This window comes from Molossus molossus, unplaced genomic scaffold, assembly GCF_014108415.1.
Source record: "Molossus molossus isolate mMolMol1 unplaced genomic scaffold, mMolMol1.p scaffold_m16_p_10, whole genome shotgun sequence".
Lineage (NCBI taxonomy): Eukaryota > Metazoa > Chordata > Mammalia > Chiroptera > Molossidae > Molossus > Molossus molossus.
In genome coordinates, this window is record NW_023425345.1 from 21,198,524 (window position 1) to 21,258,172 (window position 59,649).

The 59,649-nt window shown below is 50.3% G+C and overlaps 6 protein-coding genes across 7 annotated transcripts; 4 read left to right on the top strand and 2 right to left on the bottom strand.

Annotated features, from left to right (window-relative positions):
* Positions 1-948: 948 nt before the first annotated feature.
* On the top strand, positions 949-13,260 carry P3H3 (prolyl 3-hydroxylase 3). Its single transcript, XM_036251776.1, has 15 exons — positions 949-1,459; positions 2,378-2,530; positions 2,851-3,049; positions 3,130-3,261; positions 3,751-3,887; positions 4,337-4,426; positions 4,752-4,804; positions 4,915-4,982; positions 5,122-5,246; positions 10,160-10,261; positions 10,524-10,674; positions 10,911-11,028; positions 11,103-11,178; positions 12,411-12,551; positions 12,705-13,260. The coding sequence occupies exons 1-15, from the start codon at positions 980-982 to the stop codon at positions 12,873-12,875; spliced, it is 2,196 nt and encodes a 731-aa protein (XP_036107669.1). The 5' UTR covers positions 949-979; the 3' UTR covers positions 12,876-13,260.
* Positions 13,261-14,227: 967 nt separating this feature from the next.
* GNB3 (G protein subunit beta 3) lies at positions 14,228-20,106 on the top strand. Its single transcript, XM_036252655.1, has 10 exons — positions 14,228-14,465; positions 14,711-14,797; positions 15,067-15,105; positions 16,304-16,410; positions 16,489-16,552; positions 16,682-16,844; positions 16,960-17,026; positions 17,113-17,314; positions 18,381-18,597; positions 19,508-20,106. Exons 2-10 carry the CDS (start codon positions 14,741-14,743, stop codon positions 19,612-19,614), a joined length of 1,023 nt encoding a protein of 340 aa, XP_036108548.1. The 5' UTR covers positions 14,228-14,465; positions 14,711-14,740; the 3' UTR covers positions 19,615-20,106.
* CDCA3 (cell division cycle associated 3) lies at positions 19,978-23,849 on the bottom strand. The gene is made up of 7 exons (XM_036252656.1): positions 23,786-23,849; positions 23,409-23,584; positions 23,044-23,173; positions 22,468-22,761; positions 22,229-22,332; positions 21,956-22,099; positions 19,978-20,080 (listed from the first exon to the last, which is right to left on the bottom strand). Exons 2-7 carry the CDS (start codon positions 23,526-23,528, stop codon positions 19,994-19,996), a joined length of 879 nt encoding a protein of 292 aa, XP_036108549.1. The 5' UTR covers positions 23,529-23,584; positions 23,786-23,849; the 3' UTR covers positions 19,978-19,993.
* Positions 23,850-24,403: 554 nt separating this feature from the next.
* Positions 24,404-38,077, top strand: USP5 (ubiquitin specific peptidase 5). The gene is made up of 20 exons (XM_036251445.1): positions 24,404-24,846; positions 27,820-27,945; positions 28,195-28,261; positions 28,460-28,593; positions 28,742-28,887; positions 29,147-29,331; positions 29,776-29,870; positions 30,559-30,752; positions 31,365-31,436; positions 31,972-32,059; positions 32,187-32,312; positions 32,804-32,957; positions 33,295-33,469; positions 34,152-34,240; positions 35,039-35,161; positions 35,744-35,887; positions 35,962-36,107; positions 36,287-36,440; positions 36,725-36,809; positions 37,421-38,077. The coding sequence occupies exons 1-20, from the start codon at positions 24,736-24,738 to the stop codon at positions 37,512-37,514; spliced, it is 2,508 nt and encodes an 835-aa protein (XP_036107338.1). The 5' UTR covers positions 24,404-24,735; the 3' UTR covers positions 37,515-38,077.
* A 1,096-nt stretch (positions 38,078-39,173) lies between these two features.
* On the top strand, positions 39,174-42,646 carry TPI1 (triosephosphate isomerase 1). Its single transcript, XM_036252168.1, has 7 exons — positions 39,174-39,422; positions 40,598-40,721; positions 40,834-40,918; positions 40,993-41,125; positions 41,399-41,484; positions 41,845-41,932; positions 42,062-42,646. The coding sequence occupies exons 1-7, from the start codon at positions 39,206-39,208 to the stop codon at positions 42,178-42,180; spliced, it is 852 nt and encodes a 283-aa protein (XP_036108061.1). The 5' UTR covers positions 39,174-39,205; the 3' UTR covers positions 42,181-42,646.
* A 50-nt stretch (positions 42,647-42,696) lies between these two features.
* On the bottom strand, positions 42,697-45,150 carry SPSB2 (splA/ryanodine receptor domain and SOCS box containing 2). Of its 2 annotated transcripts, none has more exons than XM_036252171.1 (3): positions 44,970-45,150; positions 44,070-44,817; positions 42,697-43,121 (listed from the first exon to the last, which is right to left on the bottom strand). In XM_036252171.1, the coding sequence occupies exons 2-3, from the start codon at positions 44,731-44,733 to the stop codon at positions 42,994-42,996; spliced, it is 792 nt and encodes a 263-aa protein (XP_036108064.1). In that variant the 5' UTR covers positions 44,734-44,817; positions 44,970-45,150; the 3' UTR covers positions 42,697-42,993. The 2 variants fall into 2 exon arrangements, with proteins under 2 accessions (XP_036108064.1, XP_036108063.1); XM_036252170.1 differs by having other exon boundaries at positions 44,964-45,150.
* Between the last annotated feature and the right edge of the window lie 14,499 nt (positions 45,151-59,649).

A 59,649-nucleotide genomic window follows, 5' to 3' on the forward strand; every position in this document is an offset into this window, starting at 1 on the left:
CCTGGAGTTCACCCTCCTCATGCTTCTCTCTCAAGCTCCATGCTGCACTCTGATGCACTTTTTCCAGGAGTTGGGGTTGGGGGTGGTAAGTGTGTGGGAGGCATTCACACTTCTTTTCCTGGCCCCAAGAGTGGAGGGGAACACAGCTGCAGCAGTGACTCCCACCCCATGGGCCTCAGGGTCTGGCGTCAATGGTCCTAGTAGTTTCATCCCTTGCCCTCCTCTGTCCATGATTTGCTTCTTGCTGTGTTTCTCATCCCACACTACCAACTCGTCTTTTTTTTTTAATCCTCACCAGAGGACATTTTTTCATTTTTTGTTCAGTAGAGTGGGAAGGAGAGAGAGGAAGAGGGAGAGAGAGAGACATCGATGTGAAAGGGACACATCGAGTGGCTGCCACCCGCACGACCCAACTAGGGCCAGGGACAAACGGCAACGGAGATACATGCCCTTAGCAGGAACTGAACCCGGGTCTCTCTGGACCACAGTCCCATGCTCTAACCGCTGAGCCAAACTGGCCAGGGCCCAACTCGTCTTAAAAACGGCTTTCTGAACCATAAATAAATAAATGTTTTTTATTGATTGATTTTAGAGAGAAAGGAAGAGAGAGAAACATCGACCTGTTGTTCCACTTATTCGTGCACTCATTGGTTGTTTGTTGTATGTGCCCTGACCCCAATCGAACGCCCTATCTTGGAGTATCAGGTCTATGCTCTAACCAACTGAGCTGCTGGGCCAGCGCCCCCTCTCTCCACTTTCTGCCAGGCTCCCTCTGACCTCTCTCTCTCTCACGTTACCCTCTCCCAGGAGTGGATCTTGGTCCCATCGGCTCCCTTTGGCTCGGCTCATTCATTCCTTCTCCCTTCCACTCCTCCCTCTTCTCTATCTCTCCTTCCTATCCCCTCCCTCTCCCGGCCCCCTTTCCTCTCTCTCCTCCGCTCTGCATTTTCCTTCAGCAGCCACCGGAGGCTCTGGCACCATGCTCCGGCTCCTACGATTGCTCCTGCTCCTGCTGCCTCCTCCGGGGTCCCCCGAGCCCCCCGGCCTGGCCACGCTGTCCCCCGGGGCGCCCCCCCAGTCCCCCGACTTGCTCTACGCCGATGGGCTACGCGCCTACTCGGCTGGGGCCTGGGCACCGGCTGTGGCGCTGCTGCGGGAGGCGCTACGTAGCCACGCGGAGCTGGGCCGTGCGCGGCGCGACTGCGGAGCCCGCTGTGCGGCCGAGCCGGGGGCTGCGCTCCCCGACGCCCCGGGGCCTAAATCCCAGCCCGGCCCGCCGCCCAGGGCCTGGGAGCGGCTGTTGCTCCGCGCCGCGTTGAGCCGCGCGGAGTGCCTGAACCAGTGCGCGGCGCGGAGGCTGGGTCCCGGGGGCGCGGCGCGGCTCCGCGTGGGGAGCGCGCTGCGGGACGCCTTCCGTCGCCGGGAGCCCTACAACTACCTGCAGAGGGCCTACTACCAGGTGCGCCAGCCGCCAGGGCGGATTATGGGGTCCTGCATCGACCCGTGTGGCTGTCCTACTTGCACTCACCAGGAGAGGGCGGGATGTCAGATCCTGGGATCGGGTGGGGCTGTAGGGGGCGGGCAAAGGATCTCTCTCCTTTTGAGTAGGTCCTTTCAAAAGCACATCCAGTACCCCCTGAAGTCTCAGTGCGAGCAAAGTTGGAATGGGATGGGGGTTATAAAGAGGGATGGAAGTAGATCGAAGATGAAGGGAACGGGCTTGGAATCTTGGTCGGGCTTTCTGAGACCTACGTAGGGGTTAGCGCTGCCTCTTCCTAGGGATGTAGCTGAGAGGGTAGGAGCGAAACCTGACGCTAGATGGGAAGTATGGGGAGGAGGGTGAGTATGAGCCTTTCCTAGGGGCAGGAGGGAGCTTCGGGAAAGTAAGGGGGGGGGGGCTGGCTGAAAGCCCGTGAAGATAGAGTGTCTGGAGGTGCGGTGGAGGTACGGTGGACACTGCGCAGCTACTGGAACCGTGGCTGTTGTCTACGTGGCTGGAGGGGGAGGGGGGCATGGAATGGGCTGGTCACACACCTCACCTCTGGGTCCTAGAGACCTACGGGTTTTGCTGGTCACTCAGGTCTCCCCCACTTAACACCTTACTTAGCCATCACTTCCACCTTGTTTCCCAAACTGAGGCCCCTCTGCCTGTATCTTACTGACTCTAAAGTCTTAGATACCCTTTCCTTAGCTGCTAGACTCCTGAGAGTGCCAACATACTGGTGTCCAGGGGCTTGGAGCTTGGGAGGTGGGCAGTTCTGACTGACAAGCCTTCCGGGCAGTCCCAGGTGTGTGTCTGGGATGGGGAGGCTGGTGAGAGGCAGAGGTCTGACACTCACACCACAGGGCACTGACTCCCTCTTCCTTCCTGCTTCAGCTGAAGAAGTTAGACCTGGCAGCAGCCGCAGCTCACACCTTCTTTGTAGCAAACCCCACGCACCTGCAGATGCGGGAGGATATGGCTAAGTACAGACGTATGTCTGGGGTTCGGCCACAGAACTTCCGGGACCTGGAGACGCCCCCACACTGGGTGAGACCCTCAGCAGGACCTCTGTCCCTTACCTAGCCCTTGACTAAGAGGATACACAAGCTTCCCTGAACAGTGGCCCTGTGAATCTTGGGTACAGTGACCCTGGATGGGGAGTCCCTATCTGAGACTTAGTTTTGTTCCTGAGAATCACTAAAGTCCCATGTTCTAACATTCTGATCCTGAGGCGAGGCGCAGGTGAAGTGGGACCTGGAGTCCATGCCTCAAATGAAACCATCACTCACCTTCTTTCTACCTTCCGATCTTGTTTGGCACCTCATCCCCCAGGATCTCAGGTGACTGACCACTCCCCTCTCCCACAGGCAGCCTATGACTCAGGCCTAGAGCTACTGGGACGCCAGGAGGCTGGATTGGCACTGCCCAGGCTGGAGGAGGCTCTGCAGGAGAGCCTGGCTCAGTTGGAGAGCTGCCGGGCTGGCTGTGAGGGACCTGAGGAACATCAAAGGGAAGAAGAGGAGGAAGGCACTGGGAGCCAGGGAGGCCTCTACGAGGCTATTGCAGGTAAGGAGCTGGGAGGGTGGGGGTTCACAGCGTGGAGGAGAAGCATGACAAGCTGAATAGCTTACATGTGTCCTCCGCAGGGCACTGGATTCGGGTCCTGCAGTGCCGGCAGCGCTGTGTGGGGGATACAGCCACACGGCCTGGTCGCAGCTTCCCTGTCCCTGACTTCCTTCCCAGCCAGCTGAGGCGGTTGCATGAGGCCCATGCTCAGGGTCAGTTGGGGAAGGGAGCTCTGGGGGGTGATGGATTGGAAACAAGGAAAATGCAAGTTTGTCTTTGATGGTATCCTGAGCCCCATCTCTTCATCCCTCCCATCTGTCTCTGGATCTGTAGTTGGTCAGGGCTCCACGGGGACCAGCACTTCTGGAGGACTCTAACTTGCTTTCCTTTGGCACCGCTGTGGAAAGCTCAGGAGATGGGTCACAGGGCTCCTTCTGCCGGTGCTGCTTCTCACCTTCCTTTATTCTCTCCTCTGTTCCTCTCCTTTGAATTCTGCCCATTCAGCTCAGGTATGTTTTGAAAAGAAGCAGTGGAGGAGCAGGTCTGCTGGGGGAATAAGGGGGGTGGTACAGAGTTGGTTGGCATTGGGAGATCACCTTTTCTGGCTCTTCCTCTGTTCACCTGTCATCGCTGCCTCTGCCTGGGGATCATAGCCATTCTGGGTCTGTGTGCCCCACCCCACCCTATTGCTCTGTCTCCAGTGGGGAATCTGTCCCAGGCTATGGAAAATGTCCTGAGTGTCCTGCTCTTTTATCCGGAGGATGAGGCTTCCAAGGAAGCTCTGAACCAGTACCAGGCCCAGCTGGGAGAGCCGAGACCTGGCCTCGGACCAAGAGAGGTACCTCCCCCCACACACACTTACCCTGTGAGATAGCCCTATATCAAACAAATACACCTGAGCAGTATCCTGGACTCTGTCCCACCCCCATTCTGGCCCAAGCACTCTAGTCACCAGAGGCAACCCCAAATCTAGCACTGACTTGTCTCCATGCCCTGCTCCCCACTTCAGACTACTTTTGAGTCCAAATGCTAGCCCATCTCTCTTCTCTTAACATCACCCCTGCCTGTGCCCACCCTATACACAGACTTCTTCCCCAGTTTGAGCCCAGATGTCCTGAAGCTGCTGAGGGAGGAAGGATGAACAGAGAGGCGCAGTGAAATGTTTATGGAGCATGTAGTCTGTTCCCTAGAACCTGGGCTGCCCTCTCTCCTTCAGCTTTAACTTCCCTGCTCCACATAACTTCTCCTTGTCTCACCCCCTGCTCCCTGCTGTCCACCCTGCCTCAGGATATCCAGCGCTTTGTCCTTCGATCCCTGGGGGAGAAGAGACAGCTCTACTATGCCATGGAGCACCTGGGGACCAACTTCAAGGATCCTGTGAGTAACTCCACTTCTTTCCATCCCACTTCCTATAGAAGGTTCTTAGAATAGCTCCTGGCAAATAGTACTATGTAAGTTGTTGTTGTTATTGCAGAGTTTGACCCAGGGCTTTTTCTACCTCCACCTTAATGTGGTAGTTCAGAGTCTAAAAATTTTTTATTTTATTTTTTGGTATGTGCCCCTAGCGGGAACCGAACCCAGGACTCTTTGGTCCACAGGCCAATGCTCCAATCGCTGAGCCAAACAGGCCAGCAGTTCAGAGTCTAATATCAGGGATCGGGGCTGGACTTGGTGGGTGACAGCACTTTTTTGACTGTTCCAGGATCCCTGGACTCCAGCAGCTTTCATCCCTGAGTCACTTAAAGAAAAGCTCAGGTAGGAGATGCTGGTGGGAAAGTGACAGAAGGGGTCTTGGGAGGCTGGGTCTGGGAAAAATGGATCTGGGCTGGTCTGTCCGTCCACTGAGCATGTCTCTCACCCCTGAGAGAGGATCAAGAGCAGCAGCCTTGGGACCATGAGCCTCCACAGCCGAAGCCCTTGACTGACTGGAAGGGTAAGTTAGTTCCTGGGAGAGCAGGAGGCAAGAAACTGGAGGGTCTGTGGGCTGCCACTGTGGCCTGCCAGCTAGGGCTACTGCTGGGCCCGCCTTTAGAGGACCCTCAATTCTCTTTGCTTTGTCCCTTCCCCTGAAGATGTCCTCCTCCTGGAGGGAGTAACCCTGACCCAGGATGCAAGACAGCTGAATGGGTCAGAGCGAGCTGTGCTGGATGGTCTGCTCACCCCAGCCGAGTGTGGGGTGCTGCTGCAGTTGGCCAAGGTAAGAAGACCTATTAGTACGTGGCACAGTTGGCTAGTAAGGGACCCCAACCACAGCTGCCTGCCCCCTCTTCTGGCTTCTCTGATTCTCCATTGTGCACTGGGCTTGCTACTGCCCCACTGCTGTGGACAAGTTCCTTTTTCTCTCAACTTAGAGGGCATGGGGTAGACATTCTTTACAAAGGAATTTTGCTAGAAGTTGATAGAAAGAACAAAACAAAATAAAAAACACAAAGACATAAGAAAGTGTGAGTATGCGGGTAAGGATTCCTTGGAGTTTCATTACTAGCTTGGCTGATGGCTCAGTGGACATACAGGCTTCTTTTCTCATCCATTGACTTCCCTCCTAGTTTGGGTTGAATGATCCATACTCACCAGGTTGAGTCTGCCACTTTATGTAGCATCAATCCGCATTCTAGTCTAGTGTTCCTTCAACACACATTCTTTGAGTACCTGCTGTGTACTCGAAGCTTCTAGGTTCCAGGGAGAGGTAGAGGAACACAGACCCTGCATCCAGGAGCTCACTGTAGAGAGAAGGACTCAGATGGAGAGACACAGAACTAAAGCAGGTGGTAAGTTTTATTTTTCAAATAGAAGCACAGAAATGCAAGGTCATAGAAGGCTTGGAGTGAAGGTTGGCATTTGAGCTCAGTCTTAAGGATGAACCAGAGAAAGGGAGGAGTCAGGCTTTGAGGAAGTAGGCCAAGGTGTTCTGGGAATTGCAGTGGAGTGCAGGGGTTAAGAGCGTAGGGCAGACCCCACAATGACTACCTGTGTGACTTGGGCAATGTATTTTTTTTTTTTTAATCCTTACCCGAGGACATTTTCCCATTTTTTTTTGTTCAGGTAGAGTGGGAGGGAGAGAGAGGAACAGAAAGAGAGAGAGAAACATCGTGCCACCCGCACGACCGACCAGGGCCGGGGACAAACTGCAACTGAGGTACGCGCCCTTAGCGGGAACTGAACACCGGTCTCTCAGGACCGCAGGCCGACACTCTTAACCGCTGAGCCAAACCGGCCAGGGCTTGGGCAGTGTATTAAATATAACATCTCTGCGCCTAGTTTCCTCATATAAAATGGGGCTAAATACAGTGGTTTTGTGATAGGGTTGTTGTGAGGATTAAGTGAGTTAGTACATGGTAAAAATCTTAGAAAAATATAGGAAGTGCTCAGTAATTAGCTGTCGCTATTATCATCAGGCTGTATGGTATTAAGAGTTGTTACAAGGGAAAAACCCAGAGGTGCAATCACAGGAGAGATGGTGAAGGTCCAAAGATGGTAGTATTAAAATATTTAAGTATTAAAGTATTTAAGGAGGAGTTGACTTTCTTGTTCCTGTAGAACCTCCACTGGGTCTGGAGTCGCCCCCATCCTGTAGAACTGATAGATTCCTCTAGTGGCAGTGTAGAGAAATGCAATGGGAGTGGAAAGTAAGGGGGAGACCCTAGGGTGGTGCAAATATCAGACCTTTCTGTTGCTTGATCACACTAAACTCATTCTGGCCTCAGGACTTGCACTTGCTATTTCTGCTGCCTGGAACATTTTTCTCTCAGATATTCAAGTGGCTTCTTTATATAATTTGGTTTTGATTCAGATGTCACCTCATCAATTAGCTATTTCCCAACCCCTGCCTGGATACGTTCAAGATTGTAGCCCTGTCTTTATTTTCTTTATAACACTTATTTGAATTGATCTTGGTTGTTTGTTATTTGGAAATATAAACCCCATGAGAGCTGACTCTTTTATGTTCATAGTTGTTTCCTCAGCCTAGAACAGTGCCTGGCACACAGTAGATGCTCAGTACAAAATTGTTGAATGAATGAATGAATGAATATAAGAATAGAAGGTTAGATGGCTTGGATGATAAGGTGGTCTCTCAGAGATGAGATTTATATATGGGATAATTAGGTAATGGTACCTTAACTGAATTTCTAAAAGCAGATAGAATAGGTGTCAGGAAAGGACATCCAAATACCAGGAAACTCCTAGGTAATGATAGTCATGTAGCCGTTGGGTAATTGGGACTTCACATCAAGGGTTCTCACGCTCTCCAAGAACGTATCAAGTGAGAAGAGGTCAGAGAGAGATACCTTCGGCTGCACCTGGCCTGACTATCGAGCTTCCTGTTGGAGTCCTGTTTCCAGAGCGACTCCCCTATTATTGGCTCATCAGGGATGATCAAGCCCTTCCTGCACCCCTTTTCCAGCTGTCCTTACCCTCTCAGAGGCACTTTCCCTACTGTAGGATAATTTCCAAAGTTCTATGCACCAGCCCTTCAGCCAGTGGGATTCCAGATCTTTTCCAGAGAGTTACAATACAGACATGAAGATATTCATTCTCTGGGGAAGGGCAGCAGCTCACGAAAGGGAGCCACCAGAGACTTCCGGTCAAGATGGCGGGTAGGTAAACGCGTATCGCGTCCTCCCACAACCACATCAAAGTTACAACTAAACTACAGAACAACCATCATTCAAAACTGCCTGAAATCAAGCTGAATGGAAGTCCTACAACTACGGAAGTAAAGCAGCAGCTGCATCGGGACTGGTAAGAGGGGCGGAGGCGGCAGGCTGGTCCCACATCCATGTGTGGTGGATAAAAATCAGGAGGACACCTCGGCTGGGAAGGTCCTCCCTGAGGACTGAGGGGTCCCCGTCCCACACCAGATGCCCCGCTCAGGGTTCCAGTGCCAGGAAGAGAATCCCCATAACTTCCGGCTGAAAAAACCAGCGGAAACTGAGGCTCAGGGAGGCTGAGGCAGCTGGAGCCCCAGGCAGCTCCTTAAAGGGCCCGCGCATGGACTCATCGGACTCTCTCCCTCTAAGCTTGGAGGGGAGGCAGCTCAAGGGGCGCCAGAGACATACAGGGAAGAACTGAGCTGTTTGGCACTGGAGCCAGGGCTGGAGAGGGGGCTTTCCCTGGAAAAAACTGCTGTCAGAGGCCTTTGTTCCTTTGGTGAGCCCTTCCCTGGGGCTGCAGACAGCCGCTATATCTGGGACTCCAGCACCTGACTGATTGCCCCACCCTGGTGATTCCCTGAGGCCCTGCCCCGCCCCACTCAACTTTCAGGCCCACCCAAGCTGTTTCCAGTTGCTTAACCATAGGATTGGCCTGTCTTGGATCCTGCTTCAGGTTTTCCTAAATTCTTTCAAACAAGCAGCATCTGGTCTCAGCTAGCCCCATACCTCTCGTTAAGTAATACACAGAAACAAACACGAGGAGGCAGCCAAAATGAGGAGACAAAGAAACAGGTCCCAAATGAAAGAACAGAACAAAACCCCAGGAAAAGAACTAAGCGAAATGGAGATAAGCAACCTAACAGATGCTGAGTTCAAAATACTGTTTATAAGGATGCTCAATGAACTTAGTGAGAACCTCAGTGAACTTAGTGAGGGCCTCAAGAGCATAAAAATGGACCAGTCAGAAATGAAGGAGGCACAGTCAGAAATGAAGGAGTCACTAACTGAAATAAAGAATAATTTACACAGATTCAATAGTACAGTAGGTAAGCCAAGAAGGAAACCATCGATTTGGAATATAAGGAAGCAAAAAACACCCAATCAGAACAGCAAAAAAAGAAAAAAGAATCCAAAAAAATGAGGATAGTGTAAGGAGCCTCTGAGACAACTTCAAGCGTGCCAACATTCGCATCTTGGGGGTGCCAGAAGGAGAAGAGAAAGAACAAGAAATCAAAAACCTATTTGAAACAATAATGGCAGAAAACTTCCCTACCTTTGTGAAGGAAACAGACATACAAGTCCAGGAAGCACAGAGAATCCCAAACAAGATGAACCCCAAGAGGCCCACACCAAGACACATCATCATCAAAATGCAAAAGGTTCAAGACAAAGAGAGACTCTTAAAAGCAGCAAGAGAAAGGCAGCTAGTTACCTACAGGGAGTTCCCATAAGGCTGTCAGCTGATTTCTCAAAAGAAACTTTGCAGGCCAGAAGGGAGTGGCAAGAAATATTCAGAGTGATGAAAAGCAACAACCTACAACCAAGATTACTGTATCCTGGCAAAGCTGTCATTTAGAATCAATGGCCATATAAAGAGTTTCCCAGGTAAGGAAAAGCTAAAGGAGTTCATCACCACCAAACCATTATTATATGAGATGTTGAAGGGTCTTTTTGAAGAAAAACAAAAAATATATGAACAAACAAAATGGCAGTAAATACATAGCTATCAACAACTGAATCTACAAACAAAATAACAAGCAGAACAGAAACGTTGTCATTGATAGAGAGAACATTTTGTTGGTTGCCAAATGGGAGGGGGTTAGGGAAATGGGTGAAAAGGATGAAGGGATTAAGAAGTACAAATTGGTTGCTAGGCTGACAAATCTCAAAGGCCCTGGCCGGTTTGGCTCAGCAGTTAGAGTGTCGGCCTGTGGTCCAGAGAGAGCCGGGTTCGGTTCCCGCTAAGGGCATGTACCTCAGTTGCTGTTTGTCCCCGGCCCTGGTTGGGTCGTGCGGGTGGCAACCACTCGATGTGTCCCTTTCATGTCGATGTTTCTCTCTCTCTCTCCCTCTCCCTCTATCTAAACAAAATATGGAAAAATGTCCTCTGGTGAGGATTAAGAAGGAAGGAAGGGAGGGAGGAAAGAAGGAACCAAAGAACTTATATGCATGTATGCATAACCAATGGACACAGACAATAATGTGGGAAAAGGCAGGAGGGAGGCAGGAGTGGGGTGGAGGGGTTCAGTGGGGGGAAAAATGAGGAAAATCTGTAATACATTCAACAATAAAAATTTTTAAAAAAAGAAAAGGAGCCACCAGAGAACTCTGGAAGCTTCTAGCCTCTTCCAGGGAGTGGGAGGATTGGAGAGAAAGTCTTGTAGTTCATGGGCAGTGAGGTGGGAAAAGTCTGGGGCTGAAGGACAGTGACTTCACAGTCAGCTCTCTCCCTATTTAGGATGCAGCTGAGGCTGGAGTGAGGTCTGGCTATCGGGGCCGCCGCTCCCCTCACACCACCCATGAACACTTCGAGGGGCTCACAGTGCTGAAGGCAGCACAGGTGAGTGAGGAGGCACCCATGCCCTGGTCTCCAGAACTGGAGAAGAGGGGATACAGGAGGCTGGGTGCCAGGGTCTGGACTTCTCCAGTGGAGGGGCTCTCCCGGACTGAGAGTCCTTGAGTTCTCTGCCCAGGACTGAGGAGGGGTTGTCAGGGAGCCAGTGGAAGGAGCAGCTGGGCTGATGGACAGAGCTGGCGGCTGGGAGACTCCAAATCCACCCTTCCATTGCCTCTCTCCTTTCTTGTCCTTCTGCTACCTGCAGCTGGCCCGGGCTGGGACCGTGAGCACTCAGGGTGCTAAGCTGCTTCTGGAGGTGAGCGAGCGTGTGCGGACCTTAACTCAGGCCTACTTCTCCCCAGAAAGGCCCCTGCATCTCTCCTTTACTCACCTGGTGTGCCGTACTGCCATCAAAGGTAACTGCCAGGACCCCACTGTTCCTTCCCAACCTTGGGCCCTGCGGGGCACTGCATACCCTCAGCACCCCCTAACCATGTTGGTTCATCTTCACTCCTAAAAGACTGACTCCCCTGCCCAGGTGGGGGCCTGGCCTCTCTGCTCAGCTGTGACCCCCTGAGCTTGAGAGTAGGTGTGGATGGTGGTGGATGGGCATGGGACGCAGAGGCATTCACCAGGCCCCTTTGCTTCCTAGGGGAGCAAGAGCAGCGCATGGACCTGAGTCACCCAGTGCATGCCGACAATTGTGTCCTGGATCCTGACACCGGAGAGTGCTGGCGGGAGCCCCCAGCCTACACTTATCGAGACTACAGGTGAGCAGCCCCTCCAGGGGTCAGGCAGGAGGGCCTGGGTTGGGATCTCACTGTCTCCTGTCTTTCTCCTCCAGTGGACTCCTCTACCTCAATGATGACTTCCAGGGTGGGGACCTATTCTTCACAGAGCCCAACGCCCTCACTGTCAAGGTTTGTGGGGTGGGGGTTGAGGCAGGGAGCCCAGCTGTGGGCTCAGGATTCAAAACAGAATGTTCCCAGAGGCAAATGCAGGGAAATGTCTGGGGCCACCTTAACCCTTTCTTTCCTGGCCTCCCCAGCTCTGTCCACCACTTGTCTGTGTGCAGGGGCTCTCCTAGCAGACATTGATCATGCTGCCCTGCAGGAGTTCTCAAAGTGACCACTCCAGACTCTGCCTTCAGTGTTTGCCTCACCTCCTAAAGGAGGGTGGGTGAACACAGGACCTCAAGTCCCTATTTCAAATAGAAAGTAGGGGCTGACGCCCTGGCCAGTTTGGCTCAGTGGTTAGAGCGTTGGCCCTCAGACTGAAGGGTCTCAGGTTCAATTCAGGTCAAGGACATGTACCTGGATTGCAGGTTTGACCCCAGCCCTGGTCGGGGATTGTGCAGGAGACAACCAGTTGGCGTGTCTCTCTTACATTGATGTCTCTCTCCCTCCCTCCCTCGCTGCCTTCCACTCTCTCTAAAATTCAGTGGAGCCCTGGCCGGTTTTGCTCAGCGGTTAGAGCGTCGGCCTGCTCCAGAGAGACCTGGGTTCGGTTCCCGCTAAGGGCACGTACCTCGGTTGCAGTTTTTCCACGGCCTTGGTTGGTCGTGCGGTGGCAGCCACTCTATGTGTCCCTTTCATGTCGATGTTTCTCTCTCTCTCTCTGCCCCCCACTCTATCTGAACAAAAAATGGAAAAAAATGTCCTCGGGTGAGGAAAAAAAATTTAAAATTCAGCGGGAAGGAGAGGGACAGTGATTTCTTATTACCTGTTGCTCTGTTTTACCTCCTTCTCTGCTTACCTTTACCAGCTGCCAATAATCCATGCCCTCCTTGGGATGGAAGACTGTCCCCAAGATCCTTTTCCCAGTACCCAGAGTCTGGTCCCGTGCTCATTTCTGCACATCCAGTTTGAACTGGGCAAGAAAAGTCAGGGCACAGGGGAGGGAACCAACAGGAGGCCCTTAATGGAGGTCCCTTCTCCCTTTGGCTCCAACTCCTTTAGCCTTAGTCTGGCATTTTTGCTACCCAAGTGAAGGCCAATTTCCCATTTGCCCCAAGATAGTCCCTGAATTAGGGAGTGGGTGATGGGCAAGAGAGCTGATCTTTTGGTGCCCCCATGCCCTGTCCTAATCTGAGAGTCAGGGCCAAGTTCTCTGGGGGCCCATCCCTGGAGCTGACCCTGCACTCATCTCCTAGGCTCAGGTTCGTCCTCGCTGCGGACGCCTGGTGGCCTTCAGCTCCGGGGGGGAGAATCCCCATGGTGTGTGGGCTGTGACTCGGGGCCGGCGCTGCGCCCTGGCACTGTGGCACACATGGGCACCTGAGCACAGGGAGCAGGTGAGGAGGAGCAGAAATAGGAAGAATGTCTCTCCTGGTGTGTGAAGTGTGGACAGGCTGAGGGTGAGGGGCAGGGGCTGAGATAACCCAGGGAGGGTCAATGGGGCAGGGTGGATGCAGGCGATTGGGCCAGACTCTCCTCCCACCTCCCAGGAGTGGACAGAAGCCAAAGAGTTGCTGCAGGAGCCAGAGGAAGAGGAGGAGGGTGACGAGGAGGAGGAAGAAATGTCCAGCAGAGACCCTTCCCCAGAACCCCCCAGCCATAGGCTTCAGCGGGTCCAGGACAAGATTGGGAAGCCACCTCGGGTCCGAGAGGAGCTGTGAGGGGCTGAGCTAGCTCCTTGGGGATGTGGCCACTTGACTTGTGAAGGGCTGCCTGGATGCCAGGACCAACAAGAAGCCCCCACGTGACAGGAGCAGAACAGTGAGCTCTGTCCCTGTGCCTCACCATCTTGGGGATCACAAGGGCCGTCCAGCCTTGGACTCAGAGGATACCGCACAGACCAGCCTAGAGCTTACCAGGTCTGAGGGGCCAGGCCTGGCGCCAGTTGATGGACCTCCAGCCCTAGGACAGAGAGAAGGCACAATGCCTCCCCGGAAAGAAATGGCAGGGGGTGTGACCTGAGGGCTTCAAGAGAGGAGAATGAGAGGGGAGAATGACCCCACTGCCCTCTCGCAGCCTGTCAATAAAGAACATGAAGATCCCTCACCCAGGGCCCATCATTTGTATCACAGTTTCTGTGGTGGCTGGTGGTGGGAGCGGCTATGGCTGGCCTGGGAGGAGACAGGTGTCTTCAGGCCTTCCAGAGGCAGGGCCACTCAAGCCTGTGATTTGTCAGGGAAATCTCAGCCACCTGCTCCCCTCATGCAAATACATCCAAACCCCTGACAGCTGCTCTTTAGGCCTCCAACTCTAAGAACCGTCTTCCCTCAGAGCTTGACAAGACTTACGGCAGCCTGATCCTTAAGACTCCTGCTTTCACAGCCCCAGCAGGACCTTGAGAGTCAGGGGCAAGGAGTGGGCCAAACCGAGATGGGAGCAGGGGATGGGGTTGCCCTCCACTTGCAATCCTTTATGCCCCCAGAGCAGGGGCAGGCCTGTCCATCCTTCTTTCTGAATCCCCTGTCCCCACCCCCACTGCCCAGAATCAGATCCTGGGAGAGCTGGTTGGGGCTTGTCAGGAAGAAGGATTATCCAGATAAGTCCCTTCTAAGCTTCCACCTGCACCCTCCCTGTAGTCACCAGAACCCTCTTCCCCCACCATCTGAGCTAAGGAACACAGTTTCGGGTATTGACAAAGGGCCATCTCTCACCCTTGTATTCTGGCTCTGGGACTGGTTGCTAGGTAGGCCCTGACTGCCAAGATCATCACTATTGGTGGGGTTAGGGCCTGGCCAGGGGGAGGGGGGGTCAGGGGTCTGTTGGACTTGTGGTGGCTACTGCTCCTTTGCACCCTCCCAAACCTCAACCTTTAATCCTTACAGCTTTGCTCTAATCCCATGGGGCCTGATGCTCTTCTCTCTGCCTGCAGAGAGAGATCAGGGAAGCACCCCTTCCACCCCTCCTCCCTCCAGAGCTTGTTGTGGGGGCTGCTCCTCTATAGCCCAGCACTCTGCTCCTCCCCCTTCCCCCAGGCTAGGCCCAAGGCTCTGGAGGCCACATACCTCTCCCTGTCCTCTTCCCCCACCCTGCCAACTGATTACACTCGCCTGACTGACGTCTGTTGTTCTTCGTTGTTGGCCCTACCCTTCCCTGTCAATGCCCACACCCCCTCCCCAGAGTGGGGCCAGGCCAGGCCAGCTCCTCTGGCAGCATAGCTGGGGCAGGTGACAGGCTGGCATCACAGCTGAAGGAGTGAGGAGGCGCCTGGGAACCGGAGCTGGAAACCTGGGAGAGGTCCAGTCAGAGCCCAAGTAAGAGGGAGCTGGCCTGGCTGTGCTCTCTGGGACTGGGGGCTGCAGGGAGGGCTCAGGCAGGGCTGGGGCTGGCTGCAAAGAGCTCCAGACTTGGAGGACCTAGTGGGGGAGGTGATATGGGGTCCCCCACTCCCCTGTTTCTTGGAGTGGGCTCCAGCCCTCATTAGGAGTCTGGTGTGGGGTGTGAGGGACAGAAACATGGCCTGGTGGGGACCCCTTATACTACCCCATGTTTCTGGCAGGAGCCCGAGCTACTTCTCAACCTGTCAGCCATGGGGGAGATGGAGCAGCTACGGCAGGAAGCTGAACAGCTCAAGAAGCAGATTGCAGTAACCCCAGAACCTTCCCACTGGGGACCCCAGAAAACATGGAAATGGGGACATGAGGGAATGTGGCCTGGTGGGAAGGAGGCTGGATTCACTCTTGAGTGACACCTTAGAGACCCCTGGCCTGGAAGTGACCAGAAACTTTCTGGATCTCATATTTGAGACGTCCCCAAACCACAGAGCCACAAGCCTACCTACCTCAGAGCCCCTTGTAACCCTCACCTCCCACTCTACCCTTCCCTCCTCTGATGTCTGCTTCCCCCTACCCCCAGGATTCCAGGAAAGCCTGTACTGACACTACTCTGGCAGAGGTGAGACTCCTGTCCCCCTGAGGCAGAGCCTGAGGGGAGGAGAGGGGATGGGAGCCCCTGACCAGCCCACGCTTTAGCACAGTATGTCCTTGGAATGAGGAATACATTAATTAGTTTAATCAACAAACATTCAGTGAGATGTGCTCTGGGCCAGGGACCGCAGCAGAGGCCAAGGACAAGATGCTGTCTTTATGGTCTTCCATAAAACAAAAACGATTTCGCCCGCTTACATTGCAGGGTGGTGAGGATGAAGTACTTTGTAAATCACAAACCCTCATAGACTCCAGTTACTAGTTGTCTAATACTGTACTGTATCAATTCTAAGATGCACACTTTTTCACATTTTGACGTTTCTGATATCAAGATGCATCCAACACTAGACAACTTACAATGAAAATTGGCAGCATCTTTTCTTTCTTAGTGATATATAAGAGAATGGTGCTTTCTGGAGTTGGATGCACTTAGACAGGATTAAATACCTTAATAAGAGTAAGCATTTACTGAACACTTACCATGAGCCAGACACTGGGCTAACTTGCTTAAATACATAATTCAATTTTCATGACAACCCCATAAGGTAGGTGCTATAAACATATTGTAGATGAGGAAATTGGCTGAGGGCTGAGAGAGGTTAAGTAACTTGATCAAGACAACAAAGCAGGTAAATGGCAAGTCAAGTCTATTGGCTCTGGAGCCCCAGACTAAGTCTAGAAGCTGGATAGAGTTTAAGGGACATAGAACTACAAATTTCAGGAGGTGCAGTTCAAGGTCATGGTGATACTCTGCATACCCAATTAAAGAGTTGGCTGTCCTGCAGTGGTGTGTGCAGGCAGGCTCCTAGTGGTTTGGAATGGTAGAATGTGTGCCTATCTTCGTAAGTGTGTGTTCAGTGACTTCACATTAGCAACTTGAAGTTGGTCAAGGTGGGAGAATTACAGGATAGAAATCACCCTCTCACCTTCCCTCATCCTTCCCCACCCCACACTGGAGAGGAAATTGTTAAACACTTAACCACATGCCATTGGCTGTCTCTCACATCAGCCTAAGCCACTCCATGGCAGGGACTTATTTCTCCAAGGCTGGGGGCCTGACCCAGAGCCTGGCACAAAACAGAAATGTGTACAAATTAGTGGCTGTGACACTGACATCTGGGCATGTATCCTGCTCACCCTGATTTCTAATGCTCCTTTTTCTGCAGCTTGTGTCTGGCCTAGAAGTCGTGGGACGAGTCCAGATGCGGACGAGGCGGACATTAAGGGGGCACCTGGCCAAGATTTATGCCATGCACTGGGCCACTGACTCCAAGTAAGGCTTGAGAGGTGCCCAGAGGGAAGGGGAGGCAGGAAGGAGAGGCTCGGGTGACATAGGATGCCCTCCCCCCAGGTTGCTAGTAAGTGCTTCGCAAGACGGAAAGCTGATCGTGTGGGACACCTATACCACCAATAAGGTACCAGCCTTGCCTCCAGCTCCTCCGTCACCCTGTCCTTCCTTGGGGACATTATGCCTATCTTTCTCTGCCCTCTCCACCTGGAAACTCAGCCCAGGTCCTGCCTCTGCTCACCTTGACCTCCTGCAGGTACATGCCATTCCTCTGCGCTCCTCCTGGGTCATGACCTGTGCCTATGCCCCATCAGGGAACTTTGTGGCATGTGGGGGGCTGGACAACATGTGCTCCATCTACAGCCTCAAATCCCGTGAGGGGAATGTCAAGGTCAGCAGGGAACTCTCTGCTCATACAGGTGAGATACCCTCTCTTCCTGTCCTCTGGCCCCATCCCATCCGAAGGTGTCCAGGGAAGCCCCCCGCTGGCTCTTTGTGGCTCTGCAGCCAGGGCACTGTCCCAATCACCCCCAGGTTATCTCTCCTGCTGCCGCTTTCTGGACGACAACAACATTGTGACCAGTTCAGGGGACACCACGTGGTAAGGACTGAACACTGAGGGTGCTGGGCTGGTGAGGCAGTTCTGTCCTGACCTTTCTCTGTGACAGCCTCCCCTCCTCCCGGCAGTGCTCTGTGGGATATCGAGACTGGGCAGCAGAAGACTGTGTTTATGGGACACACAGGGGACTGCATGAGCCTGTCTGTGTCTCCCGACTTCAAACTCTTCATTTCGGGCGCCTGTGATGCCAGCGCCAAGCTCTGGGACGTGCGGGAGGGGACTTGCCGGCAGACGTTCACTGGCCATGAGTCAGACATCAACGCTATCTGTGTAAGCCCCCTCTGTGCTCCACCTCCTGGGACCACCTCACCACCCCCAGCACACACATCCTTCACCCCTGCCAGAGCTTCCTACCCTTCCTTGTCTTTTTAACTTTCCACTTTGAAATAATTTCACCTTACAGAAAAGTTGTGAGAGTAACAAAAAGAGCTCCCACCTAACCTTCACCCATCTTCACTGTTAACATTTTACCACCTTTGTTTTATAATTCTACTCTGTAGAGGTAGGGATGGAGGAATAGAGGGACGGATGGATGATTGATAGCTAGCTAGACAAACACATATACCTAAATGTAGATATACACTTAGTTGTTTCTTCCTGAATTTTTTGAGAATAAGTTGCAGACATCATGTCTCTTTACCCCTTAAATACTTCAGTGTGTATTTCCTAAACACAGGCCATTCTCTTACATAGCCACAGTATAATTCTTAAAGTCAGGAAATTTAACAATAACATAGTCTACAGTCTATATTCACATCACACCCATTATCTCAAAATCGTAATAGCAGTGTTTATTTTTTCCTGCCAGGAACATGTATTTTCTTGCCACATCTTAGTTTCCTTTAAACTGGAACTGTTTTTCTACCTTTGTCTTTCATGACACTGACATTTTTAGAGTACAGTACAAACCAATTTTCTGTAGACGTTCCCTGTTTGAGTTGATCTGACATTTCCTCATGATGAGATTCAGGTTATGCATTTGTTCTTGGCCTTGCTCCTACACTCTGATCCAGCCGACTGTAGTGGAGTCAGACACAACCTCCGCCTTTCCAGCCATGTGACCTTGGGCAAGCTGCAGGCGCTCCCTCAGCCTCCTGGGAACAATGCTGGTCTGTAGTGCTGTCAGGAGGAGCAAAGTGAAGAGTATAGGAGAGCCACCAGCACGCAAGAAGAGTGATGCTGTGGCCTTTTTCACCACAGGCAGGGAAGGGACAGGCAGGGAGGCTAAGGGAAGCAGCTTGCCTTGGAGCCACCAGGGCAGGAGCCAGGGAGAAGGCAGGAGAGGCAGCAGCTGCCCAGGTTTGAGTCCTGACCCCATTGCTACCTGTGCCCTCAGTTCTTCCCAAGTGGAGAGGCCATCTGCACAGGCTCAGACGATGCCTCCTGCCGCCTGTTTGACCTGCGGGCAGATCAGGAGCTGACCGCCTACACCCATGAGAGCATCATCTGCGGCATCACATCCGTGGCCTTCTCCCTCAGTGGCCGCCTGCTCTTCGCAGGCTATGACGACTTCAACTGCAATGTCTGGGACTCCATGAAGGGCGAGCGTGTTGGTAAGGGCCAGTGCCAGAAGTGCCTGCCCCAGACCTGAGGACCTTGAATATCCAGTCAGGTCTGGGTTTCAGGGGCATCCGCTGAAAGAAAGGGCCATCTCAGGGAATGAGCAGAATCAAGATTTAGAATGACCTGAGGGCCCTGACTCCAAACTATGGGCTTATAGGACCAGCCTGGTCTGCAGTTGAGTCAGATAGGGTGGCTTCTTCTTTTGGGAAAGGTAAGATGCTGAATGAAAATAATGTTGGCCGGCCCAGTTGGTGTGGCTCAGTGGATTGAGCATCGTCCCAGGGACTGAGAGATCTTGGTTCGATACCCAGTCAGGGCACATGTCCAGATTGTGGGCTTGGTGACTGATTGGGGGGGGGGGGGGCGTGGGTGTGCAGGAGGCAGCTGATTGATGTTTCTCACTCACATCAATGTTTCTATCTCTCTCTAAAAAAAAAAAATTAATAAAAACATATTTAAAAAAAGAAAGAAAGAAAAGAACACTGGCCAGAGAGTCTGGATCCAAACCCTAATTTTGTGACTTACATTCTGAATGCTCTTGGGCAAGTCACTTCTCTCTGGGACTCAGTCTCTTCATTTGGAAACAAAGAAACATCACAAAAGGGTTACTTCCCCCATTTTCCAGAGCCCATCAAGATGCCCCTTGCTTTTCTCATAGCACAGGAACACTTCCAACCTTTTGCCATCCCTCTCCACCCCTCGCCCACCCCAGGTTCTCGACAGAGAGACTGGCCTCAAGAGAAACCCCACTGCTTAGGGCTAATCCTCTTTCAGTCTTCTAGTCTCCATCAGGGGGGCTGAAGTCAGAACCCAGCCTACCTAACCTAGGATTCCTGTGCATGCATACACACTGTCAAATCAGCACGCGGAGATATGCTGACTCCTCTCCCCTCTCCTCAGGAATCCTCTCTGGCCACGACAACAGGGTCAGCTGCCTGGGGGTTACAGCTGATGGGATGGCGGTGGCCACTGGTTCCTGGGACAGCTTCCTCAAAATCTGGAACTGAGGAGGCTGGAGGAGGGGAGGTAAAAGGCCATGAAGACATTCAGCTGCCCAATTTCTTTAAGGTTCCTTTAAGGCTTTCTCTTCTATACCCCAGGTGCCATTCCCACTAAGCGCTCTCTTTTGAGGACAGTGGGGAACACAGGGAGTGTGCCTTTGGGAGGCAGCATCAGGGATGGGCAGAGAACTACCCCATCTCCTCCCAGGGCCTCCCCACTCCATGGTCCTGACAGTTTCTCCTTTAATGAGCAAGGACAACGGACCCTCCCCAACCTTTGGTAGCCCATTAGGCTTTCGGTATGAGGCTCCAGGCCCTAGGATTCCTCCTCCAGAGCTACTACCTTCATCCAGACCTGTGTGGCACAGGGTGCTCGGCCTCGTGACTATGGCTCTGGCACCACCAGGGTCCTGGCCCCCTTCTCCTTCATGCTTTCTCTTTTTTCTACCGTCTTTTTTGCTCTCCAAAGCACCTGCAATAAAGTATAGCACCCTGGTATATGTGTGATGTTTGGCTTCCACTCTACTTCTGTTCCAAAAAGATTCAGTCCCTACTTAAGTATTACATGTGCAAGTGATAAAGGTTGGGTACCAGACAGCTTGTGGCAGAAAGTAGGGTGGAGGCAGAAACCCAAGTCTCGTGGGGAAGGCCTGAGCTGGGTTAGGAGAGAAGGCATTCACCAGGTGGCTTGGGAGCGTGTGCACAGCAGTTCACCAGACTGCCTACAGTACATGTGTGTTTGTACAGGAGGATTATGTTGAGAAGGAATCAGATTATAAAAGGCCTTGAATCCTGGCCGGTATGGCTCAGCAGTTAGTGTCGGTCCGTGGACTGAAGGATCATGGGTTCGATTCCTGGTCAAGGGCACATACTGGGTTGCAGGGTCGTGCAGGAAGCAACCAATCAATGTATCTCTATCACATCAATTTTTCTCTCTCCTCCCCCTTCTCTCCCTTCCACTCAATCTAAAACTCAATGGAAAATATCCTTGGGTGAGAATTAAAAAAAAAAAAAGGCCTTGAATGTCAGGCTAGTCTAGACTTTATCGTAGGGCCAATGGGGAACCATTGAAGAGCTTTGAGCAGAGTAGTAATGTGATCAGCTATGCTTTTCAGAAAGATGGCCCTAGCAGTGGTGTAGGTTGATGAAATGGAGGGAGGGGAGACAGGATGGAATGAAGGCAACAGATATGAAGCAGGTGGCAAGAAATGCAAGAGCAATAGGACAGAGGATACAAGGGAAGGATAGGAAAGAGATTGAAGATAAAGAATCACTGTGAGTGACCAAATGCTAGGATATGGGATATTAAGGGGAAGGATTCAAAATGATGGCCAAGTCCTGGCTGATGTGGATCAGTTGGTTTGAGCATCGTCCCCTACACCAAAAGGTGGCGGATATGATTCTCAGTCAGGGTATGTACCTAGATTGCTGGTTTGATCCCAGGTCCTGTGGGGGCACGTGAGGGGGACAACTGGTCATTGTTTTTCTCTCTTCCATCCTCTCTAAAATCAATTTTATTTTATTTTTATTAAAAGAAAGGTTTTTTTTTCCTTATTGATGTTCGTGAGAAAGAAGAAGGGAGACAGAAACATCGAAGAGAACATCGATTGGCTGCCTCCTGCATGCCCCCCACTGGGGATTGGGCCCACAACCTGGGCATGTACCCTGACCGGGAATCGAACCGGCAACCTCTTAGTGCATGGGTTGATGCTCAACCACTGAACCACACTGGCTGGGCTCTAAAATCAATTTTAAAAAATGATGGCCAAGATTTGGGTAATAAATACTGTTATTTATAGGGATAAAAAAGAGGGGAAGAGAAATAGCCTTTGGGGAGAAGACCACAAATTCAACTTTAGACAAACTGACTTTGAAGTGCCTATGGAGCAGTTAGGTAAAAGTCAGGGTTAGAGAGAGAGACGTGGAAGTTACTAGAATATAGGTAAGTAGTAGCTGACCCCTAGAAGTGAACACCTAGGAAGAGTGAGAGGAAAGAGACAAGGACAGAGCCCTAGGGAATACCAGGACTTAAGGGAGGTGGGTTAAAGAGATTTGGAGATGTCAGTGCGGGCGCACTCAGGCCAGGAAACGACGCTCCCCAGGCTGCCTTTCTACATGAAACAAACAGTTAACAACATCATTTAAAATCACTTCCTTTAATATACAAGAAACACATAACACAAAGAAAGCCTAAGAAAGCTCTCAGTTCCAGAGTTGGTAGTTTAGGAGGAGTTGAAGAAAATGAGCATTTCCAGTCTCCCAGGGAAAGAAGGGATGAGAGAACTTGGAATATCACTAGACCCCTAGTGAACCCAGGCCTGGGGCCATGCATGGCCTAGTTCTCTACCAAGGCAAAGTGTTGATTTTCCTTGTCACAGTCTTGGCCTTGCTCCCACGCTTGTCCTCCAGTTCTCAGAAGTCGTCCAGTTCCCAGAATGGCTCCTTCTTTTAGTTCTCTAACATTTTCACTCAGAGGAGAAGGCCTCTTACCCTACAAAAGGCAGTATGCAAGTTTGGGAGAGAGGGAGAGAGGTTGTTCAGGAGAGGGAAGATAGAGTAAAAGGATCTCACACACTCTACGCTGGACTTCCTAGGAATAGCCCTCACCCTCTCCCTTTACCTGTCGTGGTGTCAGAGTCCCAGGGGAGTTGTCATCCTGCAGGATGGTGAGGGGAGATCTCCCTAGTACCTTGCCTTTTGGTTTCCGTCTATTGCACTTAGAACCTAGGGTGGGTAAAGAGTTAAAGCAAGGAGCTAAAATTAGGGGCTTACAGTTTATTCTCCTAAACTATCTATGGACTTTATCCCAGAACATCATCCCAATTTCTCTTCTTTATATCTTGCCCTTAGATTCTGTACCTGAAGATCTGGGCGTCTCGGGGTCTCTCATGGGCTTGTCTGAGCCCTGGCTGGCCATAAGGGTTTCTGAGGGCTGTCCTGTTTCTTCCTCAGAAGACACCTGCTTTGAGGGGAGCTCAGTCTGGCTCCCATGTGGCATCTGGTCCTCAAGGGAAAACTGGGTACCCAGAGGCAAGTCCAACTCAGAAGATGAAAGTGCCTCTAGGGGCAGAGCAGACTCTGGGGGAAGATTTGATTTGGGGGCTTCGGTCTCAAATACTTCACTCAGCTGTTTCTCCAGTGGGGATGCGAGTTCTAGAGGGGAGAAGTGAAGTGGGATAGTGACCCTCTGATACAATGTTCAGCAAAGAAGAACAAAATATAGAAGACCTAGGATTTATGCCCTAGTGGGTAAGGAATTGAGAAGAGGAAACTCAAGGTGAGAGGGAGCCAAATGTTGACAAAAGAGTGAGATGGGTTCACAGCAGGATGATAGAGGCCCCTTTTAGAAGGAGTCCTGAGAGGATGGCTTCATTGACCCCCACGCAAGGATGCTAGCTGACAGCCTCATCAGAATTCCCTGGGCCCAACACTTACCTCCGTTGCTGGTCTTCATAGGTGTCCGTGTAATGCCAAGGGTAGGAGAGCGGGGATCTGAATCCTGGGCCTGATTAGGATCCTGCAGCTGTTCCTCTGCTGCTAGGTGTGGCTGTGGAGAGCTCTCCACCTGTCAAGACCAAAGGCTATTAAAGTCTGGGCCCTTACTCTTCTTCCCTCCCAAGTCTCCAAGCCTCAGGTCATGTTCCAGGCAGGAATTGCCAAGGCCCTCAGACATGCAGGGGAATGTAGAAAATAAGACCTCAAAGTATAGGTGGGGAGTTGGGTCTCTCTCAGAATCAGATTAGGCAGAGGCCAAAGAATTCGGACAGTTTCACTACCTACTCTCACCCAACCCAGAGTACCTGGATGGGAGTGCGCACGATGCCGGCACTAGGTGAACGCGGGTCCGCCACTCGAGACAGAAGCTTGTTGTGCGGCGGAGGCCGCGCTGGAGTGACTGGTATGCTCTTGGCTGAGCCCATCTCAACCGGGAGGAAGAGGGTGGGGCAGGGCCCGGCCCGGAGCGAGGAGGGGATGCCTGTGAGAAGTGACTCAGGTCTCAGGCCTCAGCTCGACCATGTCCGACCTCGGACTGCAGACCACCCTATCTTCCCAGATCCCAGCTAAGGAACCTCCTGGTCGCCTCTGTGGGAACAACGACTGGTGCAGCTGACACGGCGGCTCACTCCGGGCCTGCGGGGCCCTCTAACTTATTCACGAATTTATTCAAATCACTTACCGGGCCCCAACTCCACCTTTGGTGCACAGCAGCTGGAGCTTCGACTCCCGAAGCTGAGTTTCAAACCTCCCGCCACGCCCCCTGCCGTGACCCTATTGGCTGAGCAGACACAGACTCCTATAGGCCTTCTATGTGAGATCCGCCTTCTGTGAAGGAAGCCATTGGGCTGAGAGGACGTCTATCATAAGAAAACAAGGTGTCAATGGGCAGCGGCTTGGTACGTCCAGCGATGACGTCTCCTTGATAAAAGGGGATTTTTGTTCCTATCGCGTTGCGAGTTGTCCATCGTGAAACTTTAAGGAGTGCTAATCTTCGCTTTTGAGACCTTCGGTTTCAAAACCAAATGATTTTATTTAAAAAAAGAATAATTTTTTACGCCATTATGTATAGATTCAGGCGGAGATCGAGTTATGAAGATTTTTTGAGGCAAAACAAACAGTAATCCTTACTGGTTGACGGCATTATCAATCACTCGACTCCAACCCTCTCAAACTCCGCCTCATTGGGTAGCCCTTTTCAAACACCTAGAACACACCTGCCTTTCTATTTTCCGATTGGACAAGTCTCCAGGAAAGTCTCTAAGACTGGTTTAAACAACCGTCCATTTCTGCTCTTCAATAGAAGGCACGCGAAGGGACTGTAGGGGTCCCAGAGTGCGAGCCGCGAAAACTCTGGGGCCCACCTCGCGGCTCTACAGAAGCTCTGCCCAGGAAGAGTGGGATTGGTTCTTTCGACCATCGATTGCATTGGAGGCGCTTTCCATTGGCTTTAGTCAAGAGTAGGGCAGAGGGTGGAGCACTAGTAGGCAGGCTCTGTCCAACTGCCATTCTCGCGCGTCTTCCCTGTAGCGCAAGCACCTAACGAGTAGTGCTCATTGGACCGCAAGAGTAGGGGGTGGGGTACTAGGAACGGTGGGAGCTGCTCTGTGTGGAGGAGCTACTGCCGGTGTCATGGCGGAGCTGAGTGAGGAGGCGCTGCTGTCAGTATTACCGACGATTCGGGTCCCTAAGGCTGGAGACCGAGTCCACAAAGACGAGTGCGCCTTCTCCTTCGACACACCGGTAAGTCCAGTCCCCACGCCCTCGGCGAGCACGACTTCCTTCCATAGCCCTGGTCATTCTGCCGGGGCCTGCAAGGCTTGGGCTACCGCCTCCTTGCGATGCACCATGGGACATGTAGTCTCCCATACCACTTTCTGTCGTTGATTTTAATTAACTGGAGTCCTCGTGTGACTACTGCTCCCGGTAGCCACCGCGTCCGCCTCGCCCGCTCCCCGTCTCGTGGAGCACTGTGGGGATTGTAGTCGCTCATTGCCCTCTGCCGTTCTAAACTAAGGGCGTAACCCGGTCATCGGACTACATTTCCCAGGTGGATACCTGCGAAAGCCTGGGAGTTGGCCTTGTCTGTCGCGCATGGTTCTCCGGGTTTTGTAGTCTCGTGTAGGAGGGATGGGGCGACCCCTCACTATTCTGGGCCAGGGTTGGTGTTGGAGGGTGGGTACTGCAGTTCGTGGGCACCTAGTAGTAGGGAAGTGGCCTTGAAGAAGGCCGTTTCTGAGAAAGGCTGAGTTGCAGAGCTTCCACTCATGATTAATATGGACAGGGGGCGGGGAGGTGGGTCCTTGGTGGCAGGGAGGAGAGGAAAGCTCTAGTCGTTTCTCCTTTAAGATGAACCATTTCTGCGGCCCCTTCTTTTTCCCGCTCATCGCAGAAAGCAAAGGGAACCCTTCTGAAAGTATTTCCAGAGAGATGGTTTCTTTCTTGCAGGATACTAAGGCCCCTTTCCCATCCCACTCCCACTCTTGATTAGTTAGACAAAGCCGCCACCCACACCATGCTTCACGTTGTGCAGGCTCCACCCGGTACCTCCCTTCCTGCAGTTCTCCCTTCTGTGTCACCCGCAAACAGACAAGGCTCTGGCCAGGGCAGAGCCTGAATTGAGAGGGCAGCATCCTGATTGGGATCCGCCCCCCCACACCACCCCTCCCCTCAAGCCTCTCCTGGGCCCTGCCCAGGGTGTTCAGCCAGACCAGCTCATAGCCAGGAAAACTGCAAGTCAGAGTGGAAAGGCATCATTAATGCAGTGCTGAGTATAGGAGCATGATCTAAAGCCAAGTTCAGGATCACCGCTGATTTGTGGTTTACTTGGTTTGCTAGGCTTTGAGCTTGCCCTCAAACAATGTGCTGCTTCTCTGAAGTTTGGCTTGGCAAAGCTAAAAGAGGACTGCTCCTAGCAGAGTTCCAGGGTTCCCAGTCCTTGGCGAAACCAGCATGTCTAAAACTTCCAACAGAAGAGTTTAATACCTGCAAGTTTCCCCATGCCCCCAAGTTATCAGAGGCATGGCTCAGTGAAGCACCATCTTTCTCAGAAGGAAAAGGTTTTTCTTAATTACCAACTAATGGTAGGAGTCAGTGGGTTCCTTTTTATACTTCTGTCTCTCTCCTAATAACTGCTTTGAATAATCCAAAAGGGATTTTTGGCATTTTATTACACTTTCCTTCTCTCACCCCAAGTCAGGAGATCTCCAGTGTGGCTGAGTTGGCTTTGCTAACCAACTTCCAACCTATTTGATTATCTTCAAATTGCATTCATGGTAGAAAGAGAGCTTTTGTGACCTCCCTGATGAGAAATACTCTTATGTTTATGAATATTATAATCCGCACTTTTCTAGGGAGTGGTACACAATCTCTGCGACCAAGAACTGCATTAGATGATGCCCTATTTTTAATATTACAGCAGAGAATTTTTCAAGGCCACTGGGGCTTTTATTCCAGGAAGACGTTGCCTACTGTTACTCAAAACCTTGGATCTGAGGGAAAACTGTTGTCCCCAAATTCCTGTTCCACTTCTCCATCACTTTATTCACAAAGGCACTGGTAGATGTGCTCGGTTTGGGGGGGAAGCCCATCCTCTCCTGTCAACTGTGATTTAGAGTGGACACGTCTTTCCATCTTTTCTGTCTGGGTTATATGTGTTTACCTGTCTCAGCAAATGTTGCTAGATTGTTCTAGAAAGGAGATGGCTTTGAGATTGGAGGTTGATGGGACTTCAATGGGGATTTAGTTATTGGTCAGAGGGGAGGGGACAGTGTTGGCCGGAGAATACCAGACTTCATGTCCCTGCCAGGCTGGGTCCGGGTTTAACTGTGAGCTGCACACAAGGCATTGTTTCCCTGGAGCCAGGCTTCAGCAGGAGAGGAGGGAGAAGACTCAGCGTGGACCAGGGTTCAACTACCTAGCAGAGTATGTAAAGGAAATATCTGGTCTTATTGGCAAGTTCTGGGGTTAGATGTACTAGAAGAATCTCTACTTGTCCAGTCTGGTAGGTTTTCTTCTTTTTTTTTAACCCTCACCCGAGGACATTTTTTCATTTTTTTTGTTCAGATAGAGCGGGAGGGGGAGAGAGGAAGAGAGAGAGAGAGAGAGAGAGACATCAACATGAAAGGTACACATCGAGTGGCTGCCACCTGCACAACCCAACCAGGGCTGGGGACAAATTGCAACCGCGGGCTGAAGCTCTAACCGCTGAGCCAAACCGGCCAGGGTTGGTAGGTTTTCTTAATTCTGGAGATCAGATGGGGTTTGTCGTCGTGTCCCTGGTTTAGGTTCCGTGTCTAACATGCAGGTCTTTCCTCTCTGAGGAAGGACCCTTTTCCTCTCTGTAATTTCTGGTACTGGAAGTCCATGGTATTTGATCTCCATTTACTTTCTGGGCCTCTTGACTCCAGAGAAGAGGTGGAGGGAGTTCTCTGCAACTGATTGGAGGGCTCCAAAGAAGGAGCAAGGAGGAAGAGGAGTGGTGACTGATAGGTGTTGTTCAGCTCCTGGTGTCCTTGTTAGTTGTTATCAAAGGATGGGGAGAATCTTAGCCACGTACTAAGTACTAAATAGTTAAATGACTTACCAAGAGCCACAAAGTGTTAGAGAACAGAACCTTTCTTTGGGAACCAGCAGTGTTTAAGCCCAGGTCTTAGTTTCCCCACCTGGCCAGGCTTCATCCTCCCTGTGTTTCCTCCCATGCCTCTTGTCCTGCAGGAGTCTGAGGGTGGCCTCTACATCTGCATGAACACATTCCTGGGCTTCGGGAAACAGTATGTAGAGAGACATTTCAACAAGACGGGCCAGCGAGTCTACTTGCACCTCCGGCGGACCCGGCGCTCGGTAGGGATAGGGACTGGGCTGGAGACATTCTGGCACATCCCACTGGGCCCCCATTTTGAATCTGGTCTGTTTTGACTTCCTGTAGGTCTCAGTTTCCCTCTCACCTGTTTCTTTTGGTGTCATTACAACTCAGCACACATGTTTTTTAGCTCCAATCTCTTCTGAGATAACTCATTTCATCCTGACCATCCTCCCCATTTGTCCCTTGCCTAGTGCTTATTGCTGATCCTGCCCTTCCTGTCCTTGTAGAAAGAGGAGGACGCCACCACAGGCACTGGAGACCCCCCACGAAAGAAACCCACCCGGTTGGCTATTGGTGAGCACCTCTACGTTCCTATTCTTCCCTCTTAGCTGGTTTTTTCCTGCTCTCAGAAGTACTAGGAAATCCCCAACAGAATAGGCCTGATCAGTGGCCCTTGAGCTCTGGAAGGGACAAAGTAAAATGCTGTGTCAGAGGAGGGACATTTTCCTGTGGTCATTGTCCTGCTCTCCCTCTTCTTCCCTGTCTCACTAGGTGTCGAAGGCGGGTTTGACCTCAGCGAGGAGAACTTTGAGTACGATGAGGATGTGAAGATTGTCATTTTGCCAGATTACCTGGAGATTGCCCGGGATGGGTTGGGGGGACTGCCTGACTTTGTCAGAGATCGGGTATGAATATTTTCCTGCCCTACCAAAGATTTTAGGGCAAGCGGGGCCAGAGCAGTGATGTCTTGGGCAAGCACTGAGAAAGCTAAAGACCAACTGCTAGAGGGGTATGTGGGGCTGGGTACTGTCTCTGACCCTCTGCTTCCCCCAGGTGACCAGTGCGGTGGAGGCACTACTTTCTGCGGACTCAGCCTCCCGCAAGCAGGAGGTGCAGGCCTGGGATGGGGAAGTACGGCAGGTGTCTAAGCATGCCTTCAACCTCAAGCAGCTGGACAACCCTGCTCGAATCCCTCCCTGGTGAGGCCTGGCCCCTCTACCTCGGGGCATAACCCCTAGAGCAGGGGCAAAGAGGCCACCCTCCTGGGAGATCTGGTGGGAGAGAGAGCCGGGAGCAGGATGATTAGGGAGACTTGGGGGAGAACTAATCAGGGGGATGTCCAGAGGAGAAGAAAGGAGAGAGATCTTGGATTGGCAGGAGCTCACAGAATCCCCTTTCTCTACCACTCCCAGATAACCCTGACTCATATTTCAGCTCATTTTTTTCTCCCTGGGTTAGTGGCTGGAAGTGCTCCAAGTGTGACATGAGAGAGAACCTATGGCTCAACCTGACAGATGGCTCCATCCTCTGTGGCCGACGCTACTTCGATGGCAGTGGGGGCAACAACCATGCTGCGGAGCACTACAGGGAGACAGGCTACCCATTAGCTGTCAAACTGGGCACCATCACACCTGACGGAGCTGGTACTCCCTTCTCTCCTCAGTCACCACCATGCTGAAATGTGTTTTAACTTACTCGTTCTCTGTGGCATAGATAATACATGAGTACATTGTCTTAATAAACAATGAAAGTATCGCAGATAAGATTAAATCTTCAGTTATCCTTCAAATCTCAGTCCCCTTTCTAGAAGTTATCATTATTTTCTGATTAGTAAGCATCTCTCCCAACCCATCTGACCCTAGAAACATCCCACAGTGTAGAGTCACAGTTAATTCCAAGCCTCACCCTGTATTGCCCCCTCTTCCCTGACAGCCATCTGCAGAAAGGTTCAAGGGAGCCAAATGGGTTACCCTACCGGCTCATCCTTCTGTCCCACCAAGACCCTTCAGGGCATGGGGTGGCATTGGTGCTTAGGCCAGTCCTGAAACAAACACCTCCTCTGACACTGCTCCTGCCTCCTGTCCTAGATGTGTACTCATATGATGAGGACGACATGGTCCTGGACCCCAACCTGGCTGAGCACCTATCCCACTTTGGCATCAACATGCTGAGAATGCAAAAGGTGAGGCCCATTCTGCTTCAGATTCTTTTTATTCTTGTCCCTGTTAGGCCCTTCTTCCTCTCCTGAGGCAGAAGACTGGAGCGAGTTGCAATTGCCACAGATATTCTAGTCCCCAAAATATGTGGGCTTTGAAGAACTTTTTAGAATTATTTGTTTATTGATTGAATACTCCTGAGTACCTACTATGTGCTAGTCACTAATAAGTCAGGTGTGGTCCCTGCTTTTGTCAACTTATATTCATGTGGAAAGGCAGGCGTTAATCATACACTCACACAGATAACTGAATAACTACCAACTGTGAGGGGTAAGGTGAAAGAGATTGGAGGGTACTGCAGCAGTTTATAGCAGGGGCACCTGGCCTAGCCTAGGCCATCAGGGAAGTTTCTCTGAGTAAGTTGTTGCTTGAGTGGAGACCTGAGGTGTGAGGAGAGGTAACTTTGGAATGGGAAAAACACTTCTGGCAGAGGGAATTACGTTCACTTCATTCCTTCATTCAAGCCTGATGACTAACAGTTCTCTGGGACAGTTGCTTGTGGCTGACTAGAACTTGGACTAGCTGATATCCAGCATGCCTCCGTAGTTCAGCAAATCTAGGCTCCAGCTGGGTATCGTCCTAGATCTTCTGAGACTTCAGCGTAAAACATCCAGGGCTGAGTCTCCCTCCATCTGAAGTGCCCCTTCCCTGCAGACCGACAAGACGATGACTGAGTTGGAGATAGATATGAACCAGCGGATTGGCGAATGGGAGCTGATCCAGGAGTCGGGTGTGTCACTGAAGCCCCTGTTCGGGCCCGGCTACACAGGCATCCGAAACTTGGGTAACAGCTGCTACCTCAACTCGGTGGTCCAGGTGCTCTTCAGTATCCCCGACTTCCAGAGGAAGTGAGTGGTGCCTTCCCCACCTGCCTCCTGGCTCTGCACCCCTAACATCCTAGCTCCTTTCATGGTCGCCAGCCTCTGGGCACACACCTCTTTCAGTTGCTCTCAGCACCTCTGTTCTAGCGCAGTTTTCGTTCCTATGACACTGTGGCTGGTGTTTTGTGAAGGGAGTGAGTCGTAGAATGGCACCATCGTCACCCAGTCACACACATACCCCACTGACACTGCAGAACACCAAATCCCGGGGCTCTCTGAGGCCTCCTGACTGAGTCAAGGGTAAGCAGGTGGTCTTTATTTTAGTCCAGTGACATCAGATAAGCACCTAATATGGACATGTAACACTTGGGGAGGGGAGGACTTAGGACACTAAGGTAGAAGAAAGGCAGATTCTTTAGGGAGGAGGCTGGGAAAGATTGCCTCACTGTGCTGCATGCTGACATAGTTGAGAAAGGGAGGAGGGCAGGTTACTAGAAAGAAATGGACTCTTAAGATTCAACCACAGAACTCTCCACTCTGGAAGGAACCTGTTCACTGAGCTGGTAGATAATTTCTCCCTTCACATTTTGGCTGAGCCCAGACCAAAGCCCCTCCATCTCTCCTTCCCTTGACTCCTAGGTATGTGGATAAGCTGGAGAAGATCTTCCAGAATGCCCCATCGGACCCAACCCAGGACTTCAGCACCCAGGTGTATGTAGCCAGGTCCTATGTACCAAGGCTGTTGAGAGCCTTGCAGCCTGTATGCTTCCTCTGTCCTCCGTGACCGCCTGCAGAGGGCAGCAGTTTAGCCCTGGCCAGTTAGATGCTTTCAGATGATCACCTTCTGGGCATGCTCTCTGCCTCGAGATAGGTTCCTGTGGAACCTAAGGTTTTCCACATTTTATTTATTTATTATTTTTATTTTTTTTAGTATTGTTTCTTTATTGATTTGAGAGAGAGAGAAACATCGGTGAAAGAGAACATCGATTGGCTGCTTCCTACATGCCCCCCCCCCCCACTGGGGATTGATCCCACAGCCTGGGCATGTGCCCTGACTGGAAATCAAACCAGCGACCTCTTGGTGCATGGGTCTAGTCACTCCGGCTGGGCAGGTTTTCCACATTTTAGAAAGTTGTCTAAGGAGGGCTTTGAGCCAGGATTGAGTTGGGGAGGAAAAGGTATAGACGGATATCAGATTATCATTAGCTGACTAAAGCCAAGTGTTTCTCTTGGGATGTTAACACAGGGCCAAGCTGGGCCATGGCCTTCTCTCTGGAGAGTATTCCAAACCACCCCCGGAATCGGGAGATGGGGAGCAGGTGTCAGAACAAAAGGTGAGTCTGGGATTTGATTCCTTTCAGGCTCTGGAATTATGGGGAAATTGAGATCTGGGGATGTCTCAAGAATGCCATTTTGTAGCCTCTTGAGCCCCCGCTAATTCTGTGCTCTGGCTCTGCCTAGGAAGTTCAAGATGGCATTGCCCCTCGGATGTTCAAGACCCTCATTGGCAAGGGTCACCCTGAGTTCTCCACCAACCGGCAGCAGGATGCCCAAGAGTTCTTCCTTCACCTTATTAACATGGTGGAGGTAAGAGCTCAGAAGACAGCAAGGGAAGACACTCTTCGCAGTCCATCTCTCCACCTGAAATTCACTCCCTCTCCCTCCTGCCCCTTCTTGTCTCTATCAGTCCTACCCCTGTACCTGGCAGTCTGCATGCATCTTCTCTGTGGTAGCGATTACACCCAAGGAGAATAGTAGAGCCAAGCAGCGGTCCTTACACTTGATAGGCTTGCTGCCTTATGAAGGATACACCCAAAGAAAATGCAATCAGGGTACTTACTACTTATCAAGAGAACTACAAGCATATTCCATCACAGTCCCACAGTGCTGAGACCAGGCCAGAATCAGGGAGGGGGTGGGTAATTGGGGAAGGCTTCTACTCTGTTCCTCTATCCCTGTGGTAGCCCTCAGTGGTAGTCTCCCTTCCCCTCTGCTGTCTCCTAAACCCCAGGGACCCTTTTGGGCCCCCATTCCCGTCCCTGGCTACCCAAACCTCCTCACCGGCTTCTTTTCCATAGAGGAATTGCCGGAGTTCTGAAAATCCTAATGAAGTGTTCCGCTTCTTGGTGGAGGAAAAAATCAAGTGCCTGGCCACAGAGAAGGTGAAGTACACCCAGCGAGTGGACTACATCATGCAGCTGCCTGTGCCCATGGACGCGGCCCTTAACAAAGGTAGGTGGCTCTCAGCCAGGCCTGGGTGCGAGTGCAGTCTGAGGGCTGTGAAGAGCACTTGAGCACCTAATAGGAGCAGAGCCCATGGTATGTCCTGCTCCCCCAGCCAGTGGTCTGAAGCTAGGCTATCATGGGGGAAGTAGGATTAACCTCACCCACAGCTCGTCAGAAGAGCTGTGTTAAGAAAGAGAAGCAGAATCAAATACGGACGCATGTTGGATGGGACTGAGGAGGCTGGAGGAGCTGACATAGCCATGGCCACAGAACCAGCAGGGCTGGGCTAAGGAGGGAAAGGGCAGCACCCTCTGAAGGATCCACCCACCAATTCTGTTACCAGAGGAGCTTCTGGAGTATGAGGATAAGAAACGGCAAGCCGAAGAGGAGAAGCTGCCACTGCCAGAGCTGGTTCGGGCCCAAGTGCCCTTCAGCTCCTGCCTGGAGGCCTATGGGGCCCCCGAGCAGGTAGAAGACTTCTGGAGCACAGCTCTGCAGGCCAAATCAGTAGCTGTCAAGTAAGTTCTGTTGGTCTGGGCCGAAGGTTTTGGGCCTGTGTCAGGGTAGTCCCAAAGATACTGTCTGCTTCTTTCTCATCCTGTGGTTCGTTTTTTTGGGTGGAATCTCAGGATTAAATCAGTTGAGGCTGATAATCTGGCCGTGGTGGGAACGAAGAGGCCCAAGCAGGAGCAGACTCTGATGATTACTACATATTACGTTGTCCTGCCCAAACCATTCCCTCTTCTCTCATGGCACAGGGTCACTTTGTGTGTGTGTGTGTGTGTGGTACGTGCCCCTAGCGGGAACCGAACCCAGGACTCTCTGGTCCGCAGGCCGATGCTCAACTGCTGAGCCAGACTGGCCAGGGCACAGGGTCACTTTTTAGCTTGCTCCCTCAGTCCTGGAGCACAGACACTGAGCATCAGTAGTGAACAGAATGTGGGTTTCCAGCAAATGCTTTTACTTTTTGCCTAATTGTTGTTGGCATGACCTTGAGATCTGTAAGAGTTCTTTGGTCTCAAGGGAATTCAGCCATCCACCCCTTGGCTGCTCCTGTCAGTAAGCCAGCCCTTCTCCTGGCTTCTGCAGCTCCTTGTTTGAAGATACTCTGATGCTTTCCAAGGCAGGATAAGAATATGGAGTATCTTCTGGGCTGAACCTTGGGATTGTCTGAGCACCAGGACATTTTCTCTTCCCTAGGACCACACGGTTTGCCTCATTCCCTGACTACCTGGTCATCCAGATCAAGAAGTTCACCTTCGGCTTAGACTGGGTGCCCAAGAAACTGGGTATGATGGCTGGGACAAATGAGGGAGGTTAAGCAGAAAATGCTAGAAAAAGAAGGGGCCTTTACTCATGTAAACTGATGTTTCTCTGTTTCTTCTGAAAGAAGAAAACATTACCTTAGATGTTTAAAAATGTGTCTAATTTGAAAAGCACTATTAAAAATATTAAAAGACTTTGACTTTTTAAAAATTTATTGATTTCAGAGAGAGAGAGGCATCAATTTGTTGTTCCACTTGTATAAACAAGTGGATTCATTGGTTGCTTCTTGTATATGCCCTGACCAGGGATCAAACCCACAACCTTAGCATACGAGGGTGACACTCTAATCAAATGAGCTACCCAGAGGGCCAAGACTTTGATTTTATAGTTACGATTTACAACTAAAAGTGATTTTCAAAGTTTTATTTTTATAATTGTTAAGATGTTTTCATTTTGATAATCTCAAAATAATTAGTTCTCATGGGTCTTACAGGCCCCTGCTGACTTTGAGAACTGATTTAACTTTATTTCCTAGAGAAGTTAAGGCTCACAAAAGTATAAAACCATTTTGTCCCACACGTTGGGAGGCTCCCTTCCATGCCCATAGCTCATTTGTGGTAGATCTGGAATCCAGGTCTCCTGACTCCCAGGCCCACAATTATTTTCGTCACACTGGGACCTCTAAGATTGGTGCTCTGAACAGCTCTATATTACAGAGCAGTACTGAGCTATGGGGCCAGGGCCTCAGATCACCAAAGTGCTTTTTCAGGGAGGCCTCAGGGAGCTCCTGAGGTGACCTTTTCCTGCCACTCCAATTACAGATGTGTCCATTGAGATGCCAGAGGAGCTAGACATCTCCCAGTTGAGGGGTACAGGGCTGCAGCCTGGAGAGGAGGAGCTGCCTGACATTGCCCCGCCCCTGGTCACTCCGGATGAGCCCAAAGGTAGCCTTGGTTTCTATGGCAACGAAGACGAAGACTCCTTCTGCTCCCCTCACTTCTCCTCTCCGACATGTTAGTGACTCTTTTTCCTGCCTGTCTCTATCCCTTGCTGATGGGGGTCTTCTCTGCCTGCCTCCCCACGACCCTGTCCTTTGTGTTTCTCTTGTCCTCCCTTTCAAATTTCCTCTGCCCTCTTTTGGTGGACTGAGGACTGACTGAAGCACGCCCAGCCACATTCCCTGTGTGGATGGCAGTAGCATGGGCTAATTGCCTCTCTGCCCTTGTCACCTCATTGGTTAGGGGCAGGGGCTACACATCATACTCCAGAAACAGGGCCAAAAGTGAGAACGGGCAAGGGAAGGGATCCATGGGGGATCTTAGCCTCGGTCCTGTGCCTTTAGGATACTGTACCCATTGTGTTGTCTGTTGTTTTAGTTCTGGAATAAGGTGCCAGGCTGTGGAAGAAAAATGCATGCAGTGGATGGGTGGGAGAGGGCTTGGGGGCTGGACTGTGGGAGGAAGAGGAGGTAGAGCAAATAGTGGCCCAAGGAATCAGTCACCGTGTCCACACTTCTCCCACCACAGCCCCCATGTTGGATGAGTCGGTCATCATCCAGCTGGTGGAGATGGGCTTCCCTATGGATGCCTGCCGCAAAGCTGTCTACTACACGGGCAACAGTGGGGCCGAGGCTGCCATGAACTGGGTCATGTCACACATGGATGATCCAGGTAGGCAGGAATGGGTAGCAGGGTGGGGCAGGGCCGCCATCCTCCCCCAAACACATAACCCTTCGCATCCACAGATTTTGCAAACCCCCTCATCCTGCCTGGCTCCAGTGGGCCTGGCTCCACGAGTGCAGCTGCGGACCCCCCCCCAGAGGACTGCGTGACCACCATTGTCTCCATGGGCTTCTCCCGGGACCAGGCCCTCAAAGCCCTGCGGGCCACGGTAGGGGCTGCCCCCAGCTCAGAACTGGGGCCTTTGTAAGCAAGACCAGGGACAGCCGGTGTGTGTGGCCAGGGTTGGACTCCACCCTCTTGTGGCTGTGATGAAGGAGCTGAGGCTTTCACTGGTGGTTTTCTTGCCCCTGAGCTTGTTGGAAATGTAATGCTTTCCTCCTCTCCAAGAACAATAGTTTAGAACGAGCTGTGGACTGGATCTTCAGTCACATTGACGACCTAGACGCAGAAGCTGCCATGGACATCTCGGAGGGTCGCTCAGCTGCCGACTCCATCTCTGAGTCTGTGCCAGTGGGACCTAAAGTCCGGGATGGTTCTGGAAGTGAGTATCCCGGGGACAGAGGACAGGCCTGGTAGAATCTAGCCAGTCTGCTACACCAGATCTTCATTCTAAGTCAGCTCTGCTTCTCTCAGGGGGGAGAGGGGACAGAAGCTTTTTCCAGTGACAGGCCTCCTGAAGGCAGGATTCTAGAAGGCAGAGATAGATGTTTGACCCAATACATGCCTGCATTCCCTGAGTTTGCGCTGTTAGACATATCTTTGGACTGTCACTCAAGGATCCCCTTCTCATTGTCTTCTCTGCCCTCCCCCTCTCTCCTTCCCTAGAGTATCAGCTCTTTGCCTTTGTTAGTCACATGGGCACCTCCACCATGTGTGGTCACTACGTCTGCCACATCAAGAAGGAAGGCAGGTGAGGGGTCAGCAGTGTGCATTTGGAATGGGGGAGTGGTGGTGGAAATGAGTAGGGCCATCCTGGAAATCCTTAGAATATTTGTGGAGAAGGTGAAGGACTGCCTGACGGGAGCCACGAATACACCAGGGGTGAGAGAATGCCTAAGAGCAAATATCAGGCAAACTGTAGCCTTAGGGCTGGATCAGGCCACTTGCTTTTGTAAGTAGTTTTAATGAGCATAGCTACACCTACTCATTTATGTGTTGTCTGTGGCTGTTTTCACGCTGCAGCAGGAGAATGGAGTAGTTATATCAGAGACCCGATGGCCTACCAAACCTAAAAGATGTACCTTCTGGCCCTTTACACAAAAAAGTTGCTGACCCCGCCTTACAGGAATGGGTGGGGGGGTGGCTGTAAAAATGCTAGAGGATCTGAAGGCATCAAATAGGGGAAATGACCTTTGTGAGATTGGGACATGCCCTTCAGACAGGTAGCAGCTGGACTGTAGGTTTGGGGACCTTTCCCCAGAATCACCAGGATGATCCAGAGGCTAGGTCGGAGAAACCCAGCTGAAGCATTGTGGACTGCCTGGTTTGTTCACCTATTCTACCTCTCCCCACCTTCCCCAGATGGGTGATCTACAATGACCAGAAAGTGTGTGCCTCTGAGAAGCCGCCCAAGGACCTGGGCTACATCTACTTCTACCAGAGAGTGGCCAGTTAAGAACCTGCCCTCACCCCTTACCACAGAGGGCAGGGGACAGACCACCAGGCATGAGTGAGAGGGGCTGGGGATGGACTACAGCCCACCTGCTCTGTACCCTTTTTCTTTTTGTCCCCGCAGCAGGGAAGAAGCTAGAGGTCTTAGTAGAATGGCCGAGCAAAGTGCAGGGGCACTCAAGAGACTTTGGGGATAGAACAGGAAGGGGTCGGGAGGGTGGCCACCTGTCTGTGAGGAGACTATGTTGCTTCCCCTCCCCTTGAACCCCCATTCCTCTGCTTCTCTAATCCTGCCAGCTCCTGGTGTGGAGGGGGCTTGTTTGTGTGTGTGTATGTGTGTGTGTGTGTGTGTGTGTGTGTTGCTTTGTGCAGCCTCTCCACAGGAGGGGGTGTCCCTGCTCCCCTTCCCTTTTTGTGTTTGCTCCCTGTATGGTCAGACCAGGAGGGATATGAGGGAAATGGGGACCCCCTCATCCTCCTGTCTAAGTCTTTCCCCCACCCTATCTCTTCCCTGCCCTTCTCTGGAAAATGCCAAAATACATGATGTGAATAAAAGTACAATGGTTACATTGTGTCCTGTTTGATACCTTGGAGACTTCCCTTCCCTGGGGCTAGCAGGAGGGCCAGTGTCCAAAAACTCCCAGCCCTGCCCTGGCCGGTTTGGCTCAGCGGTTAGAGCGTCCGCCTGCGGTCCGGAGAGACCCGGGTTCGGTTCCTGCTAAGGGCATGTACCTTGGTTGCAGTTTGTCCCTGGCCCTGGTTGGTCGTGCGGGTGGCAGCCACTCGATGTGTCCCTTTCACATCGATGTTTCCCTCTCTCTCTCTTCCTCTCTCTCCCTCCCACTCTGTCTGTACAGAAAAATGTCCTCGGGTGAGGATTAAAAAAAATAATAATAATAAAACAAAAACTCCCAGCCCTGCCCCTTCCGTAGGCAGTTCTCTGCTCTTCGGGAGTTTTGGAGCTCTTGGGAAATTGAGGGTGAGGTGAGTGCTAGGGACTGTCACATGAGGGAAAGTGGAGGGGAGTGACAGAGCAAAGCTGGGGGTGGGGGGTAGGGGAGAGCCCATCCTTCCAGCAATCACACACACTTCCACCAGGGGCCCCAAGTGAGTATTTCCCAAATGTCCCTGGTGGCTAGGGAGCCCTGGCCCCAGGCCCTGCAGTCTCTTGTCAGGCCTTGGCCAACTAGAGCAAAAAGTGGGATACTCTTGAAGGAGGGATTCTGAACTGCCTCTTTCTTAGTTGTACAGTTTCTGTGCCAATGAACCCTGTCACTTGTCTAATAACTGGGCTAGACTTACCCTGCGTGGGTCAAAGTTGCCTGCTCAGCAATCAGGTATATAGCTACGTGGATGTGGGGAGCTCCTTTTCCCAGAGTTGGAAAGATGCTCCTCAGAGGCCCCTCAGTCCCCTGAGTAATGTGGTTTAGGCCAAGCAGTCGGAGTGGTCAGATGCGCCAGCCAGTTCACCTGGGAACCACTGCTGGCGCCCTGAGAGCTGTAGTCTTGTAGTGACGGTTCCCCGAGCACAGGGGTTCATAGTGCTCGCCCACTCCCGAGTCAGGCAACTGAGGCTAACGCACTGAGCCCCGTGCCCCTAGAACGTTGCTACAAGAAGAGGGGTAACGTCAGAACAGTGCCACAAGGGCGGCGGGCGGGGCGGGGGGAAGGGCTTGCAGGCGGGGCGGGCTAACCATGGCAGAGGAGGCGGAGTTCTGTCTCACCGCGCTGTATATAAGCGGACAGTGGCCGCGGCTGCGCGGTGATCCTGACCTTCAGTGTGTCGGCTCCAGCACCATGGCGCCCTCCAGGAAGTTTTTTGTGGGGGGGAACTGGAAAATGAATGGGCGGAAGACGACTCTGGGGGAACTCATCAGCACTCTGAACGCAGCTAAGGTGTCGGCCGACGTCGGTGAGCCACACTGGGGTGGGGTAGGCATGGGAGGGGAGGGCGGGGAGGGCAGCGCCCTCTCCCGAGCTACCGGGAGTCCGTAGACGTGGGTGCAGGGCTGAGGACGAAGGCTGCTGGGGATCTGGACATTGACCCCGCAGCGCCATGGCCCCGCATCGGCAGTACCGGGGGTGGCTCGAGGGGGAAAATCAGGGCCACATTTAATGGTGCCCTCAGATAATCGGGCGGGAAAGGACTTTCTGGGTCTTCGGGAGGAAGATGGCCCCGAGGTGCGGACGGGGCTGCACCCCCAGGAGCTGGGCGTGGGAGCGGAAGCTAGCTCCAGCGGGCGATCGGGCGAGGCTGGCTGCAGCCCGGGAGTTGGGAGGTTGTGGGAAGTGGAGGCGGCTGAGTGGGCGTACTTGCCTCCAGCTACCTGCCCCCTCAGCCGAGCTCCGTGCGCCGCTGCACGTAGCCCGAGACTCCTCCCCGAGCCATGCCGTGCGGGCGAGTTCCCCCGTGCGCTGCTTCGGCCTCCGGACCTCCCTGCTCTGATCCTTTACCATCGGCAGCCTGGATAAGTCCTGCCTTCTGCAGAATGGGACTGAGCAGGTGCCAAACAGGCTGAGCCATTTGGGAATGAGGTGCGATACTACGGGTTTCTCCAATCTGGAACCGGGAAAGCGCAGGGCCTCTATGAGCCAGTCACCTCCCTGCTTACCTACCGGCAGAGTGCTGTCTTCAGCCCTTCCCATCCACCTAAATCACAGAACCACAGGCCTGATCAGAACAGGCATCTCCTTCTGGTTTATTCCCCAGGGCCCCAATATCAACCCAGAGTTGGCTTCTTATGCTTTTGTTAAAAATCCTTGTTTTGCCAGTGGGAATTGTTTTAGAAGGGAGGCTGGGTTGGCCCCCAGAGAATGCTGAGTCTAGGAGGTGCCCAGGCCCAGAATAGCCCAGGGAAATCAGAGCCTCAGCTGTTAAAAGAGCAGAGGGCAGGGCCATGGCCTTAGGAGCACCGGGAAAGCTATAGGAATTGGAAACAGGCCCAATCTGGGATCCGGACAAAGATCATCTTGCTGGGGTGAAAAGGGGAGGAAAACAGAACTAAGAAAAGCTGGTGAAGGCTAGGGAATTCTAGAGCAGTGGATGGAGTCTGGAGAATGAAGACTTCCTTGTGATCTCATCCTCAGAGGTGGTTTGTGCACCCCCCACCGCCTACATTGACTTCGCCAGGCAGAAGCTAGATCCCAAGATTGCTGTGGCTGCCCAGAACTGCTACAAAGTGACTAATGGGGCCTTTACTGGGGAGATCAGGTGAGATACAGGTGGGAGAGGGGGGTGTGGGGATCCTTCGCTCACTTTCCTCACGGAGTGGAAAGCCACAGGTGGGCTCCTTGTGGAACTGTGGCGTTATCTCTTCCTATAGCCCTGGCATGATCAAAGACTGTGGAGCCACATGGGTAGTCCTGGGGCACTCGGAGAGAAGGCACGTCTTTGGGGAGTCTGATGAGGTTAGTAACCAGGAGAAGAGATAAGAGATGCCTTATTCTAAGAGTGGTGTCTCACCAAGTCTGTTCGTCAACAGCTGATTGGGCAGAAAGTGGCCCATGCCCTGGCCGAGGGACTTGGAGTGATTGCCTGCATTGGGGAGAAGCTAGATGAGAGGGAAGCTGGCATCACCGAGAAGGTCGTTTTTGAACAAACCAAGGTCATCGCAGGTATCTCTGAAGGGACTTATGATCCTAGCCAAGACCATGGAGGCACAGAGGGTGGGGTCAGATGCCCTGTAGCTTGACTCGATCCCCATGCTGATAAAAGAAAGGGCAAGATGGGAACCCTTGCATCCTCTCATCATCCATGGTATTGACGCCTCTTGGAGTTCCTTAAACAGCCACTAGGGGGCAGCAGGCAACCCTCTTCTTTATGCCCTTGGTACCAAGCTGGATAGATTCTTCCTGTTCACACTGCCATATGTGATCTCTATCCCACAGATAACGTGAAGGACTGGAACAAGGTTGTTCTGGCCTATGAGCCTGTGTGGGCCATTGGTACTGGAAAGACTGCAACACCTCAACAGGTAACCAAGCCCAGAAGCCCCACCCTCATCGGTAACTACCCTGCCTGGGTAGAACTGGACAGCACAGAGACCATCTGGGCCAACCCTTCATTTTAAAGATAGGAGCCCCCAAACTCAGAGAAGAATGATTTGTTCAAGGACATCCATTCCAGGGCCTGGTGTGTGTGTGTGTGTGAGAGAGAGAGAGAGAGAGAGAGAGAGAAAGCGAGCGAGTGAGAGTGAGCCCTGGTGTTCTGACTGGGATTCCAGAGTTTTTGGGATTACCTGAAACCACATTGCCTCTCCACTGGTGCCCAGGGTTTTTTCCCCCTTTGAGGGAAGGCATAAAGAATCTAAACTTAGTCTGACATCTTGTTCTAGGCCCAAGAAGTACATGAAAAGCTCCGGGGATGGCTTAAGTCCAATGTCTCTGATGCAGTGGCTCAGAGCACCCGCATCATTTATGGAGGTGAGTGGGTTTGGCTCCAGCCTGAGGTGGGGCGGGCTGAGAACTAGACTTGCACCCTCCTTAGACATGGAGGTGGGACTGGAGTATGCCCATCCGATCCCTGACCATTTGTCCTCTTCTCCTTCCCAGGTTCTGTGACTGGGGCAAACTGCAAGGAGCTAGCAAGCCAGCCTGATGTGGATGGCTTCCTCGTGGGTGGTGCATCCCTCAAGCCTGAATTCGTGGACATCATCAATGCCAAACAATAAGCTCCATCCATCACCCCTACCCTTCCTGCTATGCCAAGGACTACAAAGCTTAGAAGCCCAATAACTGCTCCTCCCTCCCCCATCCCCACACATGCTTCTGACGGTATCACCTGCCCCTTCTCATAGCCTAGTCCAAGCTGTGCCTCTCCTTTACCATTTACACCTTTCCCTGTAATGGTTTGGACAACCCCATCTCCATTCACTATGATAATTGGAAAGAAACATGCCATCAAGGTGGTTTCTCCTTGGCTCAGAGGTGGAAGGGGTGGAGTTTGCTCATGGGTCCCCTCAGTCTCCACTGAAGGCAGGAAAGAGAAGCCATCCTCCTCTTGCACCATGGGGCCAAGGGCTGGGAGAGAGCCCTGTCCTCCCTTCAGAGGCCAGGGGTGCTGTTCTCACCCCTGATGCCAACACCTGTGTATGTGAGCAGTCCCACTTGGGGGTGAGAATAAACACCTGGCATTAAGCCTTGTGGTCCATCCTTCATTGTACTTGTTCCCACATCATTTCTCTTTCCTTTTTGAGGCAGTCCCAGGACCCTTGTGCAAAAAAAGACCACAAACAGGTTTTTACAATAGCATATCTCTTATTTGTACTTGAGGGAAAAAAAGTCCTGTGTACCAGGGTGCCACAGCCTGAATAACAGCTCCCTCTCTTCACCTTCAGGCTGTTGAGCTCTCCAGAACTTGGGTTGGGGATAGGGGCAGGGGCCTAGCCTCACTGGCTTCAAGTAGCTGGTCTAAGCCAGCAGTGCCTCCTCCCCTGCCCCTGGGGATGGGTGGCATCAAGGCCCAGCAATCTGGTATCACAGCGTCACTGGTAGAGTAGGTAGCGCTTCATGGCAGGGGGCAAGGGCAGAGCATATACCTGGCCCAGCCGGGTAGCCCCCAGTGCTTGGCGCACGCACAGGCGGCTCAGGTGCAGAAGGGAATGTGGCTCCGCTGGGAGAGAGAAGGAGGGGAAGGTAAGTAGGGGTGCAATCATCAGCTAGACATCCTCAAACTACAGGGTTCCCTTTTGCTCTTCTGCTCTGAGTCTGCTCCTTGATTGAGAAAGATCTAATGCACCCTGAAGTTTTGCATCTGCTCAAGGTGGGAGGCATCACACCCCCAGTCAGAGCTGGGGTGAAGCTCTAGGCCCTCTAAGCAACAGGCCAAAGTGGCTCTGACAGGAGCGGAGCTGGCCCAGGCTGATTCCAGAGAGGCCCTCGAATGGAGCTGATGAGATAAAAGGATAGCCCTCCACCCCACAGCAGCTCACCATGGGTGATGGGAGAAGAGACACCCAGCCTCTGCTGAGACAACTGCAGAGAACAGTTCAACCAACTCCAAGGCCTGGCCTCATTGGTTCCCTAAAAGAAGCCCCTCCCCTGCAGCCCCACCCTAAACCCTGGCTCTACTGCCCTTCCAGGTGTGTGTGTATGTGGTGGAGGGGGGACTCTATGGCTCCTTCCTGGGGTTTGACTGAGGAAGTAGGTATGTATGTGTCACAGGTCAGAGCCCAGGGAATCTGGGTACCTGGCACTGCCTGTTCTCTTCCTTTTGAATTTGTACACCTAACCTGGTATCCATTTAACGCTTTGCACCTCGGATCCAGGAGCTGACAGCTCTTGTAAAGCCCTAATCCCTTGAGTGCCTCCTTCCATTCTGAGGGCTCACTACTTAATAGCAAGTTTCATATCCAAGCCTCACCTTTACCTCTATTGCTGTTGGGAGGATTAAATTAGGTAACAGCTGTGAAGACCCTTAGCCATTCTGGCACTGAATAAGGGGTAGGGAGGTAGTCAGATAAAGGTTCGTTCTCTCTACTCTTGTAAAGTTGTTGAATTTCCAACCCAAACCACAACCACCAGTGATAGAACACTCTCCCACACCTACCCCAGGCCTCACCTCTCCTTTTGCCCAGGTAGCTGATGCGGACCTGGCACTGGCCCCAGACAGCGCTTACTGCCGGATAGAGGGTCCTGCCCTTCAGTCCTCGGAAGGCTGGCCCCAGGTAGGTGCCCTCAATAGCATAGCCCAGAGTTCCCTCCTCCATGTCCAGAACCACCAGCAGCCTCTCCGGCACTTCCAGCTGCTCACTCTGAGGTCTGGCTGGATATTGGGGGGCCCCAGGTCCTTTGCTCTGATGGTACAGCTTCCCCCGCCCAATGTCCCAGCCCCACGACTCGCTGTTGCTGCCCAGCAGCGCCACGTAGTGGTCAGCCTGCAGCGGGGCGAGGGCCGTGGCCACACCCACCACGGCGTGGGTGCCCCTCTGCTCCCGGGGCCAGCTGATTTCCCAGGCGTGCAGGCCTCGAGAGTAGCCCCTCTTACCCCGGGCCCCATCAGTGCTCTGGGCTACGGGCCTCCGCTCAAAACACAATCCCCCTTCCTTGACCTCGATGTTCTCTGAGCAGTCCTTGGGGTTCCAGCCGTGGCGCCGCTGAGTACCCAGGTCAGGAGGGGGAGCAGAAAGCAGTTCCTCCAAGCCTTCCGGACAAGAGTGGTCAGGGTACAAGGCCTGTGGGGTGGAGGAGCTGCTGCTGCCCCCAGCCAGGGCCGTCTGGCCCATGGAGGTGAGGAGCTGGAGGGTTCCCCGAAAGAGTCTTGTTGGGCAGTCTCTCTTCTGCAAGTTGCGCTCCCGTTCGGGACTGACCTGGAGGGGAGTTGGGAGAGAAGAGTGTAAAGTGCGGGGACCTGGCGGGGGCTCCTCACCCATGTACCCCATCCTTTTTACCCGTGTGTCCACTGCCCTGCTCCTCCCTCTCCGCTCCCCGAAAGCTCCTGGGCCCATCACCTTACCCTCACCCATTTGTCCCGGTATCCCGAGACTGGTGAGTTCGCCTCCTTCGGGCCTCTCCAGGAGCCGTCCCTCTCGTCCACCCGGTGCCCGCGTCACCGGTGGCTCCCGAACCTCGCTACGCTCCCCAGGCCGGGAGGTCGCCTGGCCTGAGGAGGAACCCGGCGTTAAGTCACCAAGGCGCGCGGGGAGCAGAACGCCGGGCGCTTCCGCCTCCAGTACCTCCCCCAGGCCTCGCCCCGCCCAAGTCCCCGCCCACGGGCGCCCTCCGGGGCGGTGAACCTTCTCATTGCCTCCCGAGGCCTCGCCCCCGCGGGGGACCCGTCGGGGGAGGTTCACATTAATAAGGTCGCAGCTGCGGAGGGCACGCCCCGCCCGGAGGCCCCGCCCCCGTGAGGATGCCTTCTCCGGCGGTTAATCCTCCTTGCATCGCTTTGGTAGCTCTGGAGGTCTGTTCTCCACTGTTAATACCTTTGAGCCACCTGGGCAACCAACTCCTGAGCCCCTAGATATGAGGGGCATTGTGCTGACCTCTATTTCCATGGTCCTGTGATTCTGGGCAGTCGCTTTCTGACCCGGTTGTGAGTCAGCCCGTTCTATGCCTGAGGTTCTGAACCCTGTGTTTCGGGCTCTGAGCGGTAGGTGTCATAGGTCTCCATTCTGTTCTAGTCTTCATCCTGGATGTTCAACCATTCCTAAACTGTAGGTCTCATTTGGGAGAGTGTAGTGGTTAAGATCTTGGTTGTGAGTGAAGCTATGTCACTAATTAGCTAGCTGTGTGACCTTGGGGAGGTTACCAAACTTCTCTGAACCTGTTTTCTCTATGGGAATAATGATGGTACTTACCTCACAGAGTTGCTGTGGAGCTGACATAATGCAGTCAAACACTTAGTAGGGAGCCAGGTGCTTAGAATGCATTCACTAGGCATATATATTATTGTTTACTTAGCATTTATCCTGCGGCCACTCTACAGAGAGCCAATATAATATAGTGGTGAAGGATGCACACTGTGGAGCTAGGCTGACTGGGTGTGAATACCTGAAGGCCAATATGCATGTGACCTTGGGTAGATTTATTTTTCTTTCCCTTTTTTAAATCCTCACCTGAGGACATTTTTCTATTTATCTTCAGATAGAGTGGGAGGGAGAAAGAAAGAGAAACATGGATGTGAGAGGGACACATCGACTGGTTGCCTCCCGCAGGACCCCAACCCAAGCCAGGGACGAACGGCAACCCAGGTGCCCTCAACCACAATTGAACCCACGACTCTTTGGTCTGAGGGTTGATGCTCAAACCGCTGAGCCAAATCTGCCAAGGCATTGGGTAAATGGTTTAACCTCCCAGGTGCTGTTTATTTCTGTGTAAAACAGAAATGCTATTGGTAGCTACTGCATAGGATGACCTGAGAATTCAGTGAGGTTATATATATATAAAGCACTTGGAACAGTTTCTGTTCAAGTTCAAATGTTCAAATGTTATCAAAACAGGTTCAAATGTTATCATTTGTGCTAAGCATTGATGATTAAGCATTGAGTTCTCAAACAGATTACAAGGACATTCATAAAAGCAGTTAAGCACTGGCGGGTGTGGCTCAGTTGGCTGGAGCATGGCCCTGTACCTTGAAGGATCATGGGTTTGATTCCTGGTCAGGGAATATACCTGGGTTGCAGGTTCGATCCCCAGTCAGGGCACATTTGGGAGGCAACAGATTGATGTTTCTCTCCCCCTCTCCCTTCCTCTCTCTCTAAAATCAATTTTTAAAATTAAAAATAAAAACATCTACTTAAAAAAAAAAGGAAGCCCTGGCTGGTGTGGCTCAGTCGGGTTGAATGTTGTCCCTTGCACCAAAAAGTCGCAGGTTCAATTCCCAGTCAGCTTGTGCAGGAGGCAGTCAATTGATGTTTCTCTCTTTTTCTCTCGCTAAAATCAATAGAAAAAAATATTTTTAAGAAGAGGATGAAAGACAAGCTGCAGAATGAGAGAAAATACTTGCAAACCACATATCCGACAAAAGATTAGTATCTAGGATATATAGAGAACTCTAAAAAAAGAAAAGCAGCCCTGGCCGGTTTGGCTCAGCAGTTAGAGCGTCGACCTGCGGTCCTGAGAGACCCGGATTTGGTTCCGCTAAGGGCGCGTACCTCGGTTGCAGTTTGTCCCCGGCCCTGGTCGGTCGTGCGGGTGGCAGCCACTCTATGTGTCCCTTCACATCGATGTTTCTCTCTCTCTCTCTGTTCCTCTCTCTCCCTCCCACTCTACCTGAACAAAAAAATGGGAAAATGTCCTCGGGTGAGGATAAAAAAAAAAAAAGAAAAAAGAAAAGCATCGGTGGCCAGCCTGGCTCATGGGGGAGACAACCAACCAATCCATGTGTCTCTCTCACATGCATGTTTCTTTATCTCTCTCCTCCCCCCTTTCACTCTCTAAAAATCAATGGGAAAAATATCCTTGGGTGAGGATTAACAAAGAGACAAACAAAAAGCAGTTTATCATGTAGTAGATGAAATTATGGAGATATAAAGTATATGAGAGTAAAAAGGATGGGACTGCTAACCAAGAACAGACCAGTTAGGAAAGGAACATGTCCTGAAGGACACTTGGCTAAATCTTAAAGAATGACTAGGAATTGGCCCGAGAGGTGTTTCTGTAGGATGGGAGTGGGTTTGCTGCACATAGAAGGCATTCCAGACAGAGCTGGCATAAAAAAACCCAGAAGCAGTAGATGGGTTTGGGGAAGTTCAAAGACTTCAGGGTTGGTGCAGCCAGAATGAAAGCATGGAGAAAAGCCAGGAGGAGTTGGTACCAGATCACAGAGGCCTTGTAGGCCAAGTTAAAGAATGTAAGTGTTAGCCTAGGGACAGGCCAGTAATGGAGAGCCAAGTAGGAGAGAAGCAGGAGAGGAACAAGGTCAGATACTCATTTTAGAAAAACCACCCTGGCAGCAATGTGGAGGAGGCTTTGAAGGAAATGGGACATGAAGCACTGAGACTGGTTCCAGCAGCCCAGTTGACAAGTGTCAAGAGACTGAAATAAGGATGAAAAGAATTCAAGAAACACTAATAGAATTGCAAAAGTTGGTGACTGATTAGATACTGAGGCAAAGGAAAGGAAAGACAGGAAGAGAGGTTTTAAGCCTGGGAGAGTTTTTTGGATGGTGATGCCACTAATGAAGATGGAGATGACAGGAAGAGGAGCAATTGAGGGCAGGAGCAAGAGGGTGGGAGAGAGAGATGGTGAGTTCAGTTTAGGACATGTTTTTTTTGTTTGTTTGTTTTTTGTTTTTGTTTTTGTTTTTTTGTTTTGGTACGTTCCCCTAGTGGGAACCCAACCCAGGACTCTCTGTTCCGCAGGCTGACTCTCCAACCGCTGAGCCAAACCGGCCAGGGCTAGGACATGTTTTTGAGGTGCCTGAGAACAACCTGAAGGAACCATCCAAACACACTTGGAAATGATAAGTCTGGAGGTAGAGTGAGAGGCCTGGGCTGGAGGGATGAATTTGGGAGGTGTGTCAGCTTTATTGAGGAGTCGAACTATGAGAATCAATTAGGGGGCTCAGAGAGAGAGTGTGTAGAGTGAGAAGAGGGTCAAGGAGAATACAGTGCAGCAGAGGATTCAGGTTTGATTACTTACAAGATTTTTTTGGTCATTGGCTACTTTGGTTAGACAGTGTATGTGGGTTGTGGGAGGTGGGAATCCAAGCTGAAGGGGCTAAACTGGCACGTACTGTGTGTCTCAAGTACTGTGCTACAAGCTTCACATTTTGAGATGACAGAGTCAGGAGACGTGGGGACAATACACCTCAGCCAAAATTTCCCTTGGACATTCCTTACCCCTATTCAGTACAGCTTATGTTAGTTTTGAGTAAAATATGGTATGTGGCAGCACAAATACAGGTGGAGCAAAGTAAATTTATCGTTGTTTGTACAGAAAATAATACAATAATTAATAAATAATAATAAAAGAATAAACTCTGTTTCATGTAGTCATAATTGTAAACCTACATTTGCCCCATGCTGCACAATGATGTATAGAATAAAATGTTATAATTTTTTTATGTTTATTGATTTTTTTTTTTTTTTTTTTTTAGAGAGGAAGGGAGAGAGACAGAAACAACGATTGGTTGTCTCCCATATGTGCCCTGACTGGGGATGGAACCTGAAACCAGCAATCTAACCCCCAACCTTTTTGGTATATAAGACAATGCTCCAAACCCGGCCGGTGTGGCTCAGTGGTTGAGTGTTGACCCATGCACAAAGAGGTCACCAGTTTTGATTCCTGGTCAGGGTGCATGCCCAGGTTGTGGGCCTGATCCTCAGTGGGGGGCATGCAGGAGGTGGCCAAGCAATGTTGTCTCTCATCAATGTTTCTATCTCTCTCTCTGAAACCAATAATAATAATAGTAATAATAATAATAATAATAATAATAGATGATGCTCCAATCAACTGAGACACCTGGCCAGGACAAAATTTTATAGTTTAATTAAGGAGGGGAAAAAAAGCACATTAATAAGAAGGATGTGGCCCTGGCCAGTTTGGATCAGAGGTTAGAGCATTGGCCTGTGGACCAAGGTATTGCAAGTTTGATTCCTGGACAAGGGCACATACCTGGGTTGCAGGTTTGCTCCCTGGCCCTGGTTGGGGTTGTGCAGGAGGCAACCAATAGATGTGACATATTGATGTCTCTCTCTCTCTCTCTCTCTCCCTTCCTTCCACTCTATCTAAAAATCAATGGAAAAATATCCTCAGGTGAGGATTAACAACAACAGAAATGTGACCTGAACACTTGTCATTCACTCAACCTGGATGTTCTTGTCAGTGTGACAACCAAAATAATGATATAATGCCTATGGATATTGATCTATGATGAATATGAGTACAGATCTGTGTGATAACCAAATGGATGAAGGCTTAGGGGACAGAGAAACAAATGAGCCTAAGCCATAGCTGACTCTAGTTCAGCTTGAGAAATTACTGGTTGTTTAAAACATGGTATTCACCAACTGTTGCCACTGGATCCTGAATTACTCAAACATTTGTTGACAATAACTGAAATATTCCATAATGCTACAAAAATAGTTTTAACTTTGTACTTTTTTTAAACATGTAACATATGTAAAGTCTGCTAATCTTAAATAGCTAAATTAATTTTTACATATTTATATACTATGTGACCACCATTTACATCAAGATCAAGTGTATCTCCAGCATCCCGATAGCTGTGACTCCTTCTTGCCCTTTCCTAACACTACACTTGTAAAGATCAATGCTATTTGACCTCTATCAATATAGATTATCTTTGCCTCTTCAATTTCATAGAAATGAAACCATATACTATGTATTCTTTTGTGTCTGACTTATTTTTCTCAATATTATGTCTGTGAGTCATCCATGTTGCATGAAATAGTAGCTCATTATTTTCAGTGTTTTACAATATTCCATTGTATGTATATACTACAATGTATCTATTCTACTCTTGATGGGCATTTGAATGGTTTCCAGTGTTTAGCTATTATAGAGAAAGCTACTATGTATTGTACAAGTCTTCTGGTGGCCTAAGCATTAATTTTTATTGGGTGCATACTTATATACACAGTTGCTGGTTTATAAAAATTTACAATGTATACATTAAACCACATGTAATTTTCAGGTTTCTCTCCACAGAGCACTTTTATTCAGAAATTAAATCATTCAGGTTTTTGGCAGCATGGAGCACTTCAACATAACCATGAAGATTTGAACTGGTCTTTTCCTCCTGTTCATCATATCTTTGTCTTTGGGGGATTTTATCAGTTCCTCAAGCTTTTTATTAGTGTTTCTCTGTGGCTCTCAAGAAGCTCTTCAATTTCTTCCACAAGCCACTACTATCCACTTGCTAGGCCACTTAAACAATGAGTTTCATTCCTTTGTTTTTTTTAATCCTCACCTGAGGTCATTTTTCCTTTTTTTTTTTTTTGTTCAGATAGAGTGGAAAGGAGGGGGGGTAGAGTGGGGGTAGAGAGAGAGAAACATCGACGTGAAAGGGACACATCGAGTGGTTGCCACCCGCACAACCCAACCAGGCCAGGGACAAACTGCAACCAAGATACGTGCCCTTAGCGGGAACCAAACCCAGGTCTCCCTGGACCGCAGGCCTACACTCTAACCGCTGAGCCAAACTGGCCAGGGCCAATCCTTTGTTAATAAGGAATCCTTATATCCTAAGCACATCCTTCAACATGCATGGACTATTTTAGGCTTGATTGTTTCCCTGTCTGTGTAATATAAGTGATACAACTGGCAATACTGAAGAACTTCCAACTCTTCCAGCTTATTAAGCCATATTCATGGCTCTGGGAGTCAAGGAGGAATCTCAGCCTCATGATGTGGCTTTGAAACAGCAAATCATACTTATGATCAGCAGAGTGAAGGACAGGGGTGATGTTGGGGGAGGAAGACTTATGAGCACACTCATGAAGTACGTGGTACCTTAGCATGGTACTGCTGTCTGCAATCAGCAACACTATAGCCAAGGCCTTTCTCTTTGAGGTCCTAGTCCACTTCTAGAACCAAATCAGGAAAAGTGCTGCAGTCACCCTGGGCTTTGCATTTGATTGCTAGAGTACAAGCAACACTTTTTTCTCTTTATGGCACGGGGAATTGTATCCTGGTAGAACATGTCTGACTTTATTAAATACAGAGCTACACTGCCACCATGAGACAGGGTGGGGAGGGGGAGTCATAAGGTCATTAGTTGCCTTCAAACCTTGGGTATCTAGCTTGGAAACAGAAAAGCCGCTGGGTATCTTCCTCCTTGAAGAAACCAACTTCATATTCTGGAAGATAGCCCTTTGTCCAGTAATTCTTTTCAGTAGCTCTGGGTGGGTTTTGCTGCCTGTTCCTCCACAAATACAACCTCACCAACAGTTTGCATGTTTTTGAGGTTAAAGTGGTTTCTAAAACTGTTATGCCATCCGAGGCTGGTTTTGAAATCCTTCCATCCAGAGGCTGTCTTCTCTGGCAGAAGGTTTGAACTGTGACCTGAGACCAAGAGCTTTTTTTTTCTCCTTTTTTTTTCTTCCCTACATACATATTGTCATGGTTAGTAACAGATTTTTAGTTCATTTCTTCCAGGCATAAATTTAGTGCTCTTTCAGTCTTCATCAAAGAGTTAGTTATTACATGGCCCTGGCTGGTTTGGCTCATTCCGGTCAGGGGCAGGTTGTTGTTTGATCCTGGTCCTGGTCAGGGTCGTGTGGAAGGTGGCCAATGATGTGTCTCTCTCACACTGATGTTTCTTTCTCTTCTTCTCTCTTTCTCCCTCACTCTGTCTGAAGATAAACGGAAAAATGTCGAGGGAGGATTAAAAAAAAAAAAGTTATGACATAAACTTTGTTGCCACTGGAGTAGTTATAGGTGAACTTGATGACCTGGCTTCACAAATTTGTTGAATTTTGACTGCATTTGTGGATTTCTTTCTTTTTTTTTTTTTTGGTACCTGCCCTTTAGCGGGAACCAAACCCAGGACTCTCTGGTCCGCAGGCCGATGCTCCAACCGCTGAGCCAAACCGGCCAGGGCACGTGTGGATTTCTTGAGGTCATATTTATGTGCAACATGGGAGATGGACATACCACCCTCTGGAAGTAAGCTAGGTTTTTTTCTCCAGCATGGAAAGGGATTGCTGTAAATTTGGTTTGGTGCCAAATGAAATGCCTGGATTGCCTTCAACTAGGTACTGTTATATGGGAAAAAAAGCATCTTAAAACACTAGAATCCAGTTTTTAAAACAAAACACTAGAATCGCAGTCAGCTGCACAAGATACACACACTGAAAGGCCCAGACCTAGTGCCAAGAGAACATAATGGTCTCCCATCTCACACTCGCGTGGAACGGCCGTTGCGTTCCATTATGATGAAACACCACCCTATCTCATGTAAACCTCACAGCAAAGATATCCCAATTTTCACAGGCTGGTCAACCAGGCTTGGAAAGGTTAAACGACAAAACCCATTCTGCAAAACCCGAGGGGCGTGACAAGCTGGCGACGGCAGAAACCGTCAGCCACAGTGAGAAGCCGCGCCCGGCGCTGCCGTCCCGGGTGCCAATTGCGTAACCTGCGCCCAGGCCGCGTGGGCGGGGCGCTGACTCACGGCGGGCAAGCGATCACGTGAGCAGCGGGCGGCGCAGAGGCTCGCGCGCCCCCCAGCGGCCGCACCAGTTGCCGGGTCGCCTTCCAGCCTGCGTCCGCCAACCGCGACGGAGCCAGGAACCCCTCACCTCGGGCCCTGCCCTGGACGGCCGCTTCCGCCCCTTTAACGTCTTTCCGGTGCCTGCGTTCGCATCTGGAACGTTACGTTCCGGAACAAAGGCCCCAGGGCGGAAACGAGGGCCGCTGCGCCGGCTGCGGATGGGCAGCGCTACCCCAATGGAGCGGAAGGGACTCGTGCTTCTGCACCCCGAGTTTCTTTACATTTAAAAGGCTCATTTAGCCCTGGCTGGTTTGGCTCAGCGGTTAGAGCGTCGGCCTGCGGTCCGGAGAGACCCGGGTTCGGTTCCCGCTAAGGGCATGTACCTGGGTTGCAGTTTGTCCCCGGCCCTGGTCGGTCGTGCGGGTGGCAGCCACTCGATGTGTCCCTTCACGTCGATGTTTCTCTCTCTCTCTGATCCTCTCTCTCCATCCCACTCTATCTGAACAAAAAATGGAAAAATGTCCTCAGGTGAGGATGAAAAAACAAACAAACAAACATAAAAAGGCTCATTTACTCCATCCTTCAAACTTTTTTTCTTTGCTTCCTCTTCTCCCTCTCCTTCCTGCTATCAAGGTAATTATGTCTAGGGACCCTCCACTGGAGAGAATCTCTTTTTCTTTTTTTAATTTTCTTTTTTCTTTATTGATTTTAGAAGGGAGAAGGAGAGAGAGAAACATTAATGAGAGAGAACATCGATTGGCTGCCTCCTGCATGCCCCGCACTGGGGATCGGGCCCACAACCTGGGCATGTGCCCTGACCAGGAATCCAACTTGAGACCTCTTGGTGCAAGGGTGGGTGCTCAACCACTGAGCCGCACCAGCCAGGCTGAGAGAATCTTTTTTGCACTCTGCAGGGAAAGGCTGGAAGTAGGAGACAGGTTATGTTAGAAACTGTTATATATATATAGTGTAGTATAAAGGAGCACACCAACTACAGTAACCAGTGCCTCTTCAGCTCTGCCAACCTTACCTAGATTAGTCAGTCATCGAAAGTCTTACTTGCCAAATCTAACACCCCTTTGTTTATCCTTGCTAATTTTTAAAATACTGCCCCCCCCCTTTTTTTTTTTTAGTTTTCCTTCCACCTTTATATCCTTCAGAGCTTCTCCTTTCTTCTAGTGAATCCTAACCTGGTATTATCTCCCTGGCTTGTCCTTTGTTCACTCCTCATCAGTGATTCTCAAAGTGGAGGGAGGAGCCCAGTGGGTGCGGATCAGTGGATTGAAGATCCCCCCATGGACTGAGAAGTCCTGGTTTGATTCGTCAGGGCCTTGCTCAGGTTGTTGGCTGGATACCCAGTAGGGGGCGTGCAGGAGGCAGCTGATCATTGTTTCATATCAATGTTTCTATCTGTCTCACCTCTCTCTAAAAAAAAATCCATAAAAACATTTTTAAAAAAAACATTAAGTAGAGGGAGGAGGTAAGCACATTTCATCTATAAGGGCAAATCCAAGTTGAGAGGGTGCCTTTGATAACTTTTATAATCCTCACCCGAGAATGTGTTTTTATTGGTTTTAGAGAGAGAGCAAGGGGGAGAGAGAGAAACATAGATCGATTGCCAGGAATCAAACCCCCAACCTGTATGTGCCCTGACCTGGAATAGGACCCAAAACTTTTTGGTCTGTGGGACAATGCACCAAGTAACTGAGCCACAGGCCAGGGCACCTTTGATTACTTTAATTTTATTTAAAACCTTTTTCTGTTATCACTTTATTTATTTCTTCCTCACCCGAGGATACTTTTCTATTTATTATTAGACAGATGGGAAAGAGAGAGACAGAGAGAAACATCTATGTGATAGAACCACATTGACTGGTTGCCTCCCACACGACTCGGCCAGGGACAGGGACAGGGACGAACCACAACCGAGGTACATGTCCTTGACCGGAATCGAACCCGTCACTCATTGGTCCGTGGGCCAACGCTCTAACTGCTGAGCCAAACCAGCTAGGGCTGTTATCACTTTATTAATAAGTTTTCCATGTGAAAGGTAACCAAACTATTTTTTTTTTTTTTGGTACGTGACCCTAGCGGGAACCGAACCCGGGACTCTCTGGTCCGCAGGCCAACACTCCAACCGCTGAGCCAAACTGCCCAGGGCTCTTTTTAAAAATATATATATATATATATTTTGTATTTATTGATTTTTAGAGAGAGAGGAAGTAAGAGGGAGAGAGAGAGAAACACTGACGATAGAGAACATTGATTGGCTGCCTCCTGCATCCTCCCCCCCCCCCCATCAGGCCCACAATGGGCATGTGCCCTGAGGGGAAATCGAACCAGTGACCTCCTGGTACACATTAAGCCCTGGCTGGTTTGGCTCAGCAGTTAGAGCATCGGTCTGCGGACCAGAGAGTCCCGGGTTTGGTTCCCGCTAAGGGCACCTACCTCGGTTGCAGTTTGTCCCCAGCCCCAGTTGGGGTCGTGTGGGTGGCAACCACTCGGTGTCTCTCTCACATCAATGTTTCTCTCTCTCTCTTTCCCCCTCTATCCCTCCTGCTCTATATGAAGATAAATTCAAAAATGTCCTCGGATGAGGATTAAAAAAACACATTCAATAGTCACTCAGCAAGTATTTATTTATTGAGCACTTACTATGTGCCTGTGCCAGGCACTAAAATTCACTGTGAAGCTCAGGGTCTATGGGAGTTAGAAGAAGCTAACATAGAAGTCCATGATGACATCTAGAAGGAAACAAACTTGATCCACAAATTTATATATAAAGACAAATTGTGATCACTGCTATCAAGTAAAAGCACGGAACTATAAGAGGGGATCCTAATTTGGATTAGATATCAGGAAAGGCCTTTCTAAGAAGGTCCTATATAATCTGAGGCCTAGAGGATGAGCAGGAGTTAGTTGACTTACACACAGAAGAGCATAAGTGAAAGCCCGAAGAGGGAGGGAGCTTAGTGGTAGGAGGAACTGAAAAGGGATCTGTGTGGCCCAAGTGTGTGGCTCAAGCCCAATTGCAAAGGTCATTCATGACAGACCTTGCTGAGCTTTGCATAGAGGCCATGGTGATGAGTAGGTATTTTATCCTAAGAGAAATAGGAAAGCCTGAGAGGGTTAAAATAGAGGATTCTCTTTACAATTGAAAAAGTTCACTGTGGCTGCTCATGGAAGATTGTTAGATGAGAGAAAAAGTGGAATCAGGAAGACCACTTAGGAGGCTACTGTAGTAGTTCCAGGGAGTGATGATAGTAGTTTGGACCAGAGAGGTATCACAGAAGATGGAGAGAAGTAGATAGATTCAAGATACATTTGGAGGTAGAACTGATCACACTTGGTGGTAGATTCAGTGGGAGCCAGTGGGGCAAGATATCCCTGAGGAAGAAAAAATGACAAGGATGACCCAGGGTTTCTGGTTTGAAAATCTGAATAGTAATGTAGGGAATGCTGAAAAAACACAGTTATGGGAAAATATACAGAATTTGTTTTTCGATATGTTAAGTATGAGATGTCTGTGAGTCTTAGAACAAAGAAGTAGGAGGTTGGGTGTATAAGCCTGGGGCTGAGGAAAGAGTTCTTGGTTGGAAATAAAAATATGGGACGCAGTGGAATACACAATAGTGTGCTGGAACTGGCTTGTGAGAGCTGATTGTTAATTTTTCACTAATTCTGTGAGCTGGTTGTTAAATGCAGTCATTATTAAAAATTAAATTGTATATTCATTGGGAAAAACACTACAAAAAGCAATTCCGGCTACAGTCTTTAGATCACCTTTGTAATGTGTTATGGGTTCGTTTTTCTTAGAATAGCTTAAACTGAGGCAATTTTCTTTGTTTTGGAGATTTTGTAGTTAATTTTAATTTTGGATGTTGTTTGGAAAAGATGGATTGTTTCTGTAGATATGAAGTATAGTTTTTCCCAATAAACAGATGTTTATTTGTATTAAAAATACCACTGTAGCCCTGGCCACTTTGGCTCAGCAGTTAGAGCATCGGCCTGCGGTCCTGAGAGACCCGGGTTCGGTTCCCTCTAAGGGCACGTTATCTCGGTTGCAGTTTGTCCCCGGCCCTGGTTGGGTCATGCGGGAGGCAGCTATTCAATATGTCTCTTTCACATTGATGTTTCTCTCTCTCTTCCTCTCTCTCCTTCCCACTCTATCTGAACAAAAAATGGAAAAATGTCCTCGGGTGAGGATAAAAAAAAACAAAAAACCACTGTAGCCCTGGCCGGTTTGGCTTAGCAGTTAGAGCCTCAGCCTGCGGACCAGAGAGTCCCAGTTTGGTTCCCGCTAAGGGCATGTACCTCAATTGCAGTTTGTCCCTGGCCCCGGTTGGGGTCATGTGGGTGGCAGCCACTCAATGTGTCTTTCTCACATCGATGTTTCTCTTTCTCCCCCCACTCCCTCCTGCTCTATCTGAAGATAAATGCAAAAATGTCCTCGAGTGAGGATTAAAAAAAAAACAAACCCACTGTATTTGTTTTACATCATTTGTATACATGGTGATATTAATGCTGAACTATAAAATTTGGGAGTTAAAATGTGACCCTGTAATTCTAAAAAAAATTTTTAACTAAATCATATAGACAAAAATAAATAAAGTACTCAAAAACCCATCACTTTCTCATTATTTTAATACATTTTTTGTATTAGTTTCCTAGATCTGCTATAACTAAATACTAGCAGTTTAAACAACAGAAATTTATTTTCTTACAGTTCTGGAGGCAAGAAGTCCAGGAGCAAGGTGTCAATAGGTTTGGTTTCTTCTGAGGCCTTTGTCCTTAGCTTGATGGCTGCCTTCTTTGCCCTCAGTCTTTTTCTCTGCACATGTGCACCCCTGTGTCCAAATTTCCCCTTCTTACACCGACACCAGTCAGATTGGATTTGGGCCCGACCAGCCCTCACTTTAACTTAATCATCTTTGTAAAGGCCCAGTCTCCAAATACAGTCATTCTGAGGTATTTGGGGTGGGGGTTAGAGCTTCAATATATTAATTTTAGGAAGACACAATTCAGCCCATAATAATTTTACTATTATCGTGCTCTTGAAGTTATTTACCTCTATTGTATGGTCATGTATGGAGACACCATATTATGAGTTGCTAGCTTGTAATCAGCCATGGTAAGAGTGTTTACACAAGAGAAATAAGCAAATGCTAAAAATTAGGGCTTTTGTTCTCCCTGGAGAGCCTGTGTTAAACATTTACTGGCACAGCCCCGGTCAGTTTGGCTCAGCAGTTGAGCGTCGGCCTGTGGACCAGAGAGTCCCGGGTTCGGTTCCCACTAGGGGCACATACCACAAAAAAAGAAAAAGAAAAAGAAAAAACATTTACCGGCACATCACAGCTATAAATGTTATTTAGAGTATAATTTGAACGTGAAAAATGGGAAACACGTGTACACGCAGAGCTTTTGTTGAAGTGCTGCAAACTATGACTGGTAGAGATACAAAAAAAGTAACAGGTGTTATCAAGATGCTTTCCACTGAGTCACAGAAACTCTGACCTAATGGTATTAAAGGACATTTATTATTTCACATAAAAATAAATCCTGGGGTAGTGGGGGATTCTGGAAAAGAAGATTCCTTGCTCTTATGAGAAAGTAGCAAAAAGGAACTCTCCCTGTCTGAGTGTGACTGGTTTTGATTGGGTCCCTGATTGCTACCTGCAGGCATCACACAACAGTGAGAAAATTCAGCCATAGGAGAAGGCAGTACTGTGGGCTGCAGTCCTGGAAGGCAGAGGGGAGCAAAATGATCAGCCATTTTGAGGTTCAGTTCTAGCCTCCTGTCCAGTGGTAAAAGGGACACCTCCATCTGGATGTTCCATTGCAATCTCAGTAAGTCCCAAAGAAAGTGATCATCTTCTGCAGCTCCAAGTTCACACACTTCTCTATTCCGTTTACTGCCAATACTATTTTCCCAGGAATCTTGGGATTCAGCCAAACCTTAGATACATTCCTCTTCTCCATACCCTATGTCCATTCAGTTGTTGAGTCCTGTTGAACTTTCCTCTCTATCCCACCTTCTTACTCCAGGCCCTTAGCATCCTCAGCTTCCCATTCTTTCTGCTTCAAGATTCTTCCACCTTCAATGAATCATATACCATAGATAATATATAATCTGCATTTTCTATATATTTTAGGAATTTAGCATCTTAAAATTTATTGAACTCCTCCACTTCTCTCTATCCAATAGAGAGACTATCTGCTCAATTATTAGAACAAATAAGGTAGCAGGATACATGATATATATAGAAAAATCAATAGCTAAGCCCGGCTAGTGTGGCTCAGTGGTTGAGTACCCACCCATGCACTAAGAGATAACCGGTTTGATTCCGGGTCAGGGCACATGCCCAGGTTGTAGGCCAAATCCTCAGTGGGGGGGCGTGATGGAGGTGGCCAATCGATGTTCTCTCTCATTGATGTTTCTATCTCTCTCTCTCTCTAAAATCAATAAAGAAAAAATATTTTTTAAAAAAATAGCTAAGACAGCAAAAATAGCCAGACATAT

Bases quoted from the DNA above. Each gene is read 5' to 3' on its own strand.
- P3H3 (XM_036251776.1), top strand. From the start codon at position 980: ATGCTCCGGCTCCTACGATTGCTCCTGCTCCTGCTGCCTCCTCCGGGG. The intron at 3,050-3,129 runs GTAAGGAGCTGG...TGTCCTCCGCAG, and splicing joins CCTCTACGAGGCTATTGCAG to GGCACTGGATTCGGGTCCTG. The intron at 3,262-3,750 runs GTCAGTTGGGGA...CTCTGTCTCCAG, and splicing joins GCATGAGGCCCATGCTCAGG to TGGGGAATCTGTCCCAGGCT.
- GNB3 (XM_036252655.1), top strand. From the start codon at position 14,741: ATGGGGGAGATGGAGCAGCTACGGCAGGAAGCTGAACAGCTCAAGAAG. The intron at 16,845-16,959 runs GTGAGATACCCT...AATCACCCCCAG, and splicing joins GGAACTCTCTGCTCATACAG to GTTATCTCTCCTGCTGCCGC. The intron at 18,598-19,507 runs GTAAGGGCCAGT...CCCTCTCCTCAG, and splicing joins CATGAAGGGCGAGCGTGTTG to GAATCCTCTCTGGCCACGAC.
- CDCA3 (XM_036252656.1), bottom strand. From the start codon at position 23,528: ATGGGCTCAGCCAAGAGCATACCAGTCACTCCAGCGCGGCCTCCGCCG. The intron at 22,762-23,043 runs GTAAGTGTTGGG...TCTCCCCTCTAG, and splicing joins TATGAAGACCAGCAACGGAG to AACTCGCATCCCCACTGGAG. The intron at 22,333-22,467 runs GTACAGAATCTA...TACCCACCCTAG, and splicing joins CGAGACGCCCAGATCTTCAG to GTTCTAAGTGCAATAGACGG.
- USP5 (XM_036251445.1), top strand. From the start codon at position 24,736: ATGGCGGAGCTGAGTGAGGAGGCGCTGCTGTCAGTATTACCGACGATT. The intron at 32,313-32,803 runs GTAAGAGCTCAG...TCTTTTCCATAG, and splicing joins ACCTTATTAACATGGTGGAG to AGGAATTGCCGGAGTTCTGA. The intron at 36,810-37,420 runs GTGAGGGGTCAG...CACCTTCCCCAG, and splicing joins CACATCAAGAAGGAAGGCAG to ATGGGTGATCTACAATGACC.
- TPI1 (XM_036252168.1), top strand. From the start codon at position 39,206: ATGGCAGAGGAGGCGGAGTTCTGTCTCACCGCGCTGTATATAAGCGGA. The intron at 41,126-41,398 runs GTATCTCTGAAG...TCTATCCCACAG, and splicing joins ACAAACCAAGGTCATCGCAG to ATAACGTGAAGGACTGGAAC. The intron at 41,933-42,061 runs GTGAGTGGGTTT...TCTCCTTCCCAG, and splicing joins CACCCGCATCATTTATGGAG to GTTCTGTGACTGGGGCAAAC.
- SPSB2 (XM_036252171.1), bottom strand. From the start codon at position 44,733: ATGGGCCAGACGGCCCTGGCTGGGGGCAGCAGCAGCTCCTCCACCCCA. The intron at 43,122-44,069 runs GTGAGGCCTGGG...TCTCTCTCCCAG, and splicing joins CTACCTGGGCAAAAGGAGAG to CGGAGCCACATTCCCTTCTG.